The 72,089-nt window shown below is 42.0% G+C and overlaps 1 pseudogene; it reads right to left on the bottom strand.

Annotated features, from left to right (window-relative positions):
- Positions 1-33,649: 33,649 nt before the first annotated feature.
- Positions 33,650-35,453, bottom strand: LOC101030687 (histone-binding protein RBBP4 pseudogene; annotated as a pseudogene).
- Between the last annotated feature and the right edge of the window lie 36,636 nt (positions 35,454-72,089).

The raw sequence follows: 72,089 nt of genomic DNA on the forward strand, positions 1-72,089 counted from the left end.
GAGCTGTTTTCAATTGTGTTTGTAATCAGATAAATGATAGAGATGCTGGCCTGCAGGAAAAGAGACAGGCTAGCATTCTGGTCGGGGAAGTCTGCTTATACCCCTATTCAAACAAACTGTATTTTCAGTATGCCTCAGCAAAAGAGATGGCATTATCAATCTAGTTGAACCGAAAATGACTCCCCAAAAGAAGAAGAGTCCCTTGATAAGTAAGCAAGCCTCATGTAAAGCAACAGCACAGTTACTTGCCTTTCTGTTTCATTGCAACTCCGCCACTTACTAGCTGTGGGTTGTTAGGCAGGTTATTTCACTTTTTCAAGTCTCAGTTTTGCTATTTATAGAGTGAATATAATAATGGCCCTAATAAGACAGTGTCTGTCAAATCAACTAGTGGCTTTAATGCTCAGGGGAGATCTTTAGAAGCAATGAACACTTGAGCAAGACCTGAAGGATGAGACCAAGACAGACATACAAAAATTGCATAAAAGGATATCCCAGGAAGGATCTGGAAGCATCAGGGGATGGTAAGTGCAGCGGTCCTACGGCAGGAAGGGATGTGTGTGTTTAAGAAACAGAAGGAGAGTGCGACTGAAACACAGCAGGAAAAAGGGAGAGAAAATTAGCTTAAAGCACAGTCAGATCATGTAGAAATTTTAGGACATAGTAAAAACTTTGTGTTTTATTACAAGTATAAAGGATCGTTTTTAGAGAGTTTTAAAGTGAGACAATGACATAACTTGGCTCATCCCAGAGTAGCCATGGATGAACTGGATCTGCAATGCTTACTAAAAGAACCAGCTTGGCAGCTGGAGATGAAAATGCACAAAGTAGAAACTCGGTAACTGGTACCCGTCATGACTCTCATGGTTGCACCCACCTTGCCTTGTCCTGAACACGAGATATTGCTAAGAGGGCTCACTTCCCTGAAGCCAGAGGAAAGTTCCAACCAGGCCACCGACACCAGCCCCCCCAACCCCTAGGCCTGGGACAGCTGACTCAGATGCAGAGCAGTCGGATCCAGCTGAGCTTATTAAAGCTCCCCAACTTGCCAATGTGGTTATGGTTAGCGATGACAGAGCATCCTTACCCAGCTTTAGGGCATTACCTGCTGCCGGGGCTGTGCCTAGCTTCCTGCCCTCAAGAGGAAAATGATGTTTCTCTGCCTGTGCTCACTTGGCTGTTTTTATTGCTGAGACAGGCCCAGCAAGTGGCTACTAATGAGGGCAGGGACCATGGGTGCAATCTGCCCACTCCCTGAGTCATAGAATCCTCCAGGGTCTGTGCTAGGAGGGACCTTACCTTCATCTAATGATAATGCCTGAAGTGAGCTACCGTGTGTTAAACACCTACTGTGCTCTTGGTGTAAGGCAATTACATTGCCTCTTTTAAGTATTCAACCACTCTTTCAAAGAAACAATTTTTCCCTCCATTTTACGAAGACTCAGAGAGGCTAAGTAAGTAGCCAAAGGTCACACAGCTATTCAGTAGCAAAGCTAGGATTTAAACCCAGTGTTTTTAATGCCCAGCTTATACTGTATGCTTCTAAATCCCTTTTCCCCCATCTGAGAGGTGAAGACAGTAAAGGTAAGAATGCAGAAACAATGGCTTTAAACCAAATGCCTCTATGTGTTTTTTAAAAAACTTTTGTCACAGAAGATAGGTTCCAGCATCACAGCCTCTGTCTATATGCTCCTCAGAGAACAGGACAAGTTGACCTTGATGCTTGCTTCTGGTTTTTTAGTTCAGAGATTCTGCTTCTATGATCATTTCTGAAAAGACCCACAAAGCAGGTTGATTAAATAAGACTGGAAACAGAACCAAATCAACAAATATGTAAGGACCCCTTCATGGGCCGGGATTTATCATTTAGTAAAGATTCATATACCATACTCTCCTTCTGGAGTCTGCTTCTGATTAAGCTGGAGTAACAAAGACTAGATTTGCCCTTGCACCAGAAATAACTATGAAGACACAAAAAGATACGAGAAGCAATGATTTTAAAGCCAGTGGACCACAGACAATGGAGGACAGTGACCCTATGAGGTGGGAAACAAACGAGTTAAATCCTATGATTCTTACTGCCTTGACAGAATTTCCAGGAGCAGCCCAAGGAGAGGGAAACCAGGAAGAGCTTCCTGAACTCAATGGACTCTTGGGGTTGAGGGGATGGAGCTGTAAGGCCAGGAGATCCAAAGTAAATAGGGTTTGTAGGATATAGAGAAGAGAGACCTGCAGAGGCTTCCCCGGTGTGTTGAGCACCCAAAAGGATTTGAAAAAACATTGTCTGAGACTCACACAGGGTCAGAAACAGTGCCTATTCTCTACAAAGAACTTAAGCAAATTTTCAAGAAAAAACAACCCCATCAAAAAGTGGGCCAATGATATGAACAGACACTTCTCAAAAGAAGACATTTCTGCAGCCAACAAACATGAAAAAAGGCTCATCATCACTGGTCATTCATGAAATGCAAATCAAAACCACACTGAGATACCATCTCACACCAGTTAGAATGGCAATCTTTAAAAAGTCAGGAAACAACAGATGCTGGAGAGGATGTGGAGACACAGAAACGCTTTTACACTGCTGGTGGGAGTGAAAATTAGTTCAACCATTGTGGAAGACAGTGTGGCGATTCCTCAAGGATCTAGAACCAGAAGTATCATTTAACCCAGCAATCCCATTACTGGGCATATATCCAAAAGATTATAAATTCTTCTAAAAAGACACATACACACATATGTTTACTGCAGCATTGGTCACAGCAGCAAAGATTTGGAACCAACCCAAATGCCCATCAATGACAGACTGTATAAAGAAAATGTGGCACATATACACTATGGAATACTATGCAGTCATATAAAAGGATGAGTTCATGTCTTTTGCAGGGACATGGATGAAGCTGGAAACCAGCATTCTCAGCAAACTAACGCGGGTACAGAAAAACAAACATCGCGCATGTTCTCACTCGTAAGTGGGAGTTGAACAGTGAGAACACATGGACACGGGGAGGGGACTATCACACACCAGGGCCTGTTGGGGTGTGAGGGACTAGGGGAGGGATAGCATGAGGAGAAATACCTAATGTAGATGGTGAGTTGATGGGTGCAGCACACCACCATGGCCCGTGTATACCTATGTAACAAACCTGCACGTTCAGCACATGTATCCCAGAACTTAAATTATAATTTAAAAAAAGAAAAAGAAAAAAAAGAAGCAGTGCCTGTTCCTATTAGTCAGACTAGAAAACCTCATGGTTCACTGGACACTGGCTAGAGTTCTGTAGAAAGGTCTTGCCTCAGCAGTGGTAATGTTGTAAATCTTAGAATAGTAAGGGACAAAGGTAAGTCCCCTAGACAAAACAGTATCCTAAACATTTGCCTTTCTTCTTGCAACATAAATTGCCACAATAATTAGGAGGAAAAAAGTTGGGGCAGATTGTAGCATTATTGCATGTAAGTTCCTAGTGGAGAATTTCCCTTTTGATCCAGGCTTAGCCTAGAACAAAGAATAGTTTTTTGAGAAGCAAATAAAGAGTTTTGGAAGGAGAATCACAAACCCAGTCATTAAGACATATTTGGAACAGCTTTAACCTGGGTTTTACAGAAACCTATGTCTGCAGTGCAAGTGATAAGCTTAAGGTAATTTTTTAAAGTGTAGGTCATTGATTTTCCCTCGTGCACCCTTTTAAAAGAGAATTACATAGGGACAAGAATTTTCCAATGATCTTTTTAACATACAACACTCCAAACAGAGTACAATATTAAATACTAATTAATCAGTAGCGGAAAGACATTTAAAATTTGATGGAACAAATATTCACTTCTGTAAGTAGGGTGGATATTGCATATCCACATAAAAATCTAGTGAACACCAAAGAATTGTCAATATGCTAGAGGAATGAGAGATAGAAACAGGTGGTTCTTATTCTCAAAACGAATGAGCCAGACTCTCCTGAATAATATTAAACTTTGGGAGTACCCATAGGTATGAAATATTAAAACTTGGCCTGGGATACCTTCACCAGAATCCATAGAGTCACAACATATATATTGCCATGCCTGTGGTCTGACCCATGGCAGGCATTACTAAATGGTAGGGACACTCAGCAGAGAAGCCAGGCCGACAGTTGGTTAAGGAGAAACCATTTCACCATGGCCATTAGGTTGTCTCCTTCTGATGGTGTTCATCAACCTAAACTCAAGTCTTTGAACAGTTCCCATGTCCAAAGTATCTTAGTTTATTTCAGGCCATTTAATTCTTTGAGAGAGAATAACTGTCTCCTGGTTTGCTTTTGGCAATAATCGTCTTCTGCATGTCTGTCTGCCCTTCTCTATCCTCCAATATCATCAAATATCATTGCTATCATCATCATCATATCGTTTTCTGAACACTACGAATCAGACTAAATACTAAACTTGAGAGTAGGCCAGGCATGGTGGCTCACACCTGTAATCCCAGCACTTCAGGAGGCTGAGGCAGGAGATCGCATGAGGTCAAGAGTTCGAGACCAGACTGGCCAACATGGTGAAATCCTGTCTTCACTAAAAATAAAAATAGAAATAAAAATAAATGAGCCAGGCATGGTGGCAGGTGTCTGTAATTTCAGTTACTGGGGAGACTGAGGCAGGAGAATTGCTTGAACCCGGGAGACAGAGGTTGCAGTGAGCTGAGATTGGCCACTGCACTCCAGCCTTGGCAACAGAGCAAGACTCCAATCTCAAAAAATAGTGTGTACCTATGCAACAACCTTGCATGTTCATCACATGTACCCTAAAACCTAAAATGCATTAAAAAAAATAAATAAATAATAAAAAATAAATAAATAAATAGGCCGGGTGCAGTGGCTCACGCCTGTAATCCCAGCACTTTGGGAGGCCGAGGTGGGTGGATCACGAGGTCAAGAGATCAAGACCATCCTGGTCAACACGGTGAAACCCCGTCTCTACTAAAAATACAAAAAAATTAGCTGGGCATGGTGGCGTGTGCCTGTAATCCCAGCTACTCAGGAGGCTGAGGCAGGAGAATTGCTTGAACTCAGGAGGCGGAGGTTGCGGTGAGCCGAGATCGTGCCATTGCACTCCAGCCTGGGTAACAAGAGTGAAACTCCGTCTCAAAAATTAATTAATTAATTAATTAATTAAAAATTTTAATTGAGACTAGATACTAAGGATGCATTAAGTATTTCCCATGTTTGTTTCAAATTTTTAAGACTTTCTGAATAAGTAGTACTTTATCTCCATTTTACAGGTGGAGAAACTGAGATTTAAGGAGACAAAGTAACTTGCCTATGTTTGCCTTGTGAAAATCAAAATTCAAACCCATAGGTTATGACATCATGGAAAAACTCATGTATAATATGCTAAGATTATTTTCTATATCAATCCAGGTGTCCCCAACTCTCTAAATATAAGCACTGGCAAAGGAGTTAATTATTTCCAATTACTATGACTGGAGTCTGTAAGATTTTGCTTATCGAGATTTTGACCATAAGTCTTGAAGTTATTTGAGAAGATTGAAAAGTCTCATTGTTCCAATTTGAAAGCATTCGGCCAGCATTAAAAACATGACTGCAGCTCTATGTGAACTGCCTTTTTTTTTCATGATAAATTTTGTGTCATGAGGGTTTCCTAAGTGGCTGTCCAATAAGCATTTCCATTTGGGTTTCTTTCGTGGTGTGCAGATGGCAATAAAATAAGCTGCCATTCCCGTCCTTGCTTTTAACTTTCGTCACTACACATCATAAATAGTGTAGGAGTTTTCACCAGGGACTCCTTGGGTATATATAAATTGTTGTTTTTTCTGTGGTTTTCCACTTGGACCTGGAGTGATTTATCTTTGCACAACTAGGGGCTGCTGTCGAATTTATCATCCAAGTGGAGGCAGAAAGCCAGTGGGTCCGTGTTCATTGAGCAGCTAAATGTGAATTGCATGGTAGGGACAGAGGTCAAGTTAGGTCTGATTAACTCATAAATGAATGTACCCACTGGATTCGTCCTAGGAAACCACAGCTGCTAAGAGTTTTATGAAATGCAACTTTCATGAAGGTGGGGGCCTTGTCTGTCTGCTTCACCCTTCAACCCCTATCACCTGGCCCCATGCCCAGCACCTCATAGATTCTTTATCGATATTTTTCCCAACATTTTATTATAAAGATTTGAAACATAGCAAAGTTGAGAGAACTTTTTGGGCAAAGTTCATACGCTCATCTCCTAGATTCTACCATTTAACTGTCATTATATTTGCTTTATCATACATATATATACATATATACCCATTATATTTGCTTTATCATACCCATCTATTAATCCACTTTATTTTTCAAAGCATTTTAAATTAAACTGCAAACATCAATACACTTTCCTCTAAGTATTTCAGCATGCATATCGTTAACTTCTGTTCAATATTGCTTTGCACTTTTTTGATGCAAATTTACCTACAGCTTAATGCATAAATCTTAAGAGCACACTTACTGGATATTGTAAATTGAATTGGGTCCCCACTAAAATTTATATGCTGAAGTCTTAACCCCATTACTGCAGAATGTGACTGTACTTGGATATAGGGTCTTTAAAAAGGTCATTGAAGGTTAAATGAGTTTATTAGGGAGGAGATTAATCCAATATGACTGGTGCCCTTAAAAGAAGAGGTGGTTAGAACAGACACACACAGAGAGAGGAAACACAGGGAAAAGACTTCCCCCTACGAGCCAAGGAGAGAGGACTGGAACAGGTCATGCCCTCAGAGCCCTAAGGAGGAACCAACCCTGTCCATACTTTGATCAGTGATTTTTAGCCCCCAGAATTTTATGAAAATTAATTTTTCCTGTTTAAGCCACCTAGTCTGTACATTTTGTTATGGCAGCCTTAGCAAACTAATACGCTGATTTTGACAAATGCATCAACCTATATGACTCAAACCCCAATCAATATACAAAACATTAGTACCCTCCAGAATGTTCTGTCATGCTCTTGCTCAAGTAATTCCCAACCAAGACGCTACTCTGACTTTTTATATGCTAGGTTAGTTTTGTCCATTGTAGAACTTCATAAGAAACTAGAATTATACGTTATACACTCTTTTATGTAAGGCTTATTTTGCTGAATGTTTTCAAAATACATTCATGCTTTTCCATGAATCAGCATTTTATTCTTCTTGTTGGTAAGTATCACTCCATTGTATGAATGTACCACAGTTTACTTATACATTATCATATGGATAGACACCTAGATTCTAATTTATGAAAATCATAGATAAAACTACTGTGAATATTCCTATACAAGTCTTTTCTTAAGCATGTGTTTTTATTTCTTTTGGGGAAATATCTAGGAATGGTGTATCATATTGCAGGTGTGTGGTTTGTTTTATAAGAAATGGCCTGAAATGTTTCCAAAGTGGTTGCATTGTCATGCATACTTACCAATAACGGAGAAGAGTTCTGCTTGTTCCACATCCTTGCCAACATCTGGTGCTGTCACAATAAGTGTTTCGTGAATGAATAAAGATGTGGATTGTTCCTGAGTGTTGAAGTGACTATTCCGGGAACTCCTTTGGAAAGACCTCAAACAGAAAAACCAGATTTCTTTCTGTCAGAGAAAAATACATGATGTAATGAGAAGGTTCTGGGCTTTCGAGATGGAATATCTGGGTCCAATTCCCACCTTGGCCGCTTAGTTAGCTGTGTGATCTAGGTGAGTGTTATATGTAAAATTTTCAGTGCCACAAAAGAAGTAGCACTCGAATATAATTTCCTCAGCAAGGCGATTTACTTCTATAGAAGGGTGCAGCTCACAGATGGAACAGTTGCAAGCACATGCCTGGGCAAGGGAGGGGAAGCGGTATTTAATCCTGACGGAGGTTGCCACTACTGCTATGTCATTCCTCTTTTGGCCAGGGTTAGACTGCACGGTCTAATTCAATTTTGATTGGCTATTTTAAAGGGAGCAGAGGTATGTGCCAGAGTGGTGGAGTGGGTAGTTTGGCGGGAAGAACCGTTATGGAACAGGTCAGAGCGGGTAACCAGGGGTCAAAGCAGGTGACCGGAGCAGTTGACCAGAGCAGGTAGCCGGAATGAGTCAGGATGGAGAAGGGGGCCAGGGGAACAGATGTGAACTACTGATTAGAACGGGTGGAAGAGGTTGTTTGTTGAAATTACGAGGAAGTTAAACTTTAAAATGGAGAATTGAAGACTGGAATAATCATTCTTTGACGAGAAACTTGGAGTTCACTGTATCTAACACAAGCCGTTTAAGTTCCTTGAGCTTCTGTTTTCTCATGTGTCACAAGGACAAAAATGAGGAAATGCGTCGCACAGCGCTTAGCGCCGGGCGTGAAGGCAGCAACACAGGGGCTGAGGCTTCGTGGCTTCAATCGGTCACTGTCCTCTTTTTCATCTTCTCTCAGGATCTTCCCATTCCTTTATCACATCCACCTTGCCCCTTACATTCTTCCCTGAATGCTTTTCTTCCTCCTTCATGCCTCTGTAGAAAATCAGAATTTTTGTTTCGAACAGGGCAAACCAGTAGCCAGGGGTATGCTTTGAAGAGATCGGGGGAGCTGAGTCACAGAAAAAGAGACCTAAATTTTAATTCAGCTTCACTTATTAGGTATGGCACTGGGGACAAATAAATCCCGGTTTCCTTATCTGTGTGGAGAGTGACGCCTTGCCCCTTGGGGTTGTGTGGTAAATCAAATCAAGTAATTGTCTAAAGCACCCAGCACGGTGCACAGTATGGAGTAAGTCATCAGGAAACAAGAGTTCTTTTCCTCCGTGAGGTCAAAGGTCAGAAGCCACATTGCATGCCTGAGATCTGCACCTGTCTGCCCGCTCTGAACTCTGCTCCTGACTCATTTGGGACTGCCAGAAGCCCTGTGGTCTTTTGTCCTCTCTCTTTAGATGTTGTTACTCAGGTCTCTGATGTTCTTTGAGTGTTTAGAAGACAAGGAACTTCGTGTGTGATCAGTCCCCAAGCCCTGGGGAGAGTGCACCACGTGTGCTGATAGAGAAGTAAACAAGGAGAAGAAAAGAGAAAGGAGGATTCACTTAGCATCTGTTTCCATCCTATGCCTCAAAGGAAAGATTTCAGAAGGTACCTTCCCCCACGCCTCTTCCCTACCATCTCATCATTAAAGCCTCAGAGAAATATTCTAGGCATCCCTTCCCTCTTCAATTAAACATAAGGAAAAGTCTCTTCATGTTTAACAAATGATTCTTGTGAATAAGAGTAAAAGCCTTTCACTCAGTGATCATTCTATTGTATTATTATTATTAACCACTGGTTGACTCTTGCTAATTGAGCTCCTCTGAATGAAAGGTTAACATTTCTTAATACAAAGCAGCCACTAACCATTTAGCAATTTGCAGAATGTGCTCTCTGTGCTTTGCCTAATTAAAGGAACATTGAGGAGAGGGGCTTCTGAGTTGTCAGGGATGATCTTGGGAAAATGGAAGTGGCCCATTACCACTCCCTAGTTCCTTAATACACCATGTTCATTCTAAATGAATTCTTAAACCTATGCTTTTTGAAGTTGCTCAAGCCTTTATGATGATGAATGTTTGAAGTCTCCTAGACCTATAGATTTCACTGGATAATTAGGAAATAGGGTAGATGAATCTCTTCCAAATTGTACTCTTGGGTAACCCAAATGACTTAATTTAAATTGCTAAAGAATTTACTTATGTGACAGGGTAAAAAGATTTTGGAAGCCAATGAAACTACATTTAAATATCAGCTATGACTTTTTCTAGCTTGTGACCTCAAACATGTATCCTCTGGGAGTCTCAGTTTTCTCACCTGCAAAATGTAAATAATAAGACCCACTAAAAAGAACCACTACAAAGATTAGAGATGATAAAACACCCAACATAGTACATAATGGGTGCTCTAAATAAAAATGCTAACTTATCATCATCATCATTCAGCAGAGAGTTTGTGACCTTTTACTTGCAAGCAGATTGAACCTGTGACGCTATGTGAAAACATTCCCCTGGGACTTCTCTGTAAGAGTTGGCCGGATCCTATGTTTAATGCAAGAAGGTAGAGATAGTATTCTCTAAGCCTCTGTGCAAGGCTGAATTCTTTGTCCTTCTGCATCCCCAAGGACTAAAAAGCATGCACGGTGACTAAACACAAATGTATGCATTATTAATGTATGGGAACGGTGATTCTGTTGTAACCTGTGGTACGCTGAGACATAAATAAGCCTTGTTAAATCAGATTCTGCAAGGGATGGAGGGGTGGCTCTTCACCTGAGTTTGCTCCCTCTGGGTATCAGAGTTATGACCATAATAGTCAGAGGGGTTGACCCGGAACTGACATCTTGTTTAACAATACCTGTAGGAATTCTGACTCTATGGGCTCTTAAAAAACTAACAATAGTTTTGAAGAGAAAGCCTGAACACTTATACTGACTTCTAAGGAGGTTTTGGTTCCTGCAGCCACTATCCATTTCAAGTCACAGTGATGGGCAATGAAGTCTCCCATCCTTCTGGTTTCAGGAGGAGTTGGTCAAGTTCAAGGACACAGATTGGGGTCATGTTGCCCAAGGGTAGAGAAATTGAAAGGAAATAATGCTCACAACACATGCAAGTCTTGTTCTCTCTTCTCCCGCACCACTCATATGCCAGGGTGGTTTTAACCAAAGGCCAAAATCCCGGACACCCACACCGGCTGAGCAGGTTACCTGGATGAGTGACAGCACTATCCGAAAAGAGCTGCTACTTCTCAGTGCCAGCTGATTGTTGCCAGATAGGAAAGTGCCGTGTTACCAGATAATCTTATTTTACAGGATGAGTTCGAAGATGAGATTTCTGTAAAATCTTCAGTTTTTCAACTATTGGCAAACAATTTTTCTTTTTCTTTCTTTCTTTCTTTCTTTTTTTTTTGAGATAGGGTCTCACTCTGTCAGGCTGGAGTGCAGTGGAGAGATCACAGCTCACTGCATCCTCAACCTCCCCAGCAAGAGCAATCCTCCTACCTCAGCCTCCCAAATAGCTGAGACCACAGACATGCACCACCATGCTCAGCTCAGCACCACCATGTCTTCTCTCTATTATATATGTATTATGTATTATATATATATAATACATGTATGTATTATATATATTATATATTATATATGTACTATATATATAATACATGTATAATAGAGACGGGATATTGCTGTGTTGCCCAGGCTGCTCAAGTGACCCTTTCACCTCAGCCTCCCAAAGTGCTAGGATTATAGGCATGAGCCACTGGCCAATATTTTTAAATTACTGTAGAAGTCAACAAACAGATTTCACGACCAAAATCAGCCTTTAGACAGCCGTTTAAGAGCTTAGTCACTGGAGTTAGAACTGGGATCAAGTCTCAGCTCTGTACCTTTGTATCTGGGTGACCTTGGATAAGGCTCAGTCTCCTCACCTGCAAAATGAAGTTAATGATGGTCCTTACTTCATTTGGCATTCAGACTAATTGGAATTACCTACTCTTGAAGCCCTATGCATAATGCCTGGCGCATAGAATTGAATCAACACTAGTTTAATAAGTCATGGGTGCATCAAAATGTGGGGATGGAATTAAATATCAGGCGAAGTTAACCTTTCCAGCCCTTACACAATGATTAATTGTGGACCTTCCCATTTTATTTCTTAGTAATTTTGCCCATATATTTCCAAGTTGGCAGGAATTCCAAGCCAGGCTTGTCCCCAAGAGCTACACATGAAAAATGATCTCTTCCCACCTCAAATCCAACCAGATCCATACCAGTAAGTGTGGTTTATAGCTTTCCCTCCACTTTGAGATAAGAAGAAGAAATGGGTTAGTAATGGGATAGCTTTAAAATGCCTCCAGTGAATCCTGGATTTCCTCGGAGAAACTTCTGTGTGTTGTTACTCATCTTTGTTGCCATCGTCGCTGACTTCTCTCAGGAAGCAGAAAGAGAAAGTAGGCAAGCTAGACAGTAGAGGCAGTTTCCCTAGGCTTTGTCCAATTTCCTCTGCAAACACAGGTCAGGACGGTAGAGGAGAGGCTGCTCCTGAATTGGGAAAGTTAAGAAATATCTCAGAGGTCAGAGTTTAGCACTCATCCTCAGCACTGTTGACATGGGGCCAGAGAGCTCTTTATTGTGAGGGCTGTTCTGTGTATTGTAAGATGTTCAGCAGCATTTTTTTTACTTCCACCCACTAAACAACAGTAGTGTGTACCCTGCCCCTGAACCCCCCACACCCCCACACATACACCAATTCTGGTCATTAAAAGTGTCTCTAGATATTGACAGATGTCCTGCGGAGACCAAACTTGCCCCAGTTGAGAACCACTACTCTAAATGCACCTCTTCCCTGCTGCTCCTTGGGGATATCCCTGATTCTGGAAATCTGCCTGTAATAAAATGAAGAGAAAACAACCAGAAGCATAAGAGCATTCTGTAAAGAAAACTTTAGGAAAAACAATACAGAGAATGGCTTTTGGGATCAGATGACAAGGATTCAAATTCTGGTTCACCTTCAGATGAATTGCTTGAAGCAAAATACCTCACTTCTTTGAGCTTCAAATATTTCCTCTATAAAATGGGGATCATGATACCCTCCTCCCACGGATATGTTTCATATTAAATGTGATAATGTCAGCAATCTAAATACCACACCATTATACAGTCCTGCTAAATAAACAGAAATAATTATTATTTTATGAGAAAGATAAAAATTCACTCTCTTTTTGGAGACAAGGTCTGGCCCTGTTGCCCAGGCAGGAGTGCAATGGGTGCAATCACAGCTCACTGAGCCTTAACCTCCTGGGTTCAATTGATCCTCCTACCTCAGCCTCCCAAGTAGCTGGGACCACAGGCACACACCACCATGCCCAGCTAATTTCTTTTTGGTTGAGATAGGGTCTTGTTATATTGTGTAGGCTGGTCCCAACCTCCTGGGCTCAAGGTATTCTCCTGCCTCAACCTCACAAAGTGTACATTCTTAAAAAAAAAAAAAAAAAAAAGTTACTGGATCATGTTCAGTATTTTACATGTTTTAGAAATTTAGGCAAGGCCCCACCAATTCAATACTGGCGTATTCACTGTTAATCTGAGGGGCCGGTGCTCAAATGAGACATTTTCCCTCTAGTGATCTTGCTCCTTCCTTCTTTCTCAATGTCTCTGGTTAAAAGATCATGCATGATCTTTTAAGCATAGAAAATATACAAAATATTTGAGTCCTTCTATCTTCTTTTTATATACTGTAATAGGCTCAAAGTAAAAAGTCCCAAAAGCGCCATTCTCACCTCATCTCCCCTTAGATGTTCCATCCACTCAGTAAATATTTTTCTCACCTCATCTCTCCTTAGGTCTGCTTTATTTATTCAGTAAATATTTCTGAGAACCGAAGTGCCAGGCATTTCGATTAGATAGATGAAAATACATTACTGTCTTCTCACAAAACAATGGGGACGATAGATAAGTAGGTGGTCAATTACAATATATTGTGATCATTTTTTAAAGCTTCCTTTTCTAATGCTTTTTCTTGTTTGAAAAAAATTAAGTCAGTACAGAATTACAAATTTATGCTCATAAGGAAATTAAGAAAAGAGTCAGCAAAATAAAAGGAAGTCAAAAAATTAGTGTTCACACATGCATGTTTAACAGGTTACTGGTAGCCTGCAAATTGAGCACTGAGCTTCCTAGTTGCCAATGCAAAAAGAGAAAGAAGTTAGAGGACAATTTGGCGTGGTCAATAGGGAAGGAAGAGGAGAGTCGGGGAAGACATCCTATACAAGATCATGTCTGAGATATACATCAAAGCACAACCAGGAGTTATACGTATCGATAAAGCAGGGATGGGTAATATAGATGAATTTTATAGCACACTCAAAGGCCCAGAGACAAGGTAGAGCATAGCAGCCTCCAAACTTGTGAGCAAAGCTTGGGGTGCTGTTGCTTTTTACCATTTCTCTTTGCTTGATGGGATCAGGTTAGAACCAAATTGCATAACAAATCCTGCCAGCAATCTATCCTTGCTGTTTCCACAGGAAGTCATTTGAAAAGGTGATATTCAGCACATCAGTTGCAGGAGGAAAGACATTCTGAAACTTTGCCTTTTCTTTTCGTTCCTGCCTTGGCAGAGAGGGAATACATGAAAATTGATCCAGAGGTAAATGCTCTGCTAATAGAAAAGCATTAACAATAAAAGTAGGTCACTGGCAGGCCCCTTCTACTCTCTCCTATGCTACCTGGATTACAGATACCCATCATTACTGATACCAGCAGCTGCCTGGAATCTGCATTCCCATTTGCTACCCTGGATGTCCTCTGTTTATGTCCCTGAAGCCCCCTGAACAAATGCCCAGTGCTGACCATGTGAAAGAGATATCCTTCATCTGACTTCTCATGTTCTACGCATTTGACCCCAACCAACCAAGCAACCAGCCAACCAGCCATCAATCCAAGGTACTCATTGAGCATCCACTCTGTGCTGGGCATTGAGCTGGAGCCAGTTTATGGAGAACCTAGTAAGACTTATGTTGTGGGTCAAGCTCCCAGAGAAAGATTCTGAGCAGAGATTCACATGCAGGGTTTTTGTTGGGGAGTGGTTTTGAGAACAACAGATATAAGGATGGGTGGGAAGCAGGTGGACAAAGGGAGGAAGTGAGAAACACTGTAGTGGCAACAGAAGCTGGAGATGATCTTATTAGGGGTACCGGAGCTGGTGTGGCCCCTCAAAGATGTTCCAGATTGAAGCAAGGAAGGCAGGCCTGTGTGCCTCAACCCTGAACAGTTGTTGCGTGGAATGAAGAAGCATGACCTTGGATGAGACAACACTCTTTCGAGAGAGGCACTGGCAGCCATGACCTATCAGCAGTCAATGGACCAACAGCTATATATACCTGCTGCATAGTAACGGGCCAGTGCAGTGAGACAGCAGGGTTTGCAACGGAGAAAGAGTTTAGTGATCACAGGTTGCTAAGCAAGGAGATGAAAGGAGACTCTCAAATCCACCTCCCAAGGAATTCTGGGCTGGAATTTTAAGGGGATTATGGAGGCTGAGGGGCTGGAAATTTGGGATTATTGATCGCTTGGGGTAAAGAGAAGCAAACCATCAGGACATGGCACTGCATTCCTTGGTGAGTCAGTTTCTCATGGGATCCCCCAGACCCGCTGACACGAGCAGTTTCACTGGTATGTAGGACCTGAAAGAATATCTCAAAGGGAAAACATAACATTTTATAATGTTGAAGTTGTTATCTGTAGAGCAGTTAGGGAGAACTCTAATGTTATAACAGGGTCTATGTGATTCCAGGACAATAAGAACCAAAGTATGAGGAAGCAGGTCAGAGGGCAAACTGACCTCATGATTAAAGCTGAGTGTGCTGCATACTTGATCTATTATGTTTCTCTCTTTCCTTTCTTCCCTAATTAATTTTATAAAGTTCATAGGGATGGCCTCATCCATACTCCCAGCTGCTGGGAAAATAAATGGCTTGCTCTTGTAGGAAGGTCAGGGCAGCATACCACAACGCCCGCTATACCGAAGGAAGGAACTGAGACTTTATTCTCAGAATAAGAGGGAGCTATTGCAGTGATTTAGGTAGGGGAGTGGCATGGTCTGATGGTCACTGTGAAAGCATCACTCCTGCTGGGTGATGAAGTTGGTGGGGAGCAAACATGGCAGCAGGGAGACCAATTAGGAGGCTATTGGAGACATCTCAACCAGAAAGATGGGGGTGTGGTAGGATCAGACAGAGCAGATGGTTTAAAACAGCAGGACACGATGAATGACTGGCTGGGAGGGTGGGGAAGACTCTGGCTTGAGCACCTAGTGGATCATGAGATAGTGGATGCCGAAGAGAGTTTGCATTTCAGGAGAAGGCTGTGCACACAACCTGAGGCAGAGTGAGTCTGAGTTCCCTGGGAGATGTCCCAGAGGAGACGTGGCATCATGTGCGTGTAGCACTCAGAAGAAAAATTGAGGCTGGAGGTACAAAAGGAGGAAAATCCCCAGCACAAAAATAATAGCTGAGGCTATGGAGGTGGGCTAGCTTTCCTAGTAAGAATGCATAGCTCAAAAAGAAAAGAGGGCCTATGAAAAAGACCTTGAGAAACACAATCTTTTATGCTTTTTGAGACAAGGTCTTGCTCTGTCACCCAAGCTGGAGTGCAGTGGCACAATTATGATTCACTGCAGCCTTGACCTCCCAGGCTCAAGCAATCCTCCCATCTTAGCCTTCTGAGTAGCTGGGACCACAGGTGCATGCCACCTGGCTAATTTTTGTGATTTTTAGTAGAGATGAGGTCTCACTATCTTGCCCAGGCTGGTCTCAAACTCCAGTCCTCAACCAATCCTCCCACCTCCACCTCCCAAAGAGCTAAAATTACAGGCAAGAGCCACTACACCTGGTTGAGAAACAGGTTTCAAGTAAAGAGCAGAAGAGCGGAAGCCGGGAAAACAGGCTGAGAAACATAAGCCTGTCAGTCAAACACCAGGAGAACATGCTGATAATGCAGCTAGTTTTCACAGAATGTTCTTTATGCCGGTCACTATGCAATGAGACTTGCAAAGATTGTTTATTTGTATGTCCTTTGAAGTAGGTATAACTCCTGTCTTTCCCTTACAGTAGGAGAAACTGAGGCTTAAAATGCTGGAGTAATATGCTCAGGATTGTACACTCAGTAGGAGGGGTGCAAGGAGTTGTTTTCAGACTTTCTCACTCCATATCGAATGGCCTCAACCACTCTGATTTACTACCATAGAGAAGTCAAGATGGTGGGGAGTTTTTCAGGAAGGAAGGACTGGTCAAATCTTGGAAAATTCTACAAAGAGGATAAGCAAGAGGAAGGACTACCATTCAATCCAGCAATTCAACTATTGTGTATCTACCTGAAAGAAAATAAGTCATTATATGAAAACGACACCTGCACAAGCACGTTTATAGCAGCACAATTTGCAATTGCAAAAATATGGAACCAACCTAAATGCACATCCACCAATGAATGGATTAAAAAATGTGGTATATATACACCATAGAATACTACTCAGCCATAAAAATAAACAAAATAATGGCACTTACAGTAACTTGGATGGAGTTGGAGATCGTTATTCTAAGTGACTCAGGAATGGAAAACAAAATATCATATGTTCTCATAAGTAGGAAGTAAACTGTGAGGGTGCAAAGGCATAAGAAGGATACAATAGACTTTGGGGAGTCAAGGGGAAGGATGAGCATGGGGTGGGGAATAACAGACTACACGTTGGGTACAGTGTACATGGCTTGGGTGACAGGTGCACCAAAATCTCAGAAATCACCACTACAGAACTTTTCCATGTAACCAAAAACCACCTGTTCCCAAAACCTACTGAAATAATTTTTTTAAGAAGATGAGTTCCCATGGTGGTGGGACCAACGTGGAATTATTAATTTATCTGGGTACACTGGCATAAAGTTATGATGTGGAATTATCCACCCTTCTGGGTTTTGCAGTCAACCTATGACTTTTTTTTTCTCCGTGCGTAACTATTTTGTTGACCATTGGAGTGCATATAAACCCTATTGGTTCACTTAAGAATATTGGGTGTCTACAGAGAGAACATGGATAGGCAGAATAATTTAGGAGAGAATAAGTAATTTTCACAGAAGAGGGCAAAGTGACAGCTACATTTAACCCCTTTGTTCTTAGGGTATGGTCAAGGACTAGTCCACTCCACAATGGATTTCATGATAACACTCAGGCTTCTTTTGTGTTGCATTGACTGAGATGTTGCTTTCTTTTTTCTTGCGTTTAGAGAAAATTCTTACTATGATAATAATAGTAATAATAATCACATTTGTTGACTCGACATATTTCTAGAATTCCAATTATAAGCATTGGAGATCCTGGATAAATCAAAGTCCCTGTCCTGGGTAAACTCAAAGTCTTGTTGGAGAGAAAGGAATACAAACAAATACATGTGTTATCAAGTGATAAGGAATAATAAAGGTGATGTGGGGGTTTAGTGGAGAGCTCAAAGAAGAAAGTGGAACCAACGTGATGGAGGGGAGGATGCTACATAGAGAAAAGTTATTGAAGGAATGGACTTAAATTGGCCCTTTAACAATGGAGGGAATGTAACACTCAGATGGAATGTGGGGAGCCTAATAGTTCCACGTGGTTGAAACCCAGAATTTTGTAAAGAAGCAGCAGGAAAAGAGAGTAAAGAGAGAGGCCCCTTCCCACAGGATACAACACGGCACGGCTTGCTAAGGGGCTTCACCTCCGTTATGTAAATGGTATGCAGAAAGGAAACTTACAGAGATTGAATTACCTAATATACTCCTGACATTTGGGCTTTGAGTTTTTAAGTTATCCTATGTAAATCCAACCACATGCCTGAGATGCAGGTACTAGTTAGTGTCTCTGCTTAAAGATGAGGGAAATTGAGACCCAGAGAAGATGACTTGTCCAAGGTCCAAACATGGAGTCTTTAACCCAGGTCTATCTGACTCCCGACTCTGTTCTCTTTTTATTACATGGTCCCACCTTTTTACTATAAATAAAAATTCTTAAATACAGGAGGAGATGCAGAATGTTATATTCCTAAAGAGCATAATGAATCATTTATGGAGCTATGGCTGGCCCCTCCTTGGCACAGCATGATTTCAAAGCTCTTCTCTCTAGGGAGGCTGGTCTAGGAAAAAAAAAGTTACTTCCATGTTGACCTTTAATATCAATGAATGTGAATGATGGGGAATAGGGAGGAAGCTAGATTTAAATTACTTGAATATTGACTCTGAAAGCATGAGCTTGTGATGTGGACTTTTAATGATATGAACATATGAAAAATGCCAACATCTTTTCATTTTATTAGATTAATTTTTTTTTAATTTTCAAACAGATTTCCAACATACAGTTTGCAGGCATAGAAAGAGAAAGGTTGGGCAGGGGTGTGAGATCCATTAAAACAATAAAACATTCCTGAAGCTATACCCAAGTTAGGGAGTAAGATTTGTTCGTTTATTCATTGATTCATTTTCCAATGTTAGTTCTTTGTGCATCCCTATAATTTGTGAGTCCTCCTATGCACCAGGCACCACTCAGAGCACTGAGGATCCCTAAGTGGACAGAGCAGACAAAATCCCTGCCCTCCAGAAGTTATATTCCAGTAGGAAACACCATGGAACTTCTTAAATGCTATGCCATAAATCTAAACAGTACCCATGTTATTTGATGAGGACTGAAGAGACCAGAATTCTATCTCCAGTCTTGTTGCTAACCAGTTTCTCCCTCAATAAGACTACCTAACATTTCTATTTCTTCATTTTCTCATCTGTAAAGTGGGAATAATACCACTTATGCTTGCTGTTGCATGGAGTGGTCATGTGACTCAGTCTGCTGAAAAAAACACAGACTGCTATATTCCAAAGAATACCAAACAGGTAATACCTCTGAGCATTGCCGCTGCTACTACTTCCACTGTTACTTCTGCTGCTGCTAATGATGTTACTGCTGCCACTACTGCTGTTGCTGTTATAACTACACTATGTCTACAACTACTATTGCTGCTCTTACTACTACTACCACTGTTTCTTCTTGCTCCTCTTCTACTACTGCTGCTATTCTAATACTGATACTAATGCCATTATTACTATTATTTCCACTATTACTATGACAATCACTGCTATTGCCATTTTTAGCACACTTTATTCTTGGCTTCCATGACACTCATTTCTTGGTTCTTCTCTTCTCTGGGTGCTCCCTCTCAATTTCTTTCAACCTATCTTTCCTCTAGCTCCAACCCTGGGACCCTTCCCTGGCACTCTGTGCTTTCCTTCAGATGATGTCAACAATTCTCTCTAAAATACTACATTTTGATGAGCTCTTATTGGCATTTCCAGTCTAGATATTTTGAACACAACTTCTCCATGTTTTAGAAAAACTCCTTTCCTGGAGTCTACATTTGGGTGTCTCTCAGGAATCTCAAACTCAATCTGACAAAAGCTGGACTCTTGGCCTCTCCTTCCAGATCTTCCCTCTCCCTTCCTGTATCTTCCATCTTCAGGTAATGACACCATGACTTCCATCATCATCTCACAACAAACGTGTCAATTATGTCTGACACTCTCTTACTCTTGTTCCCGAGCACTCTCTCATTCACAAATTGCTATGGATTTTACCTTATGAGTGTTTCTTGATAGTCTCAGTGCCCTGACTTCACTACTGCATAATCTAGGCATATAACAAAATTACACCGGTACCCCAAAAATTTATACAAATTTTCAAATATATTTCTTGAGCATGTCTGCTTCTATGCATCAGCCCCTCAGCTCATGAGACTGTCCCCCATGTCACCAGGACCACTACTGTTATTTCCTAACTTCCACGATTGCCACCTTTAGTTAATTCTCCATTTTAAAAAGATCTTTCATGCTTTTTTTTTTCCTTTTTTTTTTTTTTTTGATACAGAGTATTATTCTGTCACCCAGACTGGAGTGCAGTGGGATAATCATGGCTCACTGCAGCCTCAGCCTCCTGGGCTCAAGTGATCCTTCCACCTCAGCCTCCCAAGTAGCTGGAAAGAGCTGTGCACCACCATGCCCAGCTATTTTATTTTTAATGTATTTTTGTAGAGATGGGAGTCTCACTATGTTTCCCAGGCTTGGTATCCAACTCCTGGCTTCAAGCAATCTTCCCACTTCAGCATCCCAAAGTGTTGGGATTACAGGCATGAACCACTGCACCCACCCATTTCATACCTTTTCTTTGCTCGTGAAATAAAGTTCAAAATCTACAACATGGCCCTCGGGGGCAGCCTGATTGTTTCCTTCTCCTGCTCTAGCTTCACCCTAGGATGTTTGCCTTCCCTCTTGCTTCAACCACACATTATCTGGCTCCTCCATGAGCCAGATTCTTTCCATTGCAAGGTCTTTCAACATGCTCTTTCCTCTGCCTGGAATGTTCCTTTATCCCCATCCCCCCAATGCATCCACGGGGCTCATACTCATCTTGCAGACTTCATCTTCACTGACATTTCCTTCAACCTCCAGCCTAGACTTGCTTCCCGTAGTCAATCTCAGAGCACCAATGAGCTTTGCCTTGTAATTACCTGTGTGAGTGAAATCACTGTTGAAAGACTGTCTCTCCTAACAGAACTTGAAGGTCAGGACATCCTTGTAATCCCAGTGGCAAGAACAGCACCTGGCACAAAGCAGGTATTCAATGAATGTGCATTGAGTGAACAGACAAGTAAATCTTCAGCGTTGTTGTTATAAAGTCATTGCTCTCTGGAGATTTCAGTTCCCTCATATGAGCACCCCATTCTGTGAAATTCTGCTTTGTTTATGAAATATTCTGCTCTACTCCCTTGAACCTCGTGGGTTTCAATTTGACTTTCCTTCCATTCTTCTCAAATTCACATGGGAGACATCTTAATGCATGCATTTGGCTCTAATAAGCTCAGTTCCAAGGTAACTGAATTTCCTCCTATTCTGGGGTGGCACCGTCATGAAAGAGGTCCTCTAACAATTATTCTGTCTGTCTCTAACAATTAATCACTGTCCTCTAACAATTATTATCACTTTATTGCCATTTGAGGTAGAAGCCACCTAAGCACTTTCTGAAAACATGTCAGATAAAGAACTTAGAGTGCATCTGAGTCTGTTTTTTATTTTTAAGTTTTTCTCTGAAGCTTCCTGGACCCAATCACCCAGAGATGGTAGAAGGGCCCTGGTGAAACATACCAGCCCTGAGGTGCCTCATGACTGACAGCTCTTTGCAGCTATAGGCCAGCTGCCATCTGCCAAGTAGCCTCCAAGGGCGCCTGCCAAGAAAAGAGAGGCTCAAGGGAGTAGGAATGGAAAATAATTTAGTTTACACAACACACATACACACACAGTCTTATCAATACCCTTGGCTCAATTCAGACGTTGAGCTGGAAAGATTAAATCCTCACGGGTATTTCAGAAATAACTGCATTGGAGCAGGCCTGCTGGGTTCATGCCTCTTAAAGATAAAATAAACCTCACCCCATCATGTGCCCTCATCCATAAACAGATGACAGGGAACTCAACAGAAACTCAGTCTGTATTTATACTGAAGCTCTGTTCCTTCTAATGAGACTCTCCATTACTCCAGTAGGATTTTTATTTCCTTTAAAAGTGACTCTTGGTTGAGCATGGTATCTCATGCCTGTAATTTCACATGATTTTGGGAAACTGAGGGAGGCAGATCACCTGAAGTCAGGAGTTTGAGACCAGCCTGGCCAACATGACAAAACCCCATCTCTACTAAAAATACAAAAAATTAGCTGGGCGTGGAGGTGCGCGCCTGTAGTCCCAGCTACTCTGCTGTGGTGACTGAGACAGGAGAATTGCTTGAATCTGGGAAGTAGAGGTTTCAGTGAGCCAAGATCATGCCACTGTACTTCAGCTGGGGTGACAAAGTGAGATTCTCCTTCAAAACTATTAAATACATAAATAAATAAAACTAGAAGGGACTCTTGGCCCTGGAATGTCTGGGACATAGCAGGAAGATGGGCAGAACTTCCTCTAAGCAGCCTTCCCTTTTGTGCACTCAGAGCCATGATCCTGCTCCCAGCTCCCCTGGACCCCTGCTGAGGTGCCTGCTGCAAATAGATCATGCTCTGTATTTTACTGACGTTGCCTTGGTTGCTGCCATCAGAATAGGGCCCAGGTCTCACAGGATCCTCCAACAGAGCTATCAAAGCCTCCAGTAGCCCCCGCTGTTTCCATACTTCCATCTCCCAGCTCTTGAGTCTCAGTGATTCTTGCCTCCTCCTCTCAGCATCCTACATCAGATCCCAAGTTACTCAGGATTTATAGGACTCTCAGGGAAGCAGTGAATCTCTCCCCCTTTCTCTACCTATTACTCAATCGCAGGTTCCAGAACCTTTTACCAATCAAAAGAAGATATCAAATATTTCCAACCTTAGTTTTGGGTGAGTAGGACTCAGCCAGGTTCTTCAGACAATGTTGAGAACACAGACCAGTCAAGCTTGCATATTTCCTAAAGATTTACTGGCCTTTCTGTACTTTCATGGAAGCAGACAATGGCCCTTTGCCAGCAAGACCAAGAGAATAAGAAAAATAATCCCAGTTATGTACGGAATGTTTACCAGTTTTCCCAGCACCTTAAAGGCTTTACCTTTCATTTAAATTTATAAGAGCCTGACGAGTTACGTCGTCCTTGTCCTCATTGTTGCTGTTATTTTATAAGGAGGGAGACTGAGGCTCCGAGTGGTTAATTAATTTGCTCTTCTGTTGTCAGGCAAATGACAGTGGCTTTTTTTGGAACATGTATCTGTGTTGAATGGCAGTGCTTTTTTTGGAACACATATTTGTGTTGATTCCAAAACCTGAGCTTTGAAAAGTATAAAAAATAACAAAAGCTGGCATTTAATCATCCCGTTACTGAGTGCTGGGTGCTAAGCATTTAACATGCCTCCTCTCACCTCTTTTCTGCAATGATTCCATGAGGTAGGCATCAATACACCCGTTTTAGAGAAGAGCTCACTGAGGTCCAGAACAGCTAAGTATCTGGTCCAAGCACTTATGGCTGGTGAGTAAAGAAGCAGGGATTCCAGCCCAGGTCTTCTGACCTCAGAGTCTACTTACCCACAGCACTATGGAAAACTCTACAATGGTTTCACAGAGGACCTCTGGCCCACACAGAAGTATTATCTCAAAATGTTGCCCCACACAGCCCCATTCCTGTAACCAAAAACCCTACATCCTATTTTTCTAAATTCAAATCAATAGCAAGAGAAGTAGAGATTGATATTTGTATTTTTAAGGTACAATTCAAAACTTTATCTTGTTCTTTAAACACAATCCCTCCAATGAAGCCCCCTAAGCCCCAGCAGCCCCAGCTACTTCCATGCGTTCATCTCCCAACTCTGAGTCTTAACAATGCTTGCATCTGACATCAGATCCCAAGTTAGTCAGGATTTACAGGACTCTCAGGAAAGCAGTGAATCTCTACCTCTCTGGGTGCCCTCATTTCCTACTTGCACGTTTCCATTAGTTATTTCATTTCCTTGAGTCTCATATCATCATGTGTAAACACACAGGGCATAATCATATCATTTTTCTCTTGGGTTGCTGCAAGGATTCGATAAAATATGAATAAAAAGTCGGTCCTTAATACATGCTGGTTTCCTAAGTGCACCTCCCTAGCACAGTGCTGAGTATTCATAATAACAGCAATAACAGCAGTATTAAATAATCGCTAAGCACTAGGTTCCGTGCTAAACACTTCCCAGTTATTGTCTTACTAATCCTTACCACAGCCCTGTGATGTAGGTAATATAAGTGCACTTTTTAGAACTGGGGAAATCAAGTCTCAGAAAGATTCTGTGGCGTATCTCAGGTTACTGTTAAAAAATGGCAAAGTAGGAATTCAAGCCAACACAAATAAGGCAAGCTAAGCTCTCTGAGGCACTGGCAGCGTGCAGGAACTGCTCTAACTACGTTTAAATCTATTCTCCCCGAACAAACTCGCTGAAATAAATTCTCTTTTTTCCCCCATTTTACAGAAAAGTGGGGCGGGGGGTGGGCAGAGAAAAATTTCCCCTGTACTGTCTGAGATTCACTGAAAATCAACTGAATCAAAGGCAGATTAAGAGGAAAAAAGTCACACAGGATTATAGTTTAACATGCGTAGTACTGGGAAATTGCAGGAGAGTGATTACTCAATAACCTAGTGAGTCACAGAGGTCTCTATGCTCTTCTTCACGGGGGAAGAGGAGCTGGAGGAAATGTGGCAATCTGAGGGACAGTCAGTGGTGTTAAGGGGGAAACTAATGGAGCTGGGAAACATACAACGGCCTGAGACAAAGTCTGTTGGGCCCACAGAGCAGGCAATGGCTGGTGACTCAAGTCTCTGCGGGTGTATTAACAGACTTCCGGCTGGACGTGGTGACTCATGCCTGTAATTCCAGCACTTTGGGAGGCTGAGGTGGGTGGATCACGAGGTCAGGAGATCAAGACCATCCTGGCCGACATGGTGAAACCCTGTCTCTACCAAAAACACAAAAATTAGCCAGATGTGGCAGCATATACCTGTAGTCCCAGCTACTCGGGAGGCTGAGGCAAGAGAATTCCTTGAACCCGGGAGGCGGAGGCTGCAGTAAGCCGAGTTGTGCCACTGCACTCCAGCCTGGGTGACAGAGCGAGGCTCCATCTCGAAAAATAAACAAAAGGACTTCCATCTTTCTTTCTGCAGTATGAGTTAAGGTTGTGAAAACTCAGGGAAGGCAGTTGTGTTTTTGGCAAGTCTGGTCTCTAGGTAGATATGGAAATTTCAGAGGACAACTTTATCCTGTGCTTTGAGACAGAGAGAGGGTGGAGAGCTGGGATGAGGGAAAGTCAGAGAGACCTTGAGCCTACTTCTTCAGCTCAGCACTTCAGAGTGCAGTATTTAGGGCTATCGGTTTCTGAGCCCGAACAAGAAACAAGCTCAGAAGCTAAATAGCTAATAGATTCTCCCAGCTAATAGGAGGTGGAACCAGAATTCAAACCTACATCTCCCCAATTCTAGAGCTTATTGTTTTCATCTCTGTGTTCTGCTGCCTCTCCTATGCAGCTAAAGAGAAGGCTCCATTTTTTAGCAGGCAGCAAATAAAAAGACAGGCAAATTGTACTTTGAGGGTTCAGAGGAAGAAGACATCAGTGAAGGAGGGAGAGGTATGAGCCCTTGCTCTGCTACTTGAAATTTTATTTCACCTCTGTGAGCCTCAGTTTCCCTATGTGAAAAAAGAAAATGATAGTACTCATTTCACAGGGTGAGGAAGTCATAGGAATGAGCACAGAGGGGCTTGATGCATGTTTCTTAGAAGGTTGGCACGGCAGGACCCTTGCTGTGGTCCAGGGAACAGCGTTCCTTTGCCCCTTGTCTTCCCCTTTCTGTGTTTGTCTGGAGGAAGCCCTAAGTCCTGTCTGAAAATGAAGATGTGCTGTCTGACTCCCTCAGCCTGCCTACAGGAGCAATTCAAAGGCCTCAAATAATTGTCTCATAAGAACCTATTTGGAGAAAGTACATTACAGGAGGAAAGAAAATTGCCTAATCCTCATGCTGCTCAATTTGCTGCAGCTCAGAATCAAAATAATGAGGAAATAAGCATTGGGGCCATTCCAGGGCTGATGCCTGTCAATCTCTCACCTGGAAGACTCCACCTATCAGTGCAGAGAAGTCCTTAAGGCCACCTGGGAGCAGCTATGAGGTCAGAAAAGGCTGAAACAGAGTGATAGGAGCACACATGGGAAGGCAGCAAAAAGACCCTGGGTTTGACGGTGCTGCAAGACGTAGCTCAGCCTCTCACCAGCTACATGATCTCCTGTTATGCTCCTTGCCTCTCGAGCATCCCCAGAAATGGGTTATGGTGCTAAAACATACAAGGAGCCCTAGCACAGAGGCTGCCTGTGGTAAAAGCCCACATGTACACACTTCCTCAGTAACCCAATCATTTTTCACCGTTTACTTTCTGCTGCTCAGCTTATGAGAACCATTTTAATCTCTCCACCCTAAGTACCTGGGCTGGGATTCAAATTATGGAAAAGGAGCAAAAGCAGCAGTTATCAAAACTGCAGGAGTCTGAGGAAGGGTTTTCTTTTTCTTTTTCTTTTTTCTTTTTCTTTCTCTTTTTTTTTTTTTTTTTTTTTTTTTTTTTTTTTTTTTTTTGAGACAGAGTCTCGCTCCATCTCCCAGACTGGAGTACAGTGGCGTGATCTTGGCTCAACTGCAACCTCTGCCTCCCGGGTTCAAGCAATTCTCCTGCCTCAGCCTCCTGAGTAGCTGCGATTACAGGCGCACACCACCACGCCCAGCTAATTTTTGTATTTTTAGTAGAGACAGAGTTCCACCATGTTGGCCAGGCTGGTCTCGAACTCCTGACCTCAGGTGATCCGCCTGCCTCAGCCTCCCAAAGTGCTGGGATTATAGGCATGAGCCACCATGCCCAGCCCTATTTTTTCTTATGTAACAAAGACAGACAATGTAAATAAAGCTAGGAATATTTTTTAATTCCATCAACAGAGATATGAAAATTGATTCAGTGTTCAATTGAAACCCCATATGTTCAAAGTCCTGCCATTGATGGGGAAGTTTTACAGATGTGTGTTTAATGCATAATTCATGGAAAAGTGGCATGATTGATTTATGTTTATCTGTGAAGATGGGCTGAGCAGGAACTACTTTAAATGAATAGTTTTATGGCCTTGAAATAAAAGAGGCTCAATTTATACATTTATAATTAAAGGGCCACTGATGGCTGAGCTTCATGCAGAAATGACTCAGTTCATCCATGTGGCTTGTGAGGAATGGATTTGGGGGATTCCCAGGAGTTCTGAGAAGGAACTAGGCCACCTCCCAGGCTTGCAGGTGAATGACTGGCGTTATATGGATCCCTTCCAGAGCCTCTTTACTCAGAACACTGAGAGATGCTTTCAGAATCTGAAGCAGGCAAGGCTAACGCTGAATGGTTAGGTCTGCTAGGCAGGGATCATAACAGTGCCTGGACCACAGAGAGTAGTGCTGGGGATAAATGAGATGACATAGGTGAGTTGCTGGCATACAGCAGACACTCAAGTGTTGCAGAGAATTCAGAAAGCTGGCATCTACTTGGCACTGCCACCAATGCAGCCCCCTTCCCCCCCCCCCCCGCATTGTAGGATTGTGGTCAAGAGCACTGTATCTAGATGTGAGCACGTTCTACAGCCTGAACTGGTCATTGCAGCTCTCTTGGTGTCAGTTTACTCATCCCTATAACAGGGATAATAATAATACTTGTCTCATAGGATTACTGCAAAGATTGAAAAAGTAACATGTCGTCATTTGGGTTCCCCAAAAGCACTATTATTATCCTCTTTTAACAGATGAATAAGAGATTCTCACATCCTGGTTCATGCCCATTATCCATTATTACCAATGCATACTTCATGCGCCCAGTTTTCTGTCTGGACCATAAATCAGTTATATGATTATCCTCCAGAGGAGAAAATCAAGGTGAGAGAAGTAACTTGCTGAGAATCACATAAGTCAGTCAGGGCTTACACGCAGACATTCAAGTCCATTCTCTCTGCTAATCATTACACTTCCTTGCCTCAGATTCTGAAATTCTCTCCTGGGGTTCTTGGTAATGGAGACTCCCGCAGAGCTCCGTGCAGTGCTGGCCAGTCACCTGTGAGCCTGAATTCCATCCAGGTGCATTTTCAGGACTCCTGGAAACCCCCAAGCTCCATGACTCACAAGCCACGTGGATGGGCTGTCTTGTCTACATTATATTCAGCGCAGCCATTGGTTGCCCTTCACCTATGAGTTTGTAAATTGAGCCTGAGACAGAATCTGGATACATGTCCTTTAGTTGGAGGATGATCTCAGTTAGCACCAGTGGGAAAGTGAAACATGAGATAGAGAAATGGAAAAGCCAACAGAGGACACATTCACACGTGGGTTGCCACTGGGCAGGTAGGGCTTCGCCTGGAACACTCCTCAGAACTGTCCCACCCAGGGAGAGGGAAGCTGAGCTACTCACCCACCAACTCCCATCCCTCAGCCATGGATCATTGTTCCTCATCCACGGAGCATTGGCGCTAGTTCTCTTGCATATTCATCTACCCAAGGCACAGGACAAAGATAGCCCAGTGGCCAGAGAGCACCCCAGAGTGTCAGAGAAAACCATCAGCATGTGGGAACTGAGATGCTGCCAGCACCTGCTGTGGTAATAGATCAAGGGCATCTGTAGTACTAGCTGTTGTACCTCCCCAGGAAGTACTTGTGACCTCAGTACAGTTCCCAGTTCTATTTCCTGACCCAGGCACTATCTCATGTGATCTAGGGAGAAGGTGGCCTGAGATCATATTGAAGAGAAAGCAAGGCCTGGTAGGACATAGCAGAGCTTTGGAGCTTTATCCTGAGGGCCATGAGAAGCCCCTGATGGGTTTTAAACAGGGAACGGGCCTGATCTAATTAGCACTTCCAAACAATTGCCCTGGCTACTGCCTTATGAAATGCAATGGCCTTAGAGCATGTTCACAACACAAACAGCTTCTAAACAGAAGAACTTCTAAAGCACTGGTTCTCAAGCAGAGGTGAGTTTGCCTAATCACTCAGGGGCGTGTGACAGTACTTGCAGATATTTCTGGATGTTACCATTGTGAGAGGGAATAATGGTACCTATAGTGGGTAGAGACCAAGGATGCTGCTAAACAGCCTACAATGCCCAGGACAGCCCTTCACAGCAAAGAACTATCTGCCCAAAATATCAGTAGTGCCAAGGCTGGGAAATCCTGCGCTAAGGACTTCTCTAAGAGCGAGGGATCTGTATGAAATGAGGCTTCCTGGTCAAGGAGGGTTCAGCAGAGTTGATAGAGCAGGTGGTAAGCACGGTTCCATAAGAGAAGAAGGAGATGAACAAGAAGTGGAAATGATCAGGGGTCATAAAGTCATGGGTCCAACTGTCAGAGGTGTTCGAACAAGAACAACACCATCTTGAATAGGGGCTAGGTAAGATAAGGCTGAGACTTACTGGGTTGCATTTCCAGACAGTTAGGCATTCTAAGTCACAGGATGAGATATGACGTTGCAAAAGACATAGGTCATAAAGACATTTCTGATAAAACAGGTTGCAGTAAAGATGCCAGCTAAAACCCGCCAAAACCAAGATGGTGAGGTGAGATCTCTGGTTGTCCTCACTGCTACACTCCCAATGGTGCCATGAAAGTTTACAGATGCCGTGGCAACGTCAGGAAGTTACCCTATGTGGTCTAAAAAAGGGGAGGCACGAGTAGTCCACATTTTGCTTAGCATATCAAGAAATAACTACAAAAATGGGCAACCAGCACCCCTCGGGGCTGCTCTGCCTATGGAGTAGCCATTCTTTTATTTGTTTACTTTCTTAATAAATTTGTTTTCACTTTACTCTGTGGACTCGCCTCAAATTCTTTCTTGCGTGAGATCCAAGAACAGTCTTTTGGGGTCTGGATTGGGAGCCTTTTTCAGTAATACCACAGCAGTTAGTGGCCATGCTGGAGAGAGAGTGACATGATGCCAAATAGGGCTTGAAATACCACTCAGGGCAACATGGTCTTATTCGTTGTCGAGCAGCAAATAGCTTTCATCTGCATCTGATTAGTAGTGACTGCCTGAATCAAGGGTTGGATCTGGTAGTGCCATGACTGATTACTGCTGTCTGTCACAGGAGTTGAGCCAGAACTGAGTGGCTGTGTGTTCACTCTCTTTTTTTAATTGACAAGTAAAAAGTGTATATATTTATGGTATACAACATGATGTTTTGATATGTGTATATATTGTGAAATGACTAAATTAAGCTCCTTAACATATGCATTACCTCACATAATGCACACGATTTTTGTGATGAGAACACTTAAAATCTACTTTCAGCAATTTTTAAGTATACAATATATTGTTAACTGCAGTCACTGTGATATACACTGCATCTTTTGAAATGATTTCCTGTATAACTGAAATTTTGTGCTTTTTGACCAACGTCTCCCCAAACCCCACATCCTCTAGGGCATCCTTGAACAAAGTTAATTTTTCTCTCGTTCAGCAATGGTCACTAGCGGTGATACAGGACTTTTGCTCCTTAGCTCAGCTAGGTCCGAGTTCTTGTCTCGGGGCCAGAAAGAATTAGTCACATGATGCCCAGAGATTGAGCGAAGTAGAATTTATTAAGCAAAAGGAAAGCTCTCAGCAAAGAGGGGGGTCCTGAAAGCAGTTACCAGTTGCCCCCTTCACAGTTTGAATACCAGGGCTTAAGGCATGAATTCCTGGCATTTCCACCCCATCCTTTCAGTGGTTTAAATTGAGCCACTCCATGTTGATTTATTTCCCTTACTGCATGTGTGTTAAGGAATGAAATTTTCCACCACAGGCATGGCTAGGCAAGTCCTCTTTGCAAATTCTCTTATCTGCACAAAACATCCAGTGTGAGCACTTGTGGGTGGGTCAGAGGTTCTCGAGGGAGCCTTTCCTTACTGTCTGCCTAAAGCAAGCTGGCTAACTCCTTTCAGTGGAAGAAAGGACAATAGGATGACCTCACTGATTTATTGTGAGGTAATTGGAAGCTGGGCTGCCCGGACGCTGAGTTATTCTCAGTATGAGTGTTGCAGAGACTTTCACATTTCAGACTCCCATGCAAATGACAGAAACAGGGAGCAGTAACAGGTCAAGATGCATCCAGATGTTGTATGTGGGTCTGCATCTATGCCCTCTGAGTAGAGCACTTATGTTACTCAATGATGTACCAACACAGTAAATCCATATTGCTCCAGGTCGCAGAGAAACTATACCCTCCTATGGAATTCACTCAACTTTTCTTTCTCCACTCCATTCTCTCTTCCTTTATTAACTGCCCACTTCCTTTTTGTTTTCTGTCACGATCTCTCCCTCCCCCACTTCTACCCCCAGTGACTGACCCCTTTAACTCTCCTGGAAAGGAATTACCTTCTGTGTCTAGCTATCTAGTACCACGTGCAATCCATTTGGGATGATGGTCTGTTTGATCCTACATGAGGAACACTGTCCGTATACTTTTAAAATGTTTAATCAATACACGGTAATTATACATATTTATGGGTTACAATATGATATTTCAATACCTGCATACAATGTATGATGATCAAATTCAGGTAATAACCATATCTATCATCTCAAATAATTATCATTTTTTTTGTGCTGTGGACATTTGAAATCCTCTCTTCTAGGTATTTGAAAATACAGAGTTAACTGTTAACTGTAGTTACCTTATAGCTCTGTAGAACACTGGAATTTATTCCTTTACATCTAGCTGTAATTTTGTATTTATTAACCCATCTTTCTCTATTCCTCCTTCCTCCCCATCTTACCAGGTTCTAGTTACCACTATTCTACTCTCAATGTCTATGAGATTAACTTATTTAGCTTCCACTATATGAACGAGAGAGCATGAAGTATTTATCTTCCTGTGCCTGGCTTACTACACTTAAAACATCCTCTAGGGTCATCCATGTTGCCACAATTGAAGGATTTCATTCTTTTTATGGCTGAATACTATTCCATTGTTTATATATAGCATATTTTCTTTATCTGTTTATCTGCCGATCAACACTTAGGTTGAGTTTTTATCTCGGCTATCGTGAATAGTGCTGCTATAAACATGGGAGTACAGCTATCTCTTTGACATTGTGATTTCCTTTCCTTTAGATAAATACCCAGTAAAGGCATTGCTGAATTATGTGATAGTTCTGTTCTTTGAAAAACCTTCCTGTTATTTTCCATAATTGCTGTACTAATTTACATTCCCACCGAGAGTGCATAAGAGTTCCCTTTTCTCTACATTCTTACCAGCATTTATTTGCTTATGTGTTTTTGTCTTCTTTATAATCACTGTTCTAACTGGAGTGAGATAATATTTCCGTGTGGTTTTGATTTGCATTTCCCTGCTGATTAGTGACCTTAAGGATCTTTATGTGCTTCTTGGCCATTTGTATGTCTTCTTCTGAGAAGTGTTTATTCAGATTATTTCCTCATGTTTAATCAGATGATTTTTTCACCATTGGACTGATTGAGTTTTTTTGTATATTCTGTATATTACTCGTCAAATGAACAGTTTGCAAATATTTTCACTCTGTAGATTGTCCCTTTACTCTGTTGGTTGTTTCCTTTGCTGTGCATAAGCTTTTTAGCTTGATAGAAATCTATTTGTCTATTTTTTAATTTTGTTTTCCATGCTTTTGAGGTTTTGACCATGAAATCTTTGCCAGTCCAATATTCAGAAACATTTCCCCTATACCCTGTATTTTCCTCTTGTAGTTTCACAGTTTCAGGTCTTACATTTAAGTGTTTAAGCCATTTGAGTTGATTTTTGTGTATGGCGAGAGATGGGGTCCAGTTTCCTTCTTCTGCAGATGGATATTTAATTTTCCCAGAACCGTTTACTGAGGAGATGGTCCTTTCTCCAATGTACATTATTGGTACCTTGTTTAAAATCAGTTGGCTATAAATATGTGGATGTATTTCTAGATATTATATTCTGTTCTGTTGGCCTGTGTTTCTGTTTTTAATGCCATGACCATGCTGTTTTGGTTATACATTTGTACTATATTTTGAAGTCACATAGTGTGATGCTTCCACCTTTGTTCTTTTTGCTCAGGATTGCTTCAGGATCTTTTGTGATCCCATATAAATATTAGGATTTTTTCTATTTCTATGAAAAATGTGATTGGCATTTTATTTTATTTTATTTTTTTATGTAGAAAAGCAATTTATTCCATTTTAAGCGCTTACACAGTTAGTCATGGAGAGTAACAGGCCTGCTGGTGAAACAGGTCACCCAAAATGAAGATGGCATCAAACTAGTGGTAAAGGACTAACTCCTAAAAAAAAAAGCAACTCTTGTCAAGGATTAATTTAATTTTAAAAAAAAATACAAGTTATTGATTCACTCTTCTCAACCTGACAGTCTACCTGTGGTGTAACTGTCAGGTAAAAACATACATCTTTACAACTTGGTGGTCCCAAGTTAAAAACAAAAACACCATTTCACAGAAAGGAAAGAAACAACATGAAGACAGCTCAAGAAATACACTAACGAGCAAAAATATATGGGGAAAGAGGAACGTGTAGTTTTGACTTAACTGAAGAAACCAAGAGGAAACTGGTCTACGTATGAAAATGTGCATCCTGCAGAGTCAGGTGTCAAGATTTGAGTAGGAATCTACGACTCGAATCTCCCCTATTTCCTGAATAAAAGTGACAAGTTTCAGTATTTATACTTCATGCCTCAGACGCCTAGCTCATTTGGCTCTATTCCTTATTCATTCTAGCCTTTACTTAAATGAGTCTGGAAAACTTGGGGATATAGCGTAAGAAAAATAATCACACATAATATTCCCCTTTCTGTAGCTACTTTAGACCTGGGTTACTAGAAAATTCCTGAAGAAAATTTCAATGTAAGTCTGTGGCTTTGCTGAATCAAACCCCCCTCCCCCATTAATATTTAGAAAACAGCCACTGTTTGGGCTAATAGCATTACTGGTGGTACCTATTATATAGAGGGATAGCTGAACAAAGTCTGTGTCTCAAAACCAGTGTTAAATCACTCTCAGGGTTGAGAAGAAAAAAGGGGAGTCTAAAATCACAAGAAGTAAAGACACATATATCTAGGACCCTTGTCCTTCCGGATCCACGCTTCCTTCAGGGTCTTCGTCGTTATAAATGTTCTCTGCCATTTGCCACACTTGCATGATATTATCTTCTGATACAGAACAAATCACCCAAGGCTCATTGGGATTCCAGGAGAAATCAGATATCTTGGCAGTGTGACCTCCATGAATAAACAACAACTCTGGTGGCCCATCTTCTGCATCTTCTGGGGATTGTTCTTCTCCAATTTTACTTAAATCCCAGACATTCAGTCTGCGATCAGTACCACTGGAAGCCAAAATAGTCTCATTGTGAGGTGACCACTGAACCTGGAATATTTCATCCTTACGTGATTCAAAGGAATGCAACTTAAGTTTCAGATTTCTCAGATCCCACAAAGCAACAGTCTTGTCAGCTGATCCTGTAGCAAGAATGAACTCACTATAAGGATTGAAAGAGAGGCAGTTCACTTCAGCAGTGTGAGCGTCAACTGAGTGGCTTGGTTTGGAAGTATTGTTTGAACGAGTATCCCAAATCATAAGTTTCTGATCATCAGCCACTGACCCAAAGAGAGACTCATGGAGCAGATGCCAGGAAACATCTTCTACTACTGCTGTATGCCCTGTAAAGATGGTCTTCGCATCCACCACTTTTTCTTCCTTTGGAACGGCACTGATGTCCCACAGGCAGATGGTGTGGTCATCTGAAGCACTAAGCAAGTGCCCACTGAGATTTGGGTTCCAAGAAAGCCCATAGCCTTCTTTCTGATGTCCACGGAGACGCAAATCTGGGTTGCATTCTCCAGAAGGATCTGGTTTAGAAGGATGTTTTGTATAGTCAAAGACAAGAACATCACTGGAAGGAGTCTTTGTTGCAATGATACAAGGGTTCTGGGGCATATAACGAGCCCTGTTTACTTCTCCTTCATGGTTGATCTTGATTTCTATTTCAATTTTTCCACTAACTGAACCAAAACCTCCAAATTCTCCTTTCTCACTGTCGTAGTGTGATGCATCAAACTGAGCATCATCATTAGGGAGCTGCACACTGGCTATCACAAGATGGTTTTGTTCATCCGATGTGTGTGTCCCCAGCACAAGCCGATGAATGCTGAAATCTTTCCCTTCTGGTCTGGTTACATCTGGAAGCCACTGGGCAGTTAGGCTGGGCCACTCCAGGGCATGGGTCATCACCAAGTCATAAGGAAAAGGAGTGTTCTTTTTCCATATTTTGTACTCCTCGTTGATCACTCGTTCTTCCACTGCGTCGTCGAAGGCTGCTTCCTTGTCGGCCATGGCTAGCAAGCGAGCCGAGGGAATCCTGGGGTCGAGTGTTGCGGGAGGGGCGGGGAGGCTGAAAGCCGTTATTGGCATTTTAATAGGAATTGCATTGAATCTGTAGATTGCCTTAGGTAGTATATTGATTTTTACGATATTGATTCCTCCAATTCATGAACATATGGTGTCTTTCTTATTTTTTTGTCCCTTTCAGTTTCCTTTATCAGCATTTTATAATTTTCATCCTAGAGCTCTTTCACCTCCTTGATTAAATTAAACAAAGGATTCATCACCAACAGACCAGCCTTACAAGAAGTGCTTAAAGGAATCCTACTTCTGGAAGCAAAAAGCCAGTCAAAGCTACCGTAATGAAGCCACATGAAAGTATACAACTCACTAGTAGAGCAGATACACAAATGAGAAAGGGAAAGGAATAAAACCTTATCCCTGTTAAAAAAAACACCAAACCACAAACAAACAGAGGAAGAAAGGAACCAGGGACATACAAAGCAATCAGAAAACAATTGACAAAATGACAGGAGTAAGTCCTCATCCATCAATAACAACTTTGAATGTAAATAAAGTAAATTCCCCAATTAAAAGATATAGATTGGCTGAATTGATTTTTTTTTGACCCCACAATATGCTGCCTACACGAAACTCACTTCATCTGTAATGACACACACAGACTGAAAGAAAAGGGATAGAGAAAGACATTGTACGCAAATGAACCTTAAAATCAAGCAGGAGTCGCTATATTTAGGTAAAATAGACTTTAAGCCAGAAACTGTGAAAAAAGATAAACAATGTCATTATATAATATTAAAGGGAGCAATCAATTCAGCAAGAAAATATAACAATTATAAATATATATGCACATAACACCAGAGCACCCAGATATATAAAGCAAATATTAATAGATCGAAAGGGGAGATAGACTAAACCCCAATAACAGTAGGAGATATTTTCCCATGAAACATTCTCCAGGTTAGGCCGTATGTTATGTTAGGCCACAGTACAAGTCTCAATATTTTTTAAAAATCAAAATCATATCAAGTAGATTTTCTGTCCACAATGAAATAAAACTAGATATATCATAGCAAAAGGAGCTTTGGAAACTGTACAAATACATGGAAATTAAATATCATGCTTCTGAACAACTGATGGGTCAATGAAGAAATTAAGAAGAAAGTTTAAAAATTTCTTGAAATAAACAAAAATAGAAATGTAGCATTCCAAAATCTGTGAGACACGCTGAAAGCAGTAGCAACAGGGACATTTATAGCAATAATTGCCTACGTTCAAAAAATAGAAATGTTTCAAGTAAACAACTCAGCAGTGCACTTCAAGGAATTAGAAAAGCAAAAACAAAACAAACCCTAAATTAGTGGAAGGAAAGAAATAATAAAGATCAGAAAAAAAATAAAACAAAGTAGGACATAAAAAATGTGAAAAAAAGAAGAAGAAAAGGATTTGGTTTGCTAATATTTTGTTGAGAATTTTTGCATCTGTGTTCATCAGACTTGTGGTTTTCTGTTTCGGTTGTGTTTTTGTCTGGTTTTGGTATCAGGATAATGTTGACCTTGTAGAATGAGTTCGGAAGAATTTTTTTCTTTTCGATTTTTTGAAATAGTTTGAGGAGAATTGGTGTTTGCTTCTAAAATGTTTGGTAGAATCCAATAGTGAAGTCATTGGTCATGGGCTTTTCTTTGTTGGGAAACTTTTTATTATTGCTTTAATCTCATTACTTGTTATTGGTGTGTTCAGATTTTCTTTCTTTCTGGTTTAATCTTTGCAGATTATATTTGTCCAGAAATGTATCTATTTCTTCTGGGTTTTCCTTTTTTTTTTTGTATATGGTTGTTTGTAAATCTCTAATAATTTTTAAAAATATATCTATGATATCAGTTGCAATGTCTTCTCTTTTTGTTTCTGATTTTATTTATTTGAGTCTTCTCTCTTTTTCTTTTCATAGTCCAGCTATGGTTTGTTGAGTTGTTAGTCTTTAAAATAACAACTTTTCATTTCATTCATCTTTTGTATTTTTTTATATATACTTTAAGTTCTGGGGTACATGTGCAGATCATTCAGGATTGTTACATAGGCATACACATGCCATGGTAGTTTGCTGCCTCCATCCCCCCAACATCTACATTAGATATTTCTCCTAATGTTATCCCTCCCCAATCCCTCCATCCCCTGCTCTCCCTCCCTTTGCTCCCTCACCCCCCAGCAGGCCTTGGTGTGTGATGTTTCCCTCCCTGTGTCCACGTGTTCTCATTGTTCAACACCAGCCTATGAGTGAGAACATGTGGTGTTTGGTTTTCTGTTCTTGTGTCAGTTTGCTGAGAATAATGGTTTCCAGCTTCATCCATGTCCCTGCAACGGACATGAACTCATCCTTTTTAATGGCTGCATAGTATTCCATGTGTCACATTTTCTTTATCCAGATTATCATTGATGAGCATTTGGGTTGGTTCCAAATCCAACAGCACATCAAAAAGATTATACACCATAACGAGGTAGGAATCATTCCAGGAATGCAAAGAGGTTTCAACATATGCAAATCAATAAATGTGATCCATCACATCAATAGAATGAAGGACAATAACCATGTGATCATCTCAACAGATTCACAAAAAAAGATTTGATAAAATTCAGTATTCCTTCATAATTAAAATAAAAATCTTTCAACAAATTGGATATAAAAGCAATGTACTTCAACACAACAAAGACCATGTACGATAAACCCATATCCAACATCATTCAGAATGAGAAATAGAACACTTTTCCTCCAAGAACTGGAACACGACAAGCATGTCCACTTTCACCACTCTAATGCAACATCATACTGGAAGGCCTAGCCAGAGCAATCAGGCAAGAGAAAAAAAATAAAGGGCATCCAAATTGGAAACAAGGAAGTCAATTTGTCCCTGTTTGCAGATGACATGATTGCATACAAAGAAAATCCTAAAGATGACACCAGAAAACTCTTAAGGCAGATTAAGAAATTCAGTATAGATACAGGTACAAATTCAACATACAAAAATCAGTAGTGTTTTATAGAGTAGTAACAGACTAGCTGAGAAAGAAATCAAGAAAGCAATTCCATTTACATGAAACACAAAAGAATAAAGTAAAATATCTACTCATTAAGTTTAGAGAATGTGAGCAAGAGAAAGCTGCATTTAAAAATTGTTTGTAGGAGCCAGGTATGGTAGCTCGTGCCTATAATCCTAGTGCTTTGAGATGCCAAGGAGAGAGGATTGCTTGAGGCTAAGAGTTCAAGACCAGCCTGGGCAACATAGCAAGACCCCATGGCTACATAGAACAAAAAACTTTTTGTAATAGTGATGACATCTGTAGGAGCAGTTGGGGACGTAACAAATCTTGTGAATTCCAGTTACGTGGCCCCTGAGCAGTAAGCAATTATAGAAAAGAAGCAAGGGAATAATGGCTGGCTATTGTTTAACTATGCTCCTAGCTTAGCAGAAGAAACAACGACTTGTTAGAGTTTAACTATGTCTACATCTTAGCAGAATTCAGGTCCCTATCATAATTCTAACTTTGTGGACTTTCATTAGTCTTACAAGGGTGGTTGCAGTTTCCAAACAAGGAGGCAGTCAGTTTTGGAAAGGTCATTCTTGCTTTGAAGTTAAACTATAAACTAAATTCCTTCCATAGTTAGCTTGGCCTATGCACAAGAATGAGCAAGGGAAGTTAGCTTGTGATGTTAGAAACATGATGGAGACAGTTGTGTTTGATTTCTCTCACTGCTGTAATTTTGCAAAGGCTGTTTCAAGGGAACATGAGGAAGGAACAGTGACCAGGCAGAGGAATTGGTATGTGAAAAGGCTGGTGTGTGAAAGAACATTGCATGCTGTCTCTCCATGACGGCAGAACACACATACATGAGAGATCACATAGTACAGTTCCTCGAGTCCCAGGGCTCAGGGGAAGTGAAGCACCTTGACATAGCCCATGCACAGTCACATCTCAATATTTGAAAACACACTTGCCTTCTTGGGCCCTGAAAATCAGGAGGGTGAGTTCTGACATTCCAGTACCTTCTGGGGAAGAATTCATTCATTAATCCAATAAAAAAATATTCATTGAGGTTCTACTATGTACCAGGCCTCATGATAAATTCTGGGGCTGTGATGACAAAGTAAACCAACAGGCTGTATTCTCATGGAGTTCGTGGTTGACCCTCACATCCCCATCTCTGACAAGTGCATACATGAGACCAGGCCTAATGGAGCTCCCAAGAGACGGAGAAAGGCTGCCATTTTGAAAACAAACTCCCAGTGGCTTTTATAGACTTCTTGGTGTCTTTAGCAGCATATCCTGCTGACTGGGCCTTTTTTTTTTTTTTTTTTTTTTTTTTTTTGAGACGGAGTTTCGCTCTTGTTACCCAGGCTGGAGTGCAATGGTGTGATCTCAGCTCACCGCAACCTCCGCCTCCTGGGCTCAGGCAATTCTCCTGCCTCAGCCTCCTGAGTAGCTGGGATTACAGGCACGCGCCACCACGCCCAGCTACTTTTTTGTACTTTTAGTAGAGACGGGGTTTCACCATGTTGACCAGGACGGTCTTGATCTCTCGACTTCGTGATCCACCCGCCTCGGCCTCCCAAAGTGCTGGGATTACAGGCTTGAGCCACCGCGCCCGGCTCTGACTGGGCCTTTTTCCAGGAAGAAACGAAAGACTGCCCCAGTGAGGCCAAGGATGAGGGAGAAGGCCTGCCACAGGGGCCTCGAGGTATTGTGTTTAAATTCAAAGCACTCAGCACACTTCATGCTGGAAATAATCAGTCAAGTCACAGGCAGCATCAGCCCAGGGAGAATACAGAATGCAGAATAAAACTACCGCAAGGAAAACAAAACTGCACATTCTGGTGTGTGCAGACCTGTCCTCGGCTCCAGAGAACCATAAACCAGGGATGGTTCAAATGCAAAATGGCTTTGTTGAAACGTCTGCTTCCTTCTGACTTTCCCCTTCAAAAGCAACACTGCTCTCTTTGTTTGCAGACTTGGCAGCTTTTTCAGGACCCAAATCCATTGTCAGTACCTCTGAGATTAGAGGCTTTTCCAAGGCCACGGAGGATTATTATTTCCTCTGAATTGCCTGGACTTTAAGGCTGCTTGGAATTCACTCATTGCCTCTTTTATCCATTAGCATCTTCAAAAACATTCTCAATATCAGAATAATTATAATAATAATGACAATATCATCAACAACCATTTACTGAGAGTCTGTGTCAGGCCAGGTCTCAGTGACAACTGAACAGGCAGGCTTCTGAAACAACTGTTTCAGCACTGCCTGAGTGGTTAAGTTAAATACTAAAAGCCGAATGAGCTAGTGCCCTTATACAAAGGAGAGATTGTGTGCCTAGGCTTTTCTGAGGCCTTGAAGCATGACAAAGTAATGAAGGAATTCTCAACAGGACCCATTTAGGATTAAACAAATTTCTGTTGGTGATCTGAAGAAACTCCCCAGATCTCCGCAAACAAGTGTTACTGGGGTCTAAAGGAACTCCCCGAACCTCTATGATTTAGTGAGAGACAAGATAAAGGGTAATCACCCCTGCACCTGGACCCATCTCCATTAAGTGAATTTACTGAGGCTCCAGAGGCAGGTCGACAGGACTCAGACCTTATAGATGAGAAGAAGATGTTCACTTATGTCTTTAGATGAATCCACACTTAAAAAACACTTAGCCATATAGCTTAGAAGGTATATAAGCTCTGGAAAACTTCGTAATTTTGAGTTGGTCTGGTGATATTTCTTAGGCCGCCTCCTTGAACCCTGTTACAGAAATGAACTCCCTGCTTCCCCAGTTCATCTGCACCTCTTTATTGGGTTGTGAGAATAAACAGTCCAACCCTCAGTTTGGTATGGGAGTGAGTCTAGTATGCACCATACTCTGTGCCAATCCCTTGGGGCACTTGGTCAAGTTTAACCCTCTTAATTACCCTGTAAGGTTGATATTTGTAGTGCATGCTGTGGTGCGCCATCCAGATCTCCCTTCAAGACTGAAGCGCTCATTCCCACAGCTGCTGAGAATATTATTGACTGATAAAGAGTTCAGCCAAGTTCTTCTTTGGGAATTAACCTACCGGGTGGAAGGGCACTGCCTCACGCAGCTTCCACCCCAGGGGCAGCCTACATCCAATGGCCCAGCCCCCTCTCCTCCAGGTGGAAGGACCTCCCGGTTCATCCCAGCCCCAGGTAGCTTATGACGTTGACAGTTCACCTCCTCCCTCTGCTAGGTCCTGCATCCCTCACTCCTGGCAGCTGTTGAGCCCTAGAACACTCCCCAGGAAACTTCCATCTCTTCCAATTCTAGAGGCTTTTCCCCTTTTAGAAAGCCCACCTCTGTCTACTCAAAGGGAGTTAGTGTCAGAAAATAAAGTCTTGCCAGTTCTTTCCAGGAGCAAAGAAGGCCTATGCTTTTGTTATTCAAAGGCTTGGTTAGTGTCTTGGTTTCCCATTGATGCTGTAACAAATTACCAAAAATGTAATGGCTTAAAGCAACACAAATGTACTTCCTCCCAGTTCTGGAGGTCACATATCTAAAACAGCTCTTTCCAGGCTAACATCAAGATGTTGGGAAAGTTTGAAAGTTGCTTCTGGAGGCCGTGTGAGAATAATCTGTTTCCTTTGACCTTTTTCACCTTCTAGAAGCAGCCCACATTCCTTGGCTCCTAGCTTCCTCCTCCATCTCAAAGCCAAAAGCATAGTGTCTTAAATCTCTCCCTCCCTCCCTCCCTCTCTCTCTCTCTGTTTTCCTGCCCAGCTTCTGCTTCCCTCGTCATATCTCCTCTGACTCTGACCCTCCCACATCTCTCTTATGAGGATTCTTTTGATCACTTTGAGCCCACCCAATAATTTGGCATAATCTCCCCACTTCAAGATTCCTAACTTTGTCCTTACTACCATGTAAGGTCATATCTTCACAGGTTTCAGGAATTTCCAGGTGGACATCTTTAGGGCGCTGTTATGATGTCTACCACAATTGGGAAGGTGAAAATATAACTCCTTTTCAGTTTTATACAGCTAAGACATCAATTTCAAATCATTAAATTGTAAGATTATTCTGCCATAGTATGTCCTAGCTTTGCACAATGGACACTGAAATTCCTTGTGCCTCATATCCTTTGGCTAAAAATTTATCAATGTGTCTAGCAAGACAGAAAATGCTGGGGTGTCAGTTTTGCCACTACCTTTATTCCGTACCTGTACTCTCAGAACTTCCCATTCTTCAGAAATCATGACCAACCTTCCCACCGTGGGAGCTTCGTTAAATAGACCCCCAGGTGCTGGGGTCTTCTCGTCTGTTCCCTGGTAACTCCACAGTACCTGGCTTGGGCCTTTAGTTCTGAGCTCACAGTTGCCACGGTAGCTCATGCTCTGGGGTGCTCTGGGGATGGTCTAGTCCTGCCCACACTGTCCAACACTGTAGTCACTGGCCACATGTAGTCACCGAGCCCTTGGAATGTGTTATTTTTTTTTCAAATGGAGATGGGAGCAAGTGTAAAATACACACCAGATTTCGAAGACTTAGTACAAAAAAGAGTGAAAGGCCATGAGGAGACGTGAAGGAAACTTAGAAGCACATGACTAAGTAAAGAAGCCTGTCTGAAAAGTCTACATTCTGGATGATTCCAACTCTGTGACATTCTGAAAAAGGCAAAACCTGGGGACAGTAAAAGATCCATGGCTGCCAGGAGTTGGGGAAAGGAGAATTAAACTGGCAGAGCATAGAAAATGTTTGGGGCAGGGCACTGAAATAATTCTGCATGTTCATACTTAGGCTGTATTAAGACTAACGTTAATGTTTTGGGTATAGTAAGTTAAATATGCTATTAACCATTATTTATGTTTATTTTATTTGGTTTTTTTCCTACTGTTTCAATGTGACTACTAAGTCAATTTTAAATTATATCAAATTATATAATTCCATATATTCTACCCAGGAGGCAGAGGTTGCGGTGAGCCAAGATCGCGCCATTGCACTCCAGCCTGGGTAACAAGAGCAAAACTCCGTCTCAAAAAAAAAAAAAAAAAAATTATATTTGTGGCTCACTTTGTATTTCTACTGGGGAGCATTGCTTGAATCAATCAATTTCTACAGAAGCTTTCTTTACCCACAGGCCCCACAGAATGTTGGCTGCTTTATTCATCTGTAAGTGAATGCCACGCAGTCTTGGTACATAATGAATATTTTAGTCAATGTTTACTGAATGAATGAGAGACTAAATGGGTGAGCACTCTTTAGCAGGCTAGGAGTGGTTCTCTGATGCTACGGTGTGCTCTCTCTCTCGCTGTCTCGCTCTCTCGCTCGCTCTGTCTCACTCTCTCTTTCTCTCGCTCTCTCTCTCTCTCTTTCTCTCACATCCTGTAAACAAGTCCTCTGCTGCTTATCCCAAGGAACTTCTTGTGGGACATTGTAGACATCCCCCACCCCCAGCAAAATAGTTCCTGAAATTACCCTTGAATCAATTCATACTCAGCATTCCATCTATTCCATTCCCTTTACACCCGCTTTACATTTTTGAATGGTAACTGTGTGAGAATTAATATCTCCACTTTACAGGCAAAATGACTTGGAAAAGAAATTTCAGGGTGCTTGCTGAAAGGTCACAGAGGATATTTGGTTTTCTGGACTCCGTGCCTAAGCTAAAAGCACAAGCAGTTACACATCTTTGCTCAACCAAAGGGAGTTAGAGTGTAGTCAAGCCAAGTTTGGTTTTACTTTATTACATTTTGTTTTATTTCATTTTTCTGGTGGTAAAAGTAATAGATCATCATTGTAGAACATTTAAAAGGTGGAGGAAAGTATAAGGAAACATATTCGTAAATATGCCCTACAATCCTACCCTTCAGTTACAGTCACATAGCGTGTTTTCCTCTAGTCTCTGTACTTAGGACTCTACATAATTGACAGTATTTTTACAATTTCTCAGCCTTACTTTTTTATTCACTATTGTAGCATAAATATTTACAACCTCATTTCAAACTCACCATGGAACAAGATAAATGCCATATGTGCAAAAACCATAATTAATTGAATTTCATCCAGATTATGCATCTCTGGGCTGTTTCCCATTGACCACTGTGAGAGAGCCTGGCTCTGCAGCTTTAGGAGAAAATCTTCACTCCCTATTGTGCTATTTTCAGGATAAAGACAAAGAATTAAAGTTATTGAGTAAAAGAGGAGGAATATGAAGGGGACCCTTGATACCTCCAGCAAGGCTATATGAAATGCCTTCACCAGACTCTACCCAGCTGTTACATTCTGTCCTACAGTCTCCAGCCCTGACAGAGAGGAGCTGAACACCAGAAGATGAGTAAAAGCCACTAACTCTGCCTTGTTCCAGGCCATACAAGATCCTTTTCTGGGTCAGAACAGATCCCTCCCAGAGAGCAGTGTGGGAGCCAGTGTCCATTCACCCTTAAAATGCATAGGGAAATCTGCAAGAGAAATCAGAATAGAAACTGAACTGAAGCTGTCCTAAAGGGAATGGAATGTATTGGCTCACAGGGCTTGAAAATTATACTGAAGGAGTGTATAGAATTGAAAGGATGGTTGCAAGGATAATGTCCCCAGGCAGTGGAACTGGCTCTTGACACTGGCAAAATACAACTTTCATCCTTCTCTCTCTCTCTCTCTCTCTCTCTCTCTCCATCTCCTTTTTCTCTCCCTCTCTTTCTCCCTCTCTCACTTTCTCTCTTCCTCTCTCTCCCTCTCTGTCTCCCTCTATCTCTTCTCTTTCTCTCTCACTCCCCTTTTATCCTTCTCTCCCCTTCTCTCCTCCTCCTCCTCCTCCTCCTTCTTCTTCTTCTCTCTCTCTCTCTCTCTCTCTCTCTCTCTCTCTCTCTCTCTCTCTCTGTTCCCCCCCCACCCTCTCCCTCTCCTCTCTCCCCATACATTTCTCACGTCCCTTTTCTCTCCCTGGCTTCATATCTTCCACTACAAACAGGCCTTTCTACATGATAGGAAAAAAGATAACTCTCAGTACCTCCAACTTTACACCCCCGCCCTTCGTATTTACAGCCAAAAGTTAGAGTATCTTTCCCTCAGCATCTATACATCAATTGCAGGGAAGAATGCTAATTGCTTTGCTAAGGTCACCTGTCCACCCAGTGAACTAATTATTGACACTTAAGAAATAGAAGTCGTTGATTGGTCAGACTTGAGTCACGTGCCAACCTCACTGGCCAGATCTGTTATCAGAAGAAGGGAGATGCACAAACTTGCTGGACAGTATTTTTAAAAATATCTACCAGCCAGGTGTGGTGGCTCACATCTGTAATCCCAGCATTTTGAGGGGCTGAGCTGGGTGGATCACCTGAGGTCAGGAGTTCGAGACCAGCCTGATCAACATGGCGAAACCCCACCCTACTAAAAATACAAAAATTAGCCAGGCATGGTGGTGCACACCTGTAGTCCTAGCTACTTGGAAGGCTGAGGCAGGAGAATTGTTTGAACCTGGGAGGCAGAGGTTGCAGTAAGCCGAGATTGTACCACTACACTCCAGCCTGGGCAAGAAAGCAAGACTCCATCTCAAAAAAAAAAAAAAGAAAAGAAAAAAATAGCTACCTTGGTTAAGTGTGCTTATCTATACCCATAAGCTCCAAGAACATCAGGTTATGAAAGCAAGAGCATGGACCTATAAGAGTTGTCATAGATAAAAGTCATTAGTTAAAGTAAATTTCAATTTCACTTTTTTATTTGTTTGTTTTGAGACAGGGTATTGCTCTGTCACCCAGACCAGAGTACAGTGACACGATCATGGTTCGCTGCAGCCCCGACTTCCCTGGGCTCAGTTGATCCTCCTACCTCAGCCTCTTAAGCAGCTGGGACTACAAGTATACCCCAACCACACCCAATTTTGTATTTTTCTTTTTTTCTTTTTTTTTTTTTTTTGTAGAGTTGGGGTTTCACCACATTGCCCAGGCTGGTCTCAAACTCCTGGGCTCAAACAACCCACTCACCTCAGCTTCCCAAAGTGGGAAGACAGGCATGAGCCACTGCACTCAGCCCTTGAATTTCACTTTTAAAAGTGAAAAAATGATGGGAAGATAACTTGTAAACATTAGGGACCTACCTTCTATTGATTCTAAACAGATAATCATAATTATGCTATTTACCTGGAGATCTCACATGCCAGACGACAAATGTTTCTCTGCAATTATCCGATTTTTGCATTGCATAATTTAGGCATTTAAGTTGTTGGGAAAGAGCACTTATCTATAAATATAAAATTATGTATGTGTTTTATCCGGTTACAAGGTAATCAGTAAACAGGGGTATTTAAGAAAAGTGTACAGTAATTACTAAATCTTGCTATTTAGGGCATATTACTTAACCAGGTAATGAAATACCTGAACACTAGTTTCTATTTAAATGTCATTCATCTGCAGATACGAAGACACTCTGCAGCTTTTAATTAAATTGTAGAATATCTCAGCTGTACTGTGCATTAGGTAGAAAGTTATTTCTCTTTTATAGTGGGATGAACTGAAACTTACTTCCCTGGCACTGAATCTAGAAATAAAGGTTATGAAATCTTCAACAGAATTTTCCACATCCCTTTAACATCTGCCTTACATGTAAAATGAGAGAATTTTTATGAACATAAAAACTTACTTATAGTTGACTTCAGAACTGAGACAGAAGAACACAGTATCCAGAAACAAGTATTTGTTGAGTGCCTACTATGTGCTAGGTATTGTGCAAAGCACTCTGTATGTTTCGCCTCATTAGAACCACCTGTCTTTTATAGGTGATAAAAACCAAGGTTTGGAGGGCTGGTATTGCAAGGTCACACAGCTTTTGAGTGGGAGAGTTGGAATTTGAAATCGAGCCAATGAGACACCAGGGTCCATGTTCTGACTGCCACAGCATGAGCCCAGAAGCCGGTAGCTAAAAGGAATGAATGCCAAAGTTTTTGTCTAATTGTCGGGTTCCATGAGGCCAATTTTTGTAGCTCTACTTATAAATGGCACAAAAATAGCATCTGGTGAACCAAGACTCAGGGGAACCAAATTCTGCTGAATAGTTCTGTCATCTGCTGTATTTCGCAAAGCAAAATCTGTAGGAACTATATCATTTGCTGCAGACATCATGCCTTCCCTTGAGGGTGGCAGGCAGTAGAGTTTAGGACATAACCAGAGTCCATAGAGTACAGATTTTGAACCTGAATTGCCTGGGTTCAAATACAGACTCAATTATTTTTCATCCATGGATATAGGCAACTAATTTACCTTCTCTAAAGCCCAAGGACCATAATGTGCAAAAAGGTTTCAAACATTTTATGTAACTACTCATCTGAATTTTGTTTACTATATTACATACTTGGACCACAGCACATAAGACAGATGTTGCTGTCGTCTTCATACTTCCTTAGTTTCAAATGCCAAGATGGATTCATTCATCCATGAAATAATTATCTGTGGAGTACAAGCTATGTGCCAGACATTGTGCTAAACCCTGCCTATAATAGTGAACAAACAGATACAGTCTTGCCTTCAAGAAGTTTGTAATCTACCTGGTGAGAAAAATACACTGGTTAAAAATGCACTTGGCTATAATTAATTTTTTTGAAAGTCCCACACTGTCTTAAGCTTTAAGTACATGCGTGATGCGTGACTTACAAAAAAAGAGGTCCATAATAAACAAACCTAGATTTGGCTTAGTAGCTCAGTGATAGCATGAGAGTCGTAGGATCATCCTGTCCTGTTATTCTCAGTGTGAAAATGATGTCTCACCTCATGGTCACAAGATAGCTGCCATTGACTCCAAGCAATACATCTCCACATGCTGACACTATTCCAAAAGGGAGGGATCATTCTTTAATGATAGAGGAAAATGTTTGTCAGAAACTCCTGTTAGATTTCTGAAATGTCATTGACAAGAACCGAGCCACTGAGTCACATACCCATTCCTAAACCAATTCCAGACAAAATAAAATGGAATTTCCTTAGATAAATAGTCCAACATCACTTCCCCCATCTAGTTCCTTGGAGAATTCTCTACCTTCTTGTCCACCTTTCTATGCTTCTCTTCCTAATTTTGGAAAGCTAAATGGATGTTCAGGAGAAGAATATTCTTTCTGCCACCATCAAGGCTTGGTGTTGGGTGATCTCAAGCCACAAGGGCCGTGATTGTTTTTAGAAGGTCTCCCAGCCGGACTCTTGGAAGAGACACAGCATAAAGTGTTCTCTATGTCAGCACTGATGGAGTTCCAACTGAGGTGTGAAACCTACCACCGGCTCACAGTTTAGTGGAGTGCAGCTAGCAGAGTGTTCACATCTTGCTGGGTGCTTCTCAGAGTCAGCTAAGACTTAACCCAATGGATTTCAATCATTTGTGCACATTGGGACTCATGACCAATGCTCCCATCCACACCAATTAAATCAAAAGTCCTCAGAGTGGGGACTGGACCTCAGCATTGTGTTAAAGCTCTCCCCAGGTTGCTTGAGAACCAGGTTGCAGACCCAAGAGCTGAAGCCTGTGTTAAAGGTGCAGCTCACGCATAAAGGCTTGTGAATTATTAGCTTCTGCTCTTTAAGTCCAACCTTAGGATCTCAGCATGACCACAGACCAATCCAGTTAACCTCTCTAGACCCAGTTTTCCTGTCAGTAAAAAAGGGATAATAATAAATAATAACTCCCTTGATGGATGAAATGAAATAATGAATGCAAAGGCCTTGGCTCATGATGAAAGCTATTATTAATTGTTCATTTATTAGCATCTCGTTACTCTCCCCTCCCCATGGGGATCATCTGCCTGGTAAGACTAGCCCTGACTCCCAAATGGTTCAGTGAGAGTTCCCAGGTTCTGTGTGTGTGAATGTGTGTGTAAGTGTCTCTTATTTCTGTCTGTCTCCCTGACACTCCTCTACCAAAATATCACCAAGTTTTGTCACAAGGAGAGGCTTTGATAACATGAAGGATACTTATGACTCAACGTAGCTGCTGGGATCCATGGCAGAATTAGGAATGTCTTTTCCTCTCTGTTTGAAACACTTTCTGGAATACGATCATGTTGTCTTAAAAGTAAAAAGTGAAGAAAATGGCAGCTCAGTTATTTTTAGGCACAATTACTGTCTTCAGAGACTCTGAATGGCTTTGTCACCTCCGAGCAGAACTAAGAGAAGCCAGCCCTCTTCCAGAGCGTCTGTGGTATCTGAAGCTGACAGTCCTTGCCAACAAGGTTTCTATACATATGTGCAGAATGGCATGATTGGGGAAGGATGCCATCAATACAAGCCTGGTGAGAAAACTTTCCAGAAAGAAAAACAATATTAGAAAATAAAAAGAGGAGAGGCAAGTTTAACAGACAAGCTTTCTACACTTCCCACTGCCTCTAAATGTCACCTCTCTGAAGACTCAATTTGGTGAAAAAGCACCATTTGAGATTGTGATACTGGAGCCCCTACAATCTCACAGCAGGAAGATCGCATCCGGGAGGGTTTCACAGGGTGGTGACAGGCAAGGAGAACATCAGCCTTGGAGACAGACAGATTGTGGGTTCAAATCGCAGCTCCACCACAGTCTAGGCCAACCAGCTTAACCTCTCCAGTCTTAGTTTCTTCATCTGTAAAATGGGGATAAACATAAATCATATGGATTTATGTTTATGGATTTGCTGGATTAAATGAGCCGATGAATATAAAGGTCTTGCCTAATATTAATTGTTCATTTGCTCATTTATTCCACAAATAATTATTCATGGATTTCTCTTAATTATTCATGTTCTTCTGGATGGTAGGGCCTACCTCCACAAACAAAACACATTTGGGGGATGTGAAGGATTTAGTTGGCATGGCCAGAAAAGACTTCACTGAGAAGGTAAGGGAGTGGGCATGCAGATATCTGGGAACAAACATGGCAGGCAGAGGGATCAATCAGCAAAATTGCTGAAAAGGAAACAGGCCAGGATATGAGAAACAGCCAGGAGGCTGGGGTATCCAGAGCAGAGTTAACAAGGAGACAGTAAGAGACACGGTCAGAGAGACCAAAGCAGACGGGGCTGCATGAGACCAGCTGGACCATTGCAAGACTTTGGGTTTTACTCTGAGTTGGGAACCATTGGAAGTGTTTGAGCACAGAAGCAGCAGGGTCTATTTCCACATTTATGCAATCCCTCCAGCAGCTTGGGAGAAGAGCCTGGAGGGAGAGTTAAGACTGGAGCAGGGAGGAGAACGTGAGGGCCTCAGCCACCTTCTAGATGGAACAGTATAGGGAGCAGTAGTGGAAGGGGTAAGAAAGGGCTACACTCTGGGTATATTTTGAAGACACTGCTGATGAAATTTGCTGACAGACAAAATATGGGTTGTAAGAGAAAGATGTCAGAGATGACCCCAAGGTTTGAGACCTGTTTTGGGGTTTTGTATAAAAGTATTATTCGAAAAGGGTGTAACTTCAAAATAGAGGATAGTCCTTTCCAAGAGGAAGATTATAGCCTTATGCTGGTATCCATACATTTATCTACCTGCCTATATATCTATCTGTCTGTTTGTCTGTCTGTCTATCCATCTATCCATCCAACCATCTATGTATTCATCTATCTATCCATTTATCCATTCATGTATCTGTCTACCTATCTATCATCCATCCATCTATCCATCCATTTAACTATCTATCTTTCAATCTCTCTGTCTTACTATATATCTATTCATTCATCCATTGATCCACCTATCTATCCATATAACAGCTTCTTTTTTAGTATAATCATAAACTTCTTGAAAAACAACATTTATAAACTAATCTTTAATAATCTAGCATTAATCAACAGAGCAGCCTGTCTCCTAACCTAACACTGCTTTTGCCTAAGCAGTATGTTCTGGGTGGGAGAGATTGATAACTTCAGTTGGTTTCTGCTCTGAGTGTGAATTCCCAAAATTCCACATGGGGAATTGAGTTCTCTACTATTCCAGCAACACAAGAGAAATCCTAATGAAATGGCTTTGAGTGAAAGAAAGGACCCCTGAGAAAGCAGCAGAGTGCCAGCACTGCCAACATCTAGTGGTGTGATCCTTAGATGATCCTTGGATAAGTTGTCAGCTTCAAGCCTCAGTCTCTCATTGGCAAGGAGGAGTCAGTAATGTAAATCCCTCATTCTCCTGGAAAAATGGCCAGCCCCCGAGATGGTCTTATTGATTTTCTTCTCCTGATGGTTCCACTGTTGTGTAGCCTCTTCCCACATTTAACAGGCTGACTTGTGTAATCAACAGGATATTGCAGAAGTGATCATGACTTCTGGTGTGTGGGCATAAAAGACATTGCAGCTTCTGCCTTTCTCTCTCTTGGGGAAATCAGACACCATGTATTGAGGACACCCAAGCAGGCCTCTGGGAAGGTCCATGTGATGAGGAACTTCCAGCCACCATCAGGCACCAACTTGCCAGCCATGTGAGGGCACCATTGTGTAAGTGGCTCCTCCAGCCCCAGTTGAGCCTTCAGATGACAGCAGCCCCTAACAACTTTACTACAGCCTAATGAAAGACCCTGAGGCAGAAGCAGTCAACTGGGTAACTTCCAAATTCCTGATAACAGAAACAGCAAGATAACAAGGGTTTATTAATATTGGAGGGTGCAAGTTTGGGGGTAATTTGTTATGCAGAGATAGAATTAATATAGTTCCCTAATAATAATGAAGGCACACTTTTTAGCCTGATACAAAAGCCTCACCCTGACTCACAGACTGTCATGTCTTCCACCCATCATCCTCCCAGATAACAAACACATGTATACCCTGGTCCTGACCCAACAGACCTCCCAAAATCTTCTAAATACAGACAGCATGCTCTTTCTCACCTACGTACCTTTCCAAATGCTATTCTTCCTCTCTCTGCAATGCCCTTCCACCAATCCTTTCTAGTGAACTCTGCCTCTTCCTTTACAACCCAGGACAAGTGACACCTCCCCACGAAGCCTTCCCCAGGAGATATATACCTCTCTGCATTCCCATAGCACTCTGCAAATACCTTAGCACTAAATATTGGAGTGAATTATGCATTGCTATTTCTGCGCATGACAAGAGTCATGTCTTAAGCATCTTAGCATTTCTGCTAGCACACAGTAGGCTCTCAGAAAACATATGAAGGCTGAAGATATTCAGTTATCATTTCCTCAGCTCCTGTTACATATCAGAACAGATTATCCTCACTCCACCAACCTACTGAGGCAAGAACTTCGCAGATGAGAAAACTGAGGCTCAGAGATGCTAGACTTTGCCCAAGAACTCAGAGTTGCCTAGTGATGCATCCAGGATTAAAACCCAGAGAAAAACAAAATGAATTTTCTCAAAGTGCTTTTAGAGCTTTTCTCTGGTTTATCCCTCCCCACCCCTTTATGGGTAGCTGGCTTTCAAATGAGAAAAATGTATGCACAAAGCATTTGCAATAATAAATCCAGGCAAATGCAACAGATAACCGTTGCCCTTAACAACCCCAGTCGCCTTCCTCCAGACCCGGAAGCCTGGATCCAGATTTCCCAGGCCTTTTTCTTTTTAAATGTCTTCACGCACTGCCAGGTTCTATGCTTGACCCTTACAACAAGGTACTCTGACATTTCAGCAGCCACCCCTCCCCACTCCCACACCACTTGCAGACAGGCAGAGGGAGCCAGAGGGAGGCCTCTCTCGGGATGGGTGCTGTTTGTCTAACACTTTATTGTCCTGCTACTGTGGCTTCATTTGATATTCAGTGTGACCGCATCCATCCTAGTGAATTTATCTGGTAATAATGTGGATGTCACATGCACTTATACTCTGCATTGCGCAACATTTCGCCGGCATTGCCGCAATGTGGCTAGCCCAGGAACTCTGCCAATTTTAAAATTTTCTTTTTTCTTTACTTTTCTTTCATGCTGTCACCCAGGCTGAAGTACAGTGGCACGATCTCCACTCACTGCAACCTCCACCTCCCAGGCTCGAGTGATCCTCCCATCTCAGCCTCCCAAGTATCTGGGACTACAGGCACCTACCACCATTCTCAGCTAAATTTTTGTATTTTGGGTAGAGATGAGGCTTTGTCATGTTGCCCAGGCTTCTGCCAACTTTAAAAGAAGGTTTTCCTTTCCCCACCCCCACCATTTTCAGATGGCTCAGGTATTTCTGCTGAACGGCATGTCTTTTGCCTCTCTGACCCATAACCATTGTTATTTTTGTCTTTGAACAAGGTCTCAATGCCAACCTGTTGGTTCACAAAGAAGGTTCTTTTGATGCCTCCTTCTGAAACAGCACCTTTTGGTAGAACTATTGGTGGCGATGGATGTTCTATAGATGCAAGGTGCAAGTTGATAGCCATGTACAGTTATAGAGCACTGAAAATATGGCTAATGTGACTAAGGAACTTTTACAACATATTTCATTCTCATTAGTTTGAATTTTAATAGCCACGTGGCTATCATAGTGAACAGCATAGTTTTAAAAACTAGAACTAGACTAGATCAGAGCTTTTCAAACTTAATGTGTATGCTCATTACTAGGGGCTCTTATTGAAATGTAGGTTCCAACTCAGGAGGTAGAGTGGAGTCTGTGATTCTGCATTTCTAACAAGCTCCTGAGTGATGTTGCTGGTCCGTGGACCACCCTTTGAGAAGCAGATGATCAGAGTGGTAGTTACATTATCATTTGCATAATGCATTAAATAGAACACAGAAGATTGAGGGACGGTCCTATTTTATGTAGTACTCCCGTCTCTTGGAGGTTGCAGTATAATCTTTGAATCCTAAGTTTAGTGGTTCTCACCATTGGTTGCACATAGACTTGAGAGAAAATTTCAGTGTTAATATGTCCCAGACATTTTTTTATTGTAAGCGCACAAATTATAGTTGTATATATTTATGCAAGCGCCAAGTGAGTTATGATTTCTGAATACAATGTGGAATAATTAAATCAAGCTAATTAACTTATCCATCACTTCAAATATTTATTACTTTCTACAGTGAGGACATTTGAAATTTATTTTTTTAACAATTTTAACATGTACAATACACTATTATTAACTATATTCACTACGCTGTGCAATAGGTCTCAAAAAAAGAAAACCCACAAACTTATTTCTGCTTTCTAGCTGAGGCTTTTTCCAGAGGATGGAGAGTAAGGGGAATGGAAAGATGACGTTCCGAACATTGCAGCTGGTGTGCTTCTACTGAAACATTGTTTGTTGGTTCTTTGAAATGCAAATTTAACTGGGCTTGTTGTTGTTGTTGCTATTTTGTTAACTCGATCAACCTTAGCTGCACATTAACAGCACCTGAGAAGTTTCTTTTTTACTGTCAATGCCCAAGCCTCATTCTATCTCAAAGATCCTAATTGCCCTGGGCGTACACATGTTGCATGTTTTGAGAGCTCTCCAGGTAACTGTAATTTGCAGCCAGGGCCGTGATGCGCCAGACTGTGTCCTCAAACTCCAGCAAGCATTAGACACCCTGGAGGCTTGTTAAAACACAGATTGTAGGACCCCACCCCAAGAGTTTCTGAATCAGTTGCATTTCTAACAAGTTCCTAGGTGGTGTTAATGCTGACAGTCCAGGCACCACTCTCTGAGAACATCTGGGTTTCTAGTCAATAAGTCTTGAGCACGAAAAATTGCATTTTTAAGATATTCCCAGGTGACGTTGATGCTGGTGGTCCAGGCACCCCCTTTGGAGAACCCCTGGGTTACTTTATGCTGACCCAGAGATGAAATTAACCCAAACTAGAAGCAGGCCACTGTCTAAAGCCTGATGGAGTTAGCAGTACAAAAGCAAAAATCCAATGAAATCTGAACTGCCTACAAGTCAAGGGTGCATTTCCCCCAAGGCGCTCACTCTGTTTCCTCTCTCTTGGTGATGAGGAATGATGGGAAGCTTTTTTAGCATCAGTTGCGCCTCGTGCCACCACTTACTAAACGGTGGATCTTGAGAAATGTGCACCCATCTCAGAGCCTCGTTTGTAAAATGAGCACCCACTACTCTCATTTCATGAGGAGGTACAATGAAACAGATATGCGATGGGATTAAGTGGGCATTCGATGTCTGCTGTCACCAGGAGGAAAGTGCAGTACTTCGGCAACTCCAGCAAAAATAATGTGGACCAGTATCATCCATCCTCATAAATCTACAACTGAAAGAAAACAAGCTTGGCTAGACCTGAATTTCAATCCAAGCCAATAATGTGCCACCCCGGCAGCTATTAGCATCATCTGGGAAGACTTTTTCAAGGACCAATGCTGGGCCCCACACACAAGGATGCTGTGCCAATTGTTCTGAGGCAGGGCACAGGCATCGGTGGTTTTGAAGCTTCTCAGATGTTTCTTGTGGGCAGAAAAAGCTGAAAACTGTTTGTGTGGGGCTGGCTTTAATCCCAGGCTTCTGGCAAACTGTGTGACCTCTCTGTGTCTTGGTTTTATCCCTGTTTCCATGGCATATGGACAAACCTCTCTTTCACCAGACGATGAGAGAAAATGTGCTGAGAGATCAGGAGGCTTGGAGATCATCCAGTCCAGCCTCCCTTATTTCACAGGTGGTGAAGCTGAGACTCAGAGAGAATGAGTAATTGGTCCAGGGTCACTTGGCTAGGTGTGTAACTCATGCTCCACAACCTGACCCAGCTGTGGTTCAAAATCTATTTACTTTTATTGAACAAACACTTCTCAGTTTGTGTTCCAGAAATGTACGTTCCAGACACTGTTTGTTTTAAATGCTCTACAAATATTAGATCACCTAGTCCTCACAATACTTCTAAGTGGTAGGTAGTGTTGGTGTTTGTATTCCCATTTCACAGACTAAGCAACTGAGGCCTGGAAATATTAAGCAACTTGCCTGAGGCCATGATGTATGGGAAGCACTATGGTAACTCAGTCAGTAGAGCATTAAGGGAAGGGGCTATTTTATCACCCAAATTTACCACAACACATACCTTCTCTTCCTTGTTGCCAAAAAAAACCAGAGATTTTAGAAGATACGAATATTTTATTGCTTTCCCTTTCTCCATCAGTAAAACCAACCATAAAGTGACTGAAAGAAGCCCCTTAACTTTTATAACAAAAGAGATGCCACATCTCAGTACACCTGCCTTCTCAACTCACAGGCACTAAATGCTTTTTTAAGAAAAACCATAAACACTTGTTTGTGTCAAGAAGGCTTTTCCAGTTAAGAAAATGAGGAATGCATCAGCAGTGACTGCTCTGTCAGGAAGTGTGATCAGGCAAAGCTTAGACCCCTGTCAAAATCTGCCCCGACATTGTTTCTTCATCAGCCTCGGATTCTAGAAACCAGAAGGTCTTGCCGGCAAGTCTTAGTTCCCCAAACTGTGGTTCCTCCTGAATAGAGGAGAAGAGACCTTGGCCCGAAGCTTTGTATCTTTTCTGAGACCCTCACCTGCTGCTGGGAATTGAGAACTTTGATCCAAGGCACCATGATTCCCACTAGGAATTCATCTTTGTAAAAGTCACATCTGTTCACATCCGCACTTAAAATTCCTCAATGTCTCCCTCTTACTTTCATGACAATGGAAGATCCCTCAGTGGAGTCTGATCACAGTCATGACTTTCTCCACCTCCCCATCAACCCATTTCCCAGGCTCATCTTGCAACTGCCTAGACAAAGCCGATTTATCAAGACAGGGGAATTACAATAGAGAAAGAGTAATTCACACAGAGCCAGCTGTTCAAAATGCTGGAATTTAATTATGATTACTCCAGTCAGCCTCCCGAAGCATTTGGGGATCATAGTTTTTAAAGATAATTTGGCGGGTAGGAGCTCTAGAAGTGAGGAATACTGATTGGCCAGATTGGAGATGGAATCATAGGGGGTTAAAGTGAGGTTTTCTTGCTGTTTCCCGTTCCTGGGTGGGATGACAGAACTGGTTGAGCCAGATTACTGGTCTGCATGGTATCGGCTGATCCATGGAGTGCAAGGTCTGCAAAATATCTCAAGCACTGAGCTTAGGTTTTACTATAGTGATGTTACCCCCAGGAGCCATCTGGGGAGGGTCAGACTCTTGGAGCCAGAGGCTGCCTGTCCCCTAAACTGTCATTTCTAATCTTGTAGCTGATTCATTAGTCCTGCAAAGGCAGGCTGGTCCCCGGACAAGAAGAGGGTCTTTTTGGGAAAGGGTTATTATCAATTTTGTGTCAGATTCAAGCCATGAACTGAATTCCTTCCCGAAGTTAGTTCAAGCTATGCCCAGGAATAAACACTATATTCAGTGGAAAGCTGATCAAAGACTCAAAAGAATACAACCTTTTGTCTCTTATCTATGACCTGGAAGGCCCCTCCTCACCCTGAGCTGTTCCACCTTGGACTGAACCAAGGTACATATTACACCTATTGATGGATGTCTCATGTCTCCCTAAAGTGTAGAATACCAAGCTGTGCTCGACCACCCTGGGCACATGTCATCAGGACCTCCCTGGCTGTGTCCCAGGCATGTCCTTAACCTTGGCAGAATAAACTTTTCTAAATTGACTGAGACCTGTTTCAGATATGGGTTCTCAGTCTTAGGCATGTGTCTTTAAACTTACTGGGACTCAGTGTCTCCATCTCTGAAATGGAAATAATAATAAAAATAATACATTCTTCCAGTAGTGGTTGTGAGAATTCAATGAGAAAATGTGTGGGAACTTAATAGCACATACCATGCACTCAGAAAAAGGGAGTTGCTGTTATTGTTATGAGAGTGATGACAACATTCACAGGTAGTCTCTGGCTGTCACACCTTCAAGTTTTGAACAAGCTGTGCTTTCATACATTGAGGGTTGATACCCCTAAATCCAATGCATATGCCAAACTTTAATTTTTTCACCAGTTACCATTTTACTGTAGCTCTGTTTGCTCGGTGAGGAAGCGCTAGCACCTTCACTGTCTCTATTGATAAGATTTATTTCGCTATTTCATTACCTTCCACTCTTACTATTCCATAAAAGGTAACTGAAAACAGAAAAGTAAAAAGCACTAATGTTAATAATAAGGAATCAAATCTCAGCTGAGATCGAATTGAGTCAGCACATCACAAATGGCCAACCTTTAACTTCATTGAATTTAGGCCAGTTAATTGCACCTTCAATTGTAAAAGGAAAACGACAAAATGAGAGCATAGATAGATGCTGGGAATACTGCTTCCGAGTGTGTCTAATGGATAAACTGCAAGAAACATTATGCTAAGTGAAAGAAACCAGGCACAAAAACCCACATATGGCATGATTTCATTACATAAAATGTGCAAAAAAGGAAAATCCATGGAGACAGAAAATAGAATAGTAGTTGCCTCAGGTTGGGGTGAGGAGAAAGAGTGACTTCAGATGGGAACGAGGCTTCTTTCTGGGGAGGTAGAAATCACCTAAAATAAGATTGCAGTGATGGCTGCACAACTCTGTAAATACATTAATAGTCACTGAATTCTACACTTGAAATGGGTGCAGTCTGTGATACGTGAATGATTCTTCAATAAAAGTTTAAAAAAAAAAACAAGGTTGGGGGACAAAAAAGCAAGGAGTAACTAAAATCTTAGCATATTGGTAATTGTTTAAGGAGTAACCTACAGACACCTGCACACATGCACATAGGCGCGCGCGCGCGCACACACACACACACGCACAGTCTGATAACATGTAAGTCCACAGTTTGAATTTCCACACAATTACTATTTGCAAGTGTTGTATAGAGAAGTGTTTAGATTATGTTGGGCTGCAGATTTCTGGAGGGCAAGAATCTCCTTCTTCATCTCTATGCCCCTAGTCCATTGCCAGAACTTAGTAAAATTTTGCTTAACTGAAGGTAAATAAACTCCTTCCCTGTTGAGAATTGCTGACAGAGAGGCTTCTGCAAATCAAAGAATTGACCCTCGCCTCTGTGGTCCTGCTGGTACCACAGGTGATATGCCCAAATGTGGCTCTCTCATCCCATTTCAAATGGTTTCCTAAAAATAAAAATAAAATTTAAAAAGCCTGTAGCAAGCAAATGAATTTTCAATGGCTCTCTTCAATCTGGCCTTTGCAATTTACTGAGCTGTTTCATGTCCTGCCAAATGCAGTCACCTAATGGCCAAAGACACTGGCCCCCATGTCTTTCCATAAATGGTGAGTTTGCCAACGTGAGTTCCTGAAGCCACCATTGAGTGTCTACACGTTTATTTTCCACAGCTCCTGTAACTGTCATGGGCTTTTGGGGGCCTATAAAGTGCTAGGTTTGTCTCACAGGAGCACACAAGCTCCTCCTTACCAAGCCAAGCACCACCAACCTTCCTAATGACCCTAGCAGAAGCATCCACAACCATTCAGTCTCCATTAAATGGTGACTGATGAGAAAGGGACCTGGCTTAATTCTCTGCACTGTGCATCACGAATTACAATCAGAACATGCCGACGGGGGCTTTTGGGCATGATTCTGCAGGAATCTTTAAAAGATTTACTTGGAGGAGAACAGATTGGTATCAAGGAGCGGGTAGAATTTATACAAAGGATTTACAGGCTTGAGCTCAATGTGAGGAAGAGGCATTTAAACAAATAGATCTGCTCAGAGACAGAAGAATGCAAAGCAAGGACCCAAAGATAACGTGTTCTAGAGATAGTAACTGCACACCTCACCAGCCAGGTGAGTGGGGCAGGTCAGAGCCCAGGACTGAGTCCCAGTATCCTCCTCCTTAGGATAGAAGCGGCGTCACAGCCATTGCAGGCAGCGGTTGTACGGATGCTTGTGTACCTCTTCATTCCTTTGTTCAAAGTGGGGCAATGTGTTTAGCAACAAACGTCTACTCCTCTCTGAGGATCAGCAGGGGATTAAGAGCCCGGAGATTTATAAATGTCACGGCTGGCTATGCCTGGCAGTGAAGAGCCTGGAGCTGAGACGTTGAGTCCACAGACACAGCGGGAGTCTATCCCACGCACGTATGCAGGCAAGGACTCCCAGAGAAGGTACTGGACTCAAACTCAGAGTCTCTCCAGATGGAAAATTATGCAATTAAGTAGCTTATTTGAAGTAAATAAATAAAAGCTCACATTGATTATGTTCCTCAGCCCTGGGCACCTGCTAAGCATTATATGATTTATATCATGCATTCAACAAATATCTTTAAAAGGCTTACTGTGTGCCAGGCACTGCCTAGGGATACAGCAGCGAACCAAGCAGGTAGATATCCTTGCCTTCCTGAAGCTTTCATTCTACTGGTATATTTCAGGGAAGGAGGAAAGAAGGTGAAGGGAGCAGAGAAATAAATTACATAACTGTGCTTTAGTATTTAAAAAAATAGTGTATACGCATGTAAAATATGTCAGGTTGCTACAAACACTCAGAGAAAATAAATCAAGAGATAGGCATGGACAGTCAGGACTGGTTAATTAAATAGGGTGGTCCAGAAAAGCCTCATTATACAGTATTCAAGCAAAGATGTATGGTGGGGGCAGATATCTTAAGCAAAAGGTTCCAGGCAGAGGGATTATATATTTGCAGAGTTGTATAACCATAACCACAGTCAATTTTAGAACATTTTCATCACTCCAAAAGGAAACCTCATACCCCTTAGCACTCCTCATTTCTCCCCATCACTCCCTCCACCACCTCTGACAACCAACTGACTCTGTTCTCTGTCTTTATGGGTGACTTTTGTATTAAAAGCATGACTCTGATTGATGTAGAGAAGAGATTACAGAGGTTCGAGGTAAAAGAAGGGGACCACTTTCAAGGCTGTTGTTATGAATTAGACAATCCTCACTGCAATTCCATGAGAAGGGTACTATTATTACGCCCACTTTACAGATGAGGAAACTGAGGCTCTGGAATGTTGGCTTGCCTAAAGTCTCATGGCTAGAGAAGGGAAGTGCCAGGAATTGAGACCCAGCCTGTCAAGCTTGTGCAGCCAACCATGACTCATCCTGCCTTGAGCCTTGGATTTGTGTTCCTGGTTCTCTCCCTGCTCCCTAAAAGGATTATGCATTTCCTTCCTTGGTCATATTGTTCTCCCCTAGTTAAGTGGGTGGAGGATTTTTCCTGCCTACTGAAGTTGAGTTTGAACCTGCAACTGGCTTTGGCCTATAGGATGTTAGGCTTTAAAAGTGTTCACGTGGGTGGCATGCCTTCTTACACTTCTGCTAGCACCATGAAATTAAAATCCCAGGTAGCACTGGCCCCAAAAGAAGGTGACATGTACAGAAGACTTGGATCCAACTGGTCCTGGAGGCAGGTCCAGCTAAGTCCAGCCTATACCTGCCAAACTCCAACCCACCTACAGACTCATGAATGAGAAAAGTAACATTTATGGTATTAAGCCACCAAAATTTGGGCATGGTTGTTACACATTGTTATTTTAGTAGACACTGACTAATCTACAAACAAACTACAAACAAACCTCAAATCTTTCCAGCCTCTTTTGGATAAAAAACAGCAAGCCGACTAGTGGTATTTTGGTTTCCAAATCTTTTTTGGATCCACATTCTCGCTGAGCCCTCACAGCAAACCTATAAACTGAATGCATTCATTCTCCTTTTTATAGAGTGGAATGCTGAGGTTCAGAGATACAGAGCCTCTCGCTTTGATTTGTAAAGGTCAAATGCACAATCCAGGTCTCTGCAAATCTTCCAACCTCAAGTCCAGCTCTCTACTGTCTTTCAACCTCCTTCCTCTCTCCTGAAGTGTTCATTATTATTATTTTATAATTGATTAACAAATGCACCAAAAAGAATCCAGCAGAAATGTCTGATGGCTCAGAATTAAAACAGCTCTCACTAAACTTGATCATTCAGTGCTAGACCTGTCCCTCCGAGCCCCCACTGCTCCATGTGTGTTTTTGAGCACAGCCTTCATCAAGCTGCATTTTAATTGCCCTGTTTCCACATCCATCTCCCCCACTGGACTAAAAGCTTTCAAAGAAAAAGAGCCAGCCACTTTTCTTCTCCAATACCCAGTGCTTTTCACACAGTCCCAGAACAAGTATGATTTTTCAGTAGATTCATTCAAAGCAGTTCGTTTTCCAATATTCAGTTCAACTCAATATGCACTTGATTAAGCACCAGTTGCAAAATGGAGACACTGATACCACAAAGAGGAGTGTGTTTAAGCATGCCATTTGATCCTGCAGTTTTTATCCGACTGATCTTGCACTAGAGGCATTTTACCCTACCCTGCATTGGTTTAGCCATCAATATGCCAGCAGACTGTGTGTGTATATGTGCATGCATATGTACATGAGTGTGTGTATGTGTATGTGTTTCTATCTGAATCTGTACATGTGTATATGCCGGTGTATGTGCACATATGTGTCTTTGCGTACATTTGCACATGTGTATATATGTGGCTGTGTGTATGTGTGTATTTGTGCATATGTATTTCTGTGTGCATGCTATGTGTGCATATTTATGGGTGTTCGTTTATGTGTGTGACTGTGTGCATGTGTGTACATATACGTAAGTGTGTTCATGTGCATAAGTGTGTTCATGTACATGTCTATGTATGCACACGTGTGTGTGTATCTGTATAACTGCATGTATATGCATATGCATGGGTATGTCTGTACATTCATGTATGTATGCATATATGTTTATATGTGTAACTTTGCACATATACACATGCATGGGGATGTCTGTGTATCCATGTGCATGTCTATGAGCATATATGTGTGACTGTGTATATGTGTAACTCTGCATGTATATGCATATGTATGGGTACGTCTCTGTTCATGTGCATGTCTGTGTGTATATGTTTATATGTGTAGCTCTGCATGTGTACATATATGCATGGGTATGTCTGCATGTTCATGTGCATGTCTATGTGTGCATATGTGTGTGTATATGTGTAACTGCATTCATATGCATATGCATCATTATGTCTGTGTTCATGTGCATGTCTGTATGTGCATACAAGTGTGTGGTTTTTCTTTTATTTTTAGTTGACACATAATTATACATATTTATGGGATACAAAGTGATTTCTGAATACATTTATACAACATGCAATGATCGAATCAGAGTAATTAGCATATCCATCACCTCGAACATTTATCATTTATCTGGGTTGTGAGCATTCAAGATCCTCTCTTCTAGCTTTTTGAAAATATACACTAAATTATTGTTAATCATATTCATCCTACAGTGATACAGAACAGTAGAAATTATTTCTTCCATTCAGCTGTAACTTTGTATCTGCCAACCAGCCTCTCCCTATCTTCTCTTTTGCTACCCTTCCCAGCCTCTAATAACCACAATTCTACTCTCTACTTGTGTGAGCACAAATATATTAACTCCTGCATATGAATGTGAACATATACATGGTGTTTGCACCTACAGGTGTATCTGTGGCAATGCATATGTTACTGCATGTGCATATATGTTTATATGTGCATGTGTGTGCATGCATGCATGTTTATATGTGTGCAGCCATGTGCATATGTGTGCATACATGTGCAATGTGTATCTGCATGTGCAAGTCTATGTGCATATGGACACATGCACATGTGTGCTTACTGTCTCCATCTTCTCTCTTCTCCTCCACTTTCCCTCGTGTTTCCATCAATCTCCTTCCCTTAAAATTTCTCACGATCTTATCAGACAAATAGACAAACCATCAGTCTTTGATTAAATCATTAGTGAATATCATTCCTTCCACCTACAAATATTTATGGAGCACTTTTGTTTGTTTTTTTAGAGTCTCACTCTGTTGCCCAGGCTGGAGTGCAGTGGTGTAACCCTGGCTCACCGCAACCTCTGCCTCCTGGGTTCAAGTGATTCTCCTGCCTCAGCCTCCCGAGTAGCTGGGATTACACATGCCCACCACCACACGTGGCTAATTTTTTGTGTTTTTAGTAGAGAGAGGGTTTCACCGTGTTGGCCAGGGTGGTCTCAAACTCCCGACCTCAAGTGATCCACCCACCTCAGCCTCCCAAAGGGCAGGGATTACAGGTGTGAGCCACCGCCCCCAGCCTTATGGAGCACTTTCTATGTGCCATGCGGTAAGTCTCAAGTATAAGACAACAGCAACGAGAACAAAAAATAACACAAATCCTGCCTGTGCAGAGCTTTCCTTCTGGTGGTTATTTCTACCACGTATTACGAGTATGGTAAAAGTGATCAGCAACTAACAAAACTAACAGGGTTAAAATGTCTAGAATGTGTAATGAGCTGAAGTTGACGAGAAAAGAGAGGAGGTATTGCTAATAACAAAATTTAAATCTTTAAAATTTGATCCAGATGATTTTCACTTGATAGAAAGAATGGTCACAGAAGGATCAAACCCACAAACAGGCAAACCTCTTCAAACAGCAGGAGTTAGAATCAGCAAAAAGTTGGTATATAAAAAGAGACTGATGAATCAAATGCTTGTAAATTTAAACAGAAAATAATTGATCCCATGAAAATAATGATACTACAAATAGACATTCTAATGGAAATAATTTAGTTGAGCTGTATAGAAAATTAAGCTCTGGATTAAAATGGCTTAATGAAATTTGCTCCGCAAAACACATTGTTGCAGAAAATTAATGCCACAAGAATTATCACGTTGATGTTTGCATTAAAGATGTACATGCGGTTGAAACAATAGGGTAAAAATTGAGGGAGGTACGCAATAGTCTTTATCTGTGTCATATAATGCATTGATAGGCACCACCCTAGGCTAGGCAGTGAGACTAGGGGAGCTTTTTGGAGCGCTAGCAGCATCAGATTGGAGTGTGATGAGAAGCTCCTAGCTTAGCCTCTCTACCGCATGCTTCTTGAGCATTATTGTGTATCCAGGTTACCCAGGAATCTTGTTAAAATGTACACTCTGATGCAGCAGTTCTGGGTCTCTCACAATATTCTGCATTTCTAACAAGCTCCCAGGTGACGCAGGTGCTGCTGGTCTGCAGACCACACTTTGAGGTCTCTGCTGACTCTTCAGGCTGGGACAACAGCTGTTCAGGGGCTAGAGCGCTCCTCACCATTCCCAGCCCTCGGATCACCTGTCTGCTTTGCATGGTCTCTCCCTGGAAACGTGGCTGGTCTGGTCTTGCATAATTCCAAAGATCTGCAATACAACTCAATCACCAAGTCCTGAGCCCTTAATGAGCTAGCCCTTGGTGTGAGTGTCAATCCTGCCATTTGCCTTGGTTTGACCCTCGTTCCCCAATCAGGAAACATTTGGGGATTTACTAATATAATCCTCTTCACGATTCCACAGAGAGAGAGCAAGGCTTAATCTAAAGGAAGGAATCACCTGAAACAGAAGCAGTCTGCTCAGGGGAAACAAGTCTAGACTCTGAAAGCTACAAGTTCTCCATTCAAATGCTGACTCTTCCATGTACAGGTCTAGGAAAGGCGAGCGTCCCGTTGGGCCTCAGTTTTCTCATCTGTGTCATGGAAATATGAAGGTGGAATGAGAAATTTCATATAAAACCGACAGCACCTAGAAAGTGTGATGTTCAGTACGTACTGATTTCTATCTGCTGCAAAGATGAATTCAGGTCCCTGCAGCATATGACAGCGAGTTACTTGGGAGGTTTGAGTTTTCCTGGCACCCACCGGTTTTTGGTTAATGAGCCACGGAGGTAAGATGGAGAGCATGCATTCAATACAGAAATCTAGCTGGCATGGGTGTCCAGAGCTTGACGCTGCAGAAACATGGAGCACAGGAACATGTTTAAAATGGGACTTACTTCCTTCTTGCAAAAGGAAAACAATGCCGCTTCAGCAGACATTAGCAGTCAGCTCCTGTCTCCAGACTAGAAATGGTCCGGGGGCCTTGGGCTTGCTACCAAATTGACCCCGGGGTCACTTTAAGAAAAGAAAAATAATAGAACAAGTCAAGTACATTTTCCCCTTTTTCTGCTGCCAACAAATCTCAGATGAGTTTCAAAGTATTTAGAATTCAGAAGGGCGGGAGCCTTCAAGCTCTTGGCCATGGTCCTGAATCTACAATTTTGGAACATCAGTTCCCAGGAGTGGACACAGACCATAGGTGCAGAACAAAGACAGTGCTCACCTGTAACACCCTTGGTGAGAGGGTCCTCCATCACCCAGAGAAGGAAAAACCCATGGCACAAACTGGAACCCACTGGGCTCTGATGGGGATATGTAATTTTAGACCGCAGAGCAGAGTCAGAACAATACCTTTGAAGTTATACTGACCAGGGCTCAAACTCAACCCTGACACTTCCTGGCAGTGTGTCCTTGGCTGAGCTGAATCATTTTACCTCTTTGAGTCTCTATTTCCTGTAAAGTGGAGATAATAGCACCTACCTCATAGGGTGTTGTGAGGATTGAATGAGTTATTATGCATAAAATGCTTTGCATAGGATCTAGTCTAGAGAAGAATTGCCTTAGCCAGGACTCCCACCATGGAATGTAAACCCTGAGGCCAGAGTTTGGGGCAGGCAGTTTGCTTAGGGAAGTGACTCTAGGGGACAGAAATGTGGGATAAGGACTAGTAGAACAGAGAAGGAGAGAAATACATAAAGGGTATGTGCTCACTTGGTCACCATCATGAGCAGATAGGGTTCCATATCACCAGGATTTTCAGAGGTGTTTTCTGCCCCAAAGCCATAAGAAGGGATCATTGATCCTTCTCATCATAATCCTTCTTCGGAATTATGCAAGACCAGACCAGCCACGTTTCCAGTGCCCCATGGTAGGGGGCACTCCTCCACATGTTCAGACTTCCTGTACCTTAGTGTCAGGAGGATTGTCATGGGCATCCTACAAGACAGCATCGTAGAAGCCCTGAGGGTAAAGCAAGAGGAGAAGTACTATAAAGTTGCACACAAACAAAGCAGAATGCTACAGTAATGGTTGAAGCTGTTAATGAGCCAAGGAGGTAAGATGGAGAACATGCCTTCCATAAAGAATTCAAAAATGTTAGTGGACCAATGGAGGTAATGCTAATGATGATGATGGAGGTGATAATGATGAAGGTGATCATGGTGTTGGTGATGATAGTGATGATGATGGAGATTATGATGATAATGGTGATGGAGGTGAGGATGATGATGATGAACGTAATGATCATGATGGAGGTGATGACGATGAAGGTGATGATAGAGATGGAGGTGATAATGATGATGAAGGTGGTGATGATAAAGGTGATGATGATGATACGTTAAAGAGACCCCCTTCTCTTCTTGCATTCCCTCTTGTTCAGCTGATCACCTGGTGAGGTTAGAACTACCTTAGGATTCTAAAGGCCTGCAATATAATAATTCTCCGACTTGCTTTGTGACCGAAGCCAATTCTCCCACTCTGTGGCTCCCTGACATACCACAGGTCACTGAAGTTGTTCCTGTGTCTCTCTCTTTCCTTCCTTTTCATCCCCTAGTCTTGGTAAATGTCGGCCAGGACAGCCCACTGGTTGCCAGCAGCCAATTAAATCCCCATCCATGGATGCAATTTCCAGTTACTGGACTAGATCTTATAGTTTCATTTATACACTTGATCTCACTATCTACTCATCTCCAGAAACTATCCCATTTCCAAAACATATAAAGAGGAAAAGATTATTCTTTTCCTCTTAAAAAGATGTATTCAGCTATGACAATATTCTACCTCTTTGATGGGTTTCACAAAACCATATTGGCAAATAATAACAGATATGTTTCTAATCCTCTCCCTAATTTCCTGTTGATCTTTCTGCCAGCCTGGTATGCCAGGATTTTCTTTGTTCTCTGCTTCAGGGAAAGAATGTTGCATACGAAATTCAGAAAGAGGAGGAGAATCAGTTCCATGATTTTTAGTTTCAAGACCAGCTTTTGAAACTCGTTTCTGTGTAGCAGAAACAAGTGTTTGAGAGAATAGTTTTCTGCATTTCAAAATCCTAGGTTTTGAGTATCAGAAGTCAAGACCTTATAAGACTCCGGGCATAGAAATTGTGCCATTAATAATAGATTCGGGAGAATTTATTATCAATCAGAGTGTATTTTTCTGCCTTCAAGGAGTCAGAGATTGCAAGGATTGAGTTCAGTTAGGGAGAAGAGCAAGGAAGAATACATGTTGCTATATCCCTGAGAACAGATTTTGAACCCTGCCCCATTGCTCTTCCAAGTCAAATCTCAGAAGAACATGACCAAAGGAAAGAGGGTATGCGTGGAGAACCGAGAGCAAAGACCTGTTTCTTTTTCTTCAGGTGAAAGTTCAAGGGGAGCAGGCCCTAAAATGACCCCCAATAATTATCTCCGGAAGTTCACACCCTGTGTAAACCACTCCCCTGGTATATAGGTTGAGGGGCTGGAATTATTGACTCGCTTTTCATGAATAGAGTATGGCAGAAGCAGTGGGATTCATTTCCAAGATGAGATTGCAAAAAGACCATTGCTTCTGTCTTGGGTCCTCTCTCTTTCTCTCTCTCTCACTCCATCTCTCTGCCCCCCACCCCACCCCAGGAAAGCAAGCTGCCAGCTGCCCTTGGAGTGGTCATTGTGGCAAGTAATTGATGTCTCTGACCTCTGCAGCAGGGATTTCTGCAGCCCCAGCTGATGTCTTGATTACAGCTTCTTGGAAGTCCCTGAGCCAGAGGCACTCAGCCAAGTTGTATGTAGATTCCTGACCTGTAGAAACTGTGGGATAATAAATATTTGAGGTTTTTTTTAAGTTGATAAGTTCAGGCAATATTTTATGCAGCAATAGATAACCAATGCAGAATGGAAGGTGTCCAGTACAGGCTCTGAGGTAATCTTTGAGCCCCCGTCCACCATACATTGGCTCTGGAAATGTCCATATCATTTCTTTTGGGATGAAATCAGCATAAACATGTCAGTGGGAACCAGAAAAGTGGACAGTCTCAGCTGTCAGTGTAAGAGTATGTGAAAGAGACTAAATTAAGATATAGAAATAAAAAAGGGACCACTTACTACGTGGTCAATTAGTGGCCTCAGATTTCTTCTTGCCAAAAATATATCATCTCCTTGAAGACCCATGACAGTTCCATGAGGTCAGTTTTACTGTCTCACCTCTTTTACTCTTAACTCTGCTCAGAGAGGTAAAGCACCTTCTCTCAGATAATGCTGCTAGAAAGTTGGGGAGCTGTGATTCCAACTGAGGTCACTCGGCTCTGAACTTGAGCTTGGAGCCATACTTATGAATGAAGCTCAAATCTGGCTTCCCTAGTTCTGATCCTCAGGGTTATCTATGGATTCATTTTAGACCCATGATGTGTGGTACCAGCTTAGATCTAGCCCTGAGATTCCAATCCTAGCTCTTGTTTTCTGGCATCCTCAAATATTGTCCAGGTGACTTATTCATTTGTTATCCAAATGATCCTCCTTGTTCAGAAAGAATAAATAACCAACTCCCCCAGGCACCTAGAGATAAAGCAGTTGCCTGCTTAGAATGGTAATGGTCTATGAACTTATTAACAGGGGACAAGCCAAAATCATTTGGTCTCTCCCTTTCAGTTCTTTTATCACTCCTGTATCAGAAGCTGTCTTTTCTAATTTTAGCAGTTCACTAATGGTAAGTGGTACTAGGATGTTAAGGAATTTTAGGGCTGCTTTCACTGCAGCATGATAAAATGCCTCAGAGTAGGGCTTAGGGATTTTGAGCCCACTGGACAAGAGCCAATTCACAGCTGCACGCCTCAGTCAGTCAGGATGAGCTAGGTTTTAGTCCAGTAACAAACAGCCCTCAAATCTCTGTAGCTTAACATAAGAAAATTTTATTTCTTGATTATACTGCATGAGCCACTGGGTCAGCAGGGCATTCTGCTCCACATAGTCACTCAGACATCCAGGCAGTAGGAGGCCCCAACAGCTTGCAGATGCACCATCTGGATATGTGATCCCCTTATCTGCTACAGCTAGAAAAGAAAGAGAGAAGCATGCTCTGCCTCTAAAGCGCTTCAGCTCAGAGGAAACACACATCATTTCAAGCCTAAATGAGTAGCATGGTCCCACCTAACTCCAAAGGATCTGGTAAACATGGCCTTCCACGTGTTCAGGAAGGAAAGGAGAACAGGTACTGGTGGGAGCTAGCAATGTCTACCACAGTGAGACCACCATTCCCACCAGAGACGAAAGCCTCTCTCTTAAGACGGACACTGGACATGCGCAGGGAAGCACTGCTAAAATCTGACATTGCTCTGAAGGACTTTCTTTTTCTTTTCTCCATCAAGGAACAAAATATCTCCAGGCCTCATGGAGCACTGGAACACCTCCTCCATTGATTCTGGGATAGAATCATGCATAGTGGTAATTGAGTCAAAGAATGTTAGATCTTAGAAGGACCCTCAGGATTATCAAATCAAGTCTTATTTGAAACAATTGAGGATATAAAGATCCAGAGAGGAATGGGAAGTATCCAGAATTATACTTCTATTCATTTCTTTAAGAAACATTTTTGAGTACCTGTTAGATTCCAGGGGCTCAAATTTTTAAACAGAGAAATAAAGAAAATAATGGCATTGTCCTCAAAAGGTCCAAGGAAGCCCAGTAGGGAGACTGACATGAAGACAAATAAATGAAAAGCTCTGTGTGTGTGTGTGTGTGTGTGTGTGTGTGTGTGTGTGCGCGTGCGCACACACACACGTGCGCATTTGTGTGTTTGTGTCTCAGAGAGCAAGAGTGTGCGTGAGCGAGAGAAAGTGAAAACAGAGATACTGATTCAAGGTCCTGTAAGAGAATAGAGAAAAAGGAAGGAAGACAGCAAATCTGCCCTCTCATCCAGACAAATTTTAGAGGAGAGGTGATGCCGAGGAAAGTTTTTCTTTTTCATTTCAACTTTTAGTTTAGGTTTGCGGGTACATATACACACTTGTTACATGGGTAAATTGCCTGTTGCTGGAGTTTGGTGCACAAATTATTTCTTCACTCAGGAAATAAGCACAGTACCCAATATGTAATTTTTCGATCCCTAGTATTTAAGCATACCCTTTTCTCCTCAACCTCACCAGAATCTGTTACTTTTTGACTTTTTAATAATAGCCATTCTGAGGGGTGTGAAGTGGTTTTGATTTGCATTTCTAAAGCGATGTTGAGCATCTCTTCATATGCTTGCTGGCCACGTGTATGTCTTCTTTGCGAATTATCTATTCATGTCTTTTGCCCATTTTTAAGGGGGTTGTTTGGTTTTTGTTTGTTGATTTGTTTAAGTTTCTTCGAGATTCTGGATATCATACCATTGCCAGATGCATAATATTTTTTCCATTCTGTAGGTTGTCTGTTTATTCTGTTGGTAGTTTCCTTTGCCATGAAGAAGCTCTCTAGTTTAATTAAGTCCCAGCCAAGTGAAATTTTAAAGACAAGTAGGAGTTCACCAGGTTTGGGTGGAACAGGCATTCCAGGCCTGGAGGATAGCATGAGCAAAGGCATTTTTCAGATTCAGTTATTGCACCCAGGTCTCTAATATAAGATTTCAGATTCCCTCCCCTACATCCTAGGACCTGAAACAGTATCTGGTATATAATAGGTGTTCAATCAATGCATGGGGAACTGAGCAAATGTGTCTCCCTATGGTTCAAGGTTATCCAGAAGGCACTGTTGACTGAAGCTTGTGTGATAGCCACATATAGCCTTCACCCAGGGCTTTATTATATTGTAAGGTGCTTCCTCAGGTGTTCCTGGCAGGTGGAGTGCAGAGGAAGGCAGGAGATACAAAGCGCTGGTGTGGGTACTTTGCAGCATTCTGAGGCCTCACCTCTGGAAAACTCCCCATTTCTAAACTCAGCACAGAGCACTGATGCATTTGCCTCCTGCGTGAGAGGTGATTAATGTACCTTCACTTCTGCTTGTGTGTTAAGCCTTTCGTATCAGTATTTGCTGCAGTTAAA

Source organism: Saimiri boliviensis, chromosome 12 (genome assembly GCF_048565385.1).
Source record: "Saimiri boliviensis isolate mSaiBol1 chromosome 12, mSaiBol1.pri, whole genome shotgun sequence".
Classification (NCBI taxonomy): Eukaryota; Metazoa; Chordata; class Mammalia; order Primates; family Cebidae; genus Saimiri; species Saimiri boliviensis.